We start from the raw sequence: 72,089 nt of genomic DNA, 5'->3' as shown, positions 1-72,089 counted from the left end.
ATTTCCTTTCCCAATGAGGATCTATGGCCTCTATTCCAACTCCTACCTTTACCTTCGTAAGAGAAGGAGGGGTGATGCATGGCATTGCTGTGTTTGAGTGGAATCTGACAAATAAGGAGTATAGAGATAGAGCTAGAAATATAGAGAAGAAGATGAGTGTATATTGGTAGGTGTTGCCCTTTACTTCACAAGAGCAATTGCAAGGAGGGGCACCACATGGCATTTCCCTTTTAGTGCAACCTTACAAATAAGTAATAGAGATATAGAGAAGATAATATTATATATTCCTAGGTGGTGTTGTTTAGCCTTTCCAGCCTTAAGGTATTTATTGTTACACTAAAGGGAAGATAGACTTTCTACTCACATCAAAATGCTATGGCGCACAAGAGATGGCAACATGGATCACATACCACATGCTTCCATAATACTTGAAGGTATAAGGTTCACTCTTCAATGAATGAATGAAATGAATGCTCATCTTCTGCAATGAGGGGTGCCAAATCACACCACCAGTGCCATGTGCTCCCCTCCCCTCCCCCCCCTTCCTCTCTCTCTCTCTCTCTCTCTCTCTCTCTCTCTCTCTCTCCATGTGTTAATCTACCATGCATCATGCCCGACCCCCATCTTGGGTGTTGATCTATCGACACATGATGTGTGTGTGTGTGTGTGTGTGTGTGCAGATTTAATATTCCCATCAATAAATGAAATGTACAATTAATTCAATCATTTGGATACTAATAAAAAGTTGCATAAGGGAGATTAGATGTGGACTCTAGCAAGAAAGTGCAGGACAACTGAGGGGATTCAAGTGAGAAAGTTATAGAAAACTTATACTCTACTACTGAGGATGGTAGCTTTGCATCTAGGGAATCTGAAATTGGTAGCTCCACATTAGAGAGATCACATCAAAACTAAACACAAAAATGAAAATGGATGAGAGCTTGCAAAGGACCATTGTGGTTCCATTGGTCATAAGGGAACTTTAGCAACATGGAAGAAAGCCAAATTGTTGCAGTGGAAGGCAAAGGGAAGGGAGTGGAGGTCCAAATATAGAGCATGAAACCTCAAAAGGAGGTTATTTTGAAGGGAGAGGGAAGTGGAGTACTTAAGGATGTAGTACCAGTGACGAGTAAAGTAGATGTACTACCACGTAGTGAGGAACTTACATATGACACTTTGTAGACTCATCCACAGTGCGATGTACCCCACTAGGAAGTGATGAGCCTACACTTGAAACCTACTAGATTGGTCTAGAGCATCCCGTTAGTTAAGATTCTGGTAGTGAAGCCCCCAAGATGGCTACCTAGGTCGCCACTCCACTATCTCAAGAAGTGGAAGTTGACAAAATATATCAAGATTTATTGGATGTAGGCTATAGTGCTCAAGAAGAAAAAGAGGAATTTGAACATCTAAGGAAAGAGAATCTTGAGAAAAGCAAAGAATGAAAATTGGAGTGTCTTTCCTATGTGTAAATCCTATTTTGAAATAAAGAAATATTTTTGGGGTTCTCAACTATGTGTATGAATATTTTTAAATGGTTTGCTTTAATGATGTCTATGAATATTTTTGAATAGTTTGTTTTAATGTTTCAATGATGAACATCAAATGCAAGATGGTGTTCATGGTTAAAAATTTGTTTTGGTGTTTTTCAATATATTTTTGAATAATGTGGTTTCATAATGACTAAATGGTGGCTAAGTGAAATTGTTGTTTTACATTTCCCCCCCTGAATATAAACACCAAAAGGGTGTACATATGCTTCATCTCTAGGTGAATTAAAACACCCAATTGAAAAGGGTGTATATGTACACCACCTCTCTCTAAGAAAACTTATCTTCCCAATTCAAAAGGGTGTATATGTACACCAATTGAAAAGGGTGTATATGTACACCACCTCTCTCAGAGAACACTTATCTTCCCATTTGTCCAAGGATCAAAATCACTCTATGCAAGTAGATGTCTAAAGTTTCAAGCAATATTGCAATATTTGTTTCTCAATGGGTGAATTAAAAAATCAAATTGAAAATGCTTCATATGTACACCACTTCTCTCTGAGAACACTTATCTTCCCGTTTGTCCAAGGATCAAAATCACTCTGTGCAAGTAGATATCTAAAGTTTCAAGCTGCAATTTGTGTTTTTCAAATATATGGGAAAAAAGCCATGTGGCTATGATATTTACAAAATTTGGACTTTTGTTTAGTCCAGTAATAAAATTGGACTTTGCTAAAGTCCAAAATTTTTGAACACAATGTTACACACATACACACACACACAATATTATATATTATATATGATAGATAATATATAATGTATAATATTATGAGAATATTATACATACATACATACATACACACACACACACATACATGCATGCATGCATACATACATACATACATACATACATACACATATAAAGAGACACACACACACACGCATGCATGCACATACACACACACACATGCATGCATGCACGCACGCACACATATTTAATATATATTATATTATATTATATATTTATTCTCTCTCTCTCTCTCTCTCTCTCTCTCTCTCCACATCTCCATGTGTCATGCTATCACTCCCTTACTCACCAGCTACCTATGCCCCTGCACCTCATGTCATGTGCTTCGGAGTCCATGCACCATTATTCCTTTCGCTTGTTGTCTCTACTCTTAGTGCCTTGTGTCATGCGCTCTGAAGTTTGTGTGCCATTGCTCCACTCGTTTGCAGGGTAAGCATGATTTCTTATGTAACAATTCTTTTTTAGAGAACCTCTTTTCACCATTTCCAAACAATATGTTATTGCATTGTAAACAATTTATGCACTTTGTTTGTCATTTGAATGTTTACTCAATCACTACATTTGTAAAAGGCTTTCAAGTCTGACTTCTTCATTACATTGCAATTTATTGTTATTTTAAAGCCACATTTCTCTACATCTTCTTGGAAAAACAAAACAAAAGGACTTCAATATCAACACCACGGATTTAAATGAGCATCTCCTTGCATGCGATGTTCAAAAGAACATACAATTTGATGAAAAAACCCCAAGTAACACGAATGTATTAAAATGTCTCTTAGAATTTTCTCTATATTCCCTCACGATTCATCATTTAATACTATATAAGGACATTTCAATGGTCCCAAGTCTCAATGGTTGACCTTGGCACACCCTCACTACAAACTATAATAACAACACAAAGTCCCCTTCATTGTTAAAACTACACATTGCATAGCTGCTTAATAGTGCTTCCAGTTATCGCGCATTAATTGTCGATACTTTACATGATTTTTATATGTGTTCAACAACACATTCACTTTGCTATGCTATGATGGATTCAAAGTGTTTGAAATTTTTTATGTGGGATAAGGTGAAATGGATGTCAAACACACTCTTGTACTCAATGGATCAAACACACCTCCAACAATCACTCCATTGGTGGATGATATGTTACGTAGGAAAAAGAACATGAAAACCAATTGTGTAACCTCATCATGGAAAACCCTTCTTTGCTTGCTTGCAAAGAACTTTGTCATCTTGTATGATGCCCTATACTCTCTTAAGAAGTATTCTTTGCATTGGATCACAAAGAAGATATATAGAATTAAGATAAAGAAGATATATAGAATTAAGATAAGTGCTACCCCTAAACAAAATCCAATCCTTGTAATTGCTTGTCTTGCGTTACACCTAGCAGAAACACCTAGTGGCTGACAAAGAAATGGATTAGAAAGGAGTGCACAATCACAACAAGCAAAAAAAACTACCATGAGAAAAAGAGAATCGAAGTTAGCACAAACATTGTGTGCAAAGAGAATTGAGGATACTCCTTAATTTCCATGTCTTTGTTGTGGTTCCTTAACATTCTCTTCTAAGTTGAAGAGATTAAATCCATCAACCAAACTATTTTTGCAACAACATGGTCTTGTCTCTCATAATGTGCAATTAAAAGAAAAAAGTGTATGCTCTCTTTGCTTGAAGCAACTATGGAACAACAAGCTACCTATGCTTTCAAGAAAGAACATGTGCATGGCAACCAAAACAACATACATCAACAAAATCAATGACATTGAGCCTTAGCTTATGTCAATTAAAATTTCCTTTTCTCAAATATGTGAGATAATAGAGGGCCAATTAGGCTTGCATGGTAGCATTGTTAATGCATTTGTAGATGTTGACAAAGGCCAAGGCGTGCTTCACGCTTTCTAATTGTGCCACATGGCACACAGCCTCCTTCTAGGCACAGTTGCCTCTTCATAGGCACAATTGCCTCTTCCTTCCATGTTTGATAATGTATTATAGATTGTTCTATGATCTTTTTCCTACTCATCCAAGGAATATGATATACAGTGTTACATGAGAGCTTCTCAATACTTCAAAGATGGGATTGCTAAAGCCAAGGGAAACTCTTTTAAATCAATTGAATTACCATAATCCTCAAAAGAGAGTATGGTAGGGAGGGATTTATAGGAGTTTCTATAGTGTTGACTTTTTGTTCATATATAGTTGATGTTCTCCAAAATGAGGGTTATAGTAAGTATATGGTTCCATAAATCATAAATTTAGGATTTGTGAAAATTTTGAGTCCAATCCGACACATGGACATGCAAATCCTAATGACCCAGTTCATAGTTTGCACCTTTACTGATGTAACGAGGTGCATAGAGCGAAAATGGTCCCTTTCACCTCCCGGTGCCCACACTCAATGTCAAATGGGACTCAAACTTTGCAAGATCATGGAGACCATAGGGTTTAGGACTAGTTCAAAGTTTGACTTTAATCCAATACGTGGACATGCAAATCCTATTGACCCATTCCATATTTTGCACCTTCACGTATGTAACAAGGTGCATAGTGTGAAAATGGGCCCTTTCTCCTCCCCGTGCACACATTCAATGTCAGATTGGACTCAAACTTTGCAAGAGCATGGAGACCATAAGTTTTAATACCTGTGCAAAGTTTGAGTCCAATCCGACACATGCACATGCAAATACTACTAACCCATTCTATATTTTGCACCTTCATTGATGTAACGAGGTGCATAGGGTAAAAATGGGCCCTTTCATCTCCCAGTGCCCACATTGGGTGTCAGATTGGACTCAAACTTTGCAAGATCATGGATACCATATGATTTAGGAACTATGCAAAGTTTGAGTTTAATCTGACACATGGGCATGCCAATCCTGCTAACCCATTCTACATTTTGCACCTTCACTGATGTAACGAGGTGCATAGGGTGAAAATGGGACCTTTCACCTCTCGGTGCCCACAGTCGATGTTAAATGGGTGTCCAACTTTGCAAGAGCATGGAGGCCATAGGGTTTAAGACTTGTACAAATTTTGAGTCCAATCCGACACATGGACATGCAAATCCTACTGACCCATTCCATATTTTGCACCTTCACTGATGTAACGAGGTGCATAGGATGAAAATGGGCCCTTTCACCTCCCTCTTCCCACATTCGGTGTCAGATTGGACACAAACATTGTAAGAGCATAGAGACCATAGGGTTTAAGATCTATGCAAATTTTGAGCCCAATCGGACACATGGGCATGCAAATCCTATTGACCCATTCTATGTTTTGCACCTTCATGTATGTAACAAATTTTGACAAAATAGATTATTTACTCGATTAAAATTTTGCATGAAATAGAAGAAAATCATACAAGTTCAAATGTTACCAAGATATAACACACATCAAAACAAGATTGTTTAATGGGATCAACAAAAATGGATAGTCAATAAAGAAACAATTTTAAAGAGGTATGAAGAATTAATCATTGTGCTATACACAATTTATTAATCCTTTATTGCATGGTACATGTACAACAACCATGTAAATCACCAAAACACGATATGCCATTGGAACATAATAATAAACACTTGTACATGATAAAACAAGGAATGGAATGAAAGAGGCAATGCGGATCATGAATAAAATAGAGTCAAATACAAGATGTGCATGACAATGTATAAAACCAATGATGTCATATACAGTGAAATGCATTAAAAAAGACCATGCGAAATACAATGGTGTTCTCACAATGTGAGACTATAGATCTTCAATACAATGACATGTAATAAACTAGCAATCACCAATACAATGATATACCCTAAACTACTCCTCAGGATCTGCTCTCATGCTAATAGTTGGAAGTATGCTCTCATGATCCTCAAGAGCAAGGCACCATCACGGAGTGGATGTCATCTTGCGACTACAAACACGAGTTAGCTATGAACCTTGATCACAACCCATAGATTCCTTGAAGCTTGGATTCATTGAAGCTTGAATGCGCAAACCATAGAATTCAATCTTAAGATGAATTTCTTGGTTCTTTTCTTTTGCACCAAACACTATGCTCAACTCATCCCATGCATCTATAGCATCATCCTTAGAGTCTATGTGATGAATTATGTTTGGACTCAAGTGCAAGCCAATGAGTAATAGTGCTTCTTCGTCTTTTTCTTTCTAGACTTCATTTTGTGCAGTGGATATGTCTTCTTTTACAGTCTTCCAAAGCTTCTGATGCATCAGGAGATACCTCATTTGTGTAGCCCAAGTGTGGAATCCTTCCCCAGTGAACTTATCAACAGTTCAACTGTGTATTGCCATTGAAAAGGTCTTATCAGTTGAAGAAAATTTCAAATCTAGCAATGTCTAATTGCATACAACAAAACTAACTTCACAGTGCGTAGAGCTCAAAAAATCGGGTATTTTTCTTTTTTGGAGTGCATGCAAAGTCTTTTTGAATTGAAAGTTATGGCTTGTCAAAGTTTTTACAAAGAGAGAGTGGGCATGATGATGTGGCATAGGAATTCACATGTAGCATTCAAAACTGTGCTTTTAGTAAGGACCTATGTACTTAGGTGGCACTATACCATGTGGCAGTCTTCTAACCAAATTGAGTTTAACCGAAGGATAAACTAACTTAACCATGGTAAATTTAATCTTGCCACATGTTAATCAATGGTGACCTTAGAGCTTTGAAGCTGCAGGGTGACGTGATGTTGACGTAATAAACTAAACCTAAATTAACCCTCGCTAGGTTAGTCCTAACCTAGGTTAGGTTAGATTTACCTTAGGTTAGTTTTAAATTTAGGTTAATCTTACTCTAGGTTAGTTAGCTACAGCTAGGTTAGGTTACACTAACAGTTAGTCAAGTAACTGGACAGTTAGGATAGTTAGACTAACTAGACAATTATGCTAGTCTAACCTTAATTAGTGTTAACCATAGTTATGTTAGGTTACACTAATTGTTAGTCAATTAACAAGATAGTTAGGCTAGCTAGACTAACTGGGAGTACTCTAGTCCATTTCCCTCAGTTAGACTTAAAGCCCATTCACACCAAACCCCCCCCACACGCACACACAAAAGGGCACAATTAACCCATACTTTAACCCTTTGTATCTCGCCCGTTTGGGACCCAAACTAGACCCCGTTTGAACCACGGTTTTACACATGAAAACATCACGCTATGGGACATTTTTCAAGCCCATTGCACACCATTTTGGCATCCCTAGCACTCATTAATTTGTGCCCCATGTGGGCCCCTTTTCACACTAATTCGCTCATAAATTTTCATCTCGTGACCGACGATTGACAATTTGTCTGCATCAGCACATTTTCCTACACACGTGGGACAATCGTAGGCACATTATTAACATGATAGTCCCTACAACACTAACACATCTCTAAATCCCCCCTAACACAACTACATCAACACCCACACTAGCGACAGAAGAGACACTTGTTCCACCTCTCGTCAAATGTGCATGCAACTACCCTCCGACCAATGCATCTGACAACTACACTCACTAAATATGCATACAACTCCTTTGTGTCCAATGCTTCCGACAATCCTCTACCCCGATTTCCCCCCTAAAATTCAAGAAATCCCTTTGACTCCTCCATGACACATGGTTGGGTGCTGTTGTGATGATGGGGATCTTGAGCTCGATGCAGAGGGGAATAATTTCTTTCACAATCGCAACAATTTTGGCAATAATAATAACAATCAAGGCAGGTGCCCCCTGGGCAAACTCAAACTTCCCAAATATAATGGTAGGGGCGATCCATCTCAATTCCTTCAGCATTTTGATGCCACATGTCGAGCGGGTGGAGATCAATCCAATGAAACCAAGGTTGCTTGGTTCCCCATGGCCTTAATCGATGAAGCCTCAAAATGGTACCTAGACCTCCTAGTGGAAGAAAGAGCCACATGGGACCTGCTACAAACTAAATTCAAGAGGCGCTTTCAAACGGAGAGACTATAAGATGATCCCGCTCTCCAAATAAGCAAGCTCAAACAAGGTCGCCGAGAAGATGTACGCACATACTTAGGCAAGATGAAATGCTTAATTGTCAAATGTGACCCATGCCCCGATGCTAAGTTCCTCATAGCCTGGTTTATTGTAGGGCTAAGGAAGAAAATCCGCAAAGACATGAAAAAGATTAGCAATTATGAAACATTTAGTACTGCTCATGTGACAGCCATTGGCATCGATGATGGCATGACCAACTTCTCTGACTCTAGCAGTGATGATCGAAGATCCTGTGCACGAGAAAAGCCCTCTAAAATGGGAAAATATAAGTCCACTACTGTCGAAATGTCTAATGAAGATCGTCTAGAGGCCATGACCATGAAGCTAAAAGAAGAAATGATGCAAGCCATGGAACAAAAGCTTCACATGTCTCAACCGCCACCTCAAACTTCTCCATGGCGAGAAAATGTATAGTGCCCACACTGCATGGCCAATCATACAACAAATGAATGCCTGGTCCTAAGAGCCAAGATCACTACACAAGCAAATCCACTACGAAGGTTGTGGTGCCATATCTGCGTAGTCGGTGGCCATGATGAAAATACTTGCATCTTCAACATGTGCAACAACACGCCTCGACCTTAACAATACCAACCGACACCCATACTAGTGTACATCAATCGGCATGCCCCTGGCTTCGAGGCTAAATCCTATTCCCGTCCGGACCCAATTTTTGCAATTACTTAGGAATCCAAATCCACGACCATATCCAAGAGTGCCAAATCTAGCAACAACTTCAATCCAAGGAGGTGGATTCGCCATTTGAGTATGAAGCTGAGTACCCAGTGTACTATGTGGAAGGAGCAGAATGTTTAATACCAATCTATGCAAATCAGGTTTGACCCAACTCATATTGAGCGCCAATCAAGTGCTTCAGTTGTGGAGAAAATCACTGGATCACAGAGTGCCCTCATCGTGGTAGCCTCGCTACCTTCCAACTACTCTGCAAAGATTGTGGCATAGGACATGCCTGTATGGATTGTCCCATGAAAAATAATGTCCCACAACAAATTGAGGCTAAGCCTCTGACATCCCAATTGGCATTATTGGGGTGGACTATCAAAGTCTAGGGCTGGCAAGCGTAATATCACAACTTGTGAATGTAATTACATGCCAGCAAAAAGAGGCCACCAAGGACACTAATATTCTAGATCAATCAAGATGACTTCTTCAAAAGAAAGCAAAAATGCCTCTACCTCCACTAAGCAATGAGTAGCCAAGCTCATCCACATTAGATCCCCAGCCTCAAATAAAAGAAGCTCCATACCCAAATGCAAAAGTGGAGAAGGCTCGATTTCAAGCACTTCAACAATGGGTACAAAAGGAATAAGCTCAATTTGAGGCTAAGAAGCAAGCACAAGATCCAATCCTTGACTTGGCCCCACCAAGTATTAATATTGTACTTGAGCCTCTATTCCAACAATAGAACTTGCAACATAATATACTACCATGCCAACTTGAAGGAGCCGCACTCCTAGCATTCTAAGTTGCCCTATGTCAATTCCCATTGGAATCCTATTACAAAATTGCCCCAATCTCTAGGAGAGTTTCAAAGGATGGATTGAACTCACAAGTCCCCCTCCACCTATGGAAGACATAGAAGATATCCCTGTGCGGATGGGTGAGAGAGATGACATATGCAACATCACTGTGCCTTTGATCCACAAGGCATATGATGGAGTCCAAGCCATAGTGGATGGTGGATCAGGTGTGAATGTCCTATCCAAGGAGATCTACGATGAATGGGGTCTCTCACCAATGCAAAAGGCTAATTTCAACATATGCCTTGCCAATGATTCATAGGCAAAACCCTTGGGAATAGTGAATGGCGTGTCAACAAAGTCACAGGAATACGCTTTTCCCTTCAATTCACAATCTTGGATCTCCCCAATAAATCCTATCAAATCTTGCTTGGACATCCTTGGTTGCATGAAGCATCAGTACTCCATTATTGGGGAACTCATAAACTGACAATCCAAAATCGTGACACCACAGTCAGAGTGAATGTGGGGATAGGAGTAATAAAACCAATTACACCTAGAGCATTGGATGAAACCTCTTCAATGATGATCTCAAGCAAATCATCTCCTCTATAACAACATGCCATAGTGGGTGATACACAAAGCAATATCAATAATTGGATACAAACATTGGCAACCATTGACAACTGCCATTCATTAGACCCCATCTTCTTGCAGATAGATGCTAAGGTCATGCAGCTAAATCCTCCACTCGGACATGAAGAAGCAATCAATCTAGAGGTGCCATTCTTTATGGCTGATGTCGAGTGGAATACTGAACTTGAAGAAGGTACCCATACTAATAATGACTCAGATTTTCCTTGGGACCTTGAAACTGAGGCTGATAATGCTCAATTTGAAGATCAAGTCTTTGACAATGACTTAGCCATTCTGCATGCCCTAATGGCAGTCAAGCTTCCCAAAGTTGAACTCCAAAGTTGAGTAACAGTAGAAGATCCTGCAAGAAAGCTAGAGGAAATCATTGCAAAGCCAAGGCTGAACACTTAAATGAATTTGAACGAGTCCAAACAAGGATCGTTGAATTGTATCTTATAAAGCTAGCTCCCTCAAAATCTGAGCCACCTCCTCTTGAATGGTCCCCTGATGGACTTGAAGGAGTATGCACAGCAAATGAACCCTTACTTGGGAACACCTTACCAATGGAAAAGTTACCCCACAATTCCCAACTTAAGAAGTTTTGAAAGTATAAGCCACATGTGCAGATGAAGCTTGATCAAGAGACTTCAGAGAAAGAAAGTCCCCAAGAGCCTCAAAATTTGGTTAATAATACTATGCCACCCAGTACCCATAGCACATATCAGGCTAGCTCAACACCATCAGAGGCTGATCTTCGAGAAATGCCAGAGTATTATCCATGGTTGCATGGATATTGTGACAGTGACTATGCCAGAGATCATGAGACCAGGAGATCCACATAGGGATATGCATTTTTCCTTGTTCAAGGTTCTATATCATGGTTGTCAAACAAACAACCAACTGTTTCTTTATCTTCTACTAAAGCAGAATATAGAGCACTCACTACAGGTGCATGTGAAGCTATATGGCTCAAAAGACTATTGTCAGAAATAGATTACTTTGATGAGTCAAAGCCAACAACAATATATAGTGATAATCAATCGACTCAAGCATTGGCCAAGAAGCTGGTATATCACTCCAACACAAAGCACATTGATGTCAGAGAGCACTTCATCAGAGAAAGAGTGTTACTTGGTGACATCACGCTGCAGCATTGTGATAGCAAAGAGAATGTTGCAGACATCTTTATCAAACCACTCGGTAAAGAGCTTTTTGAGAAACACCAGCTAGCTCTTGATTTGATGTAGAGGTAGGACATTCCCATTAAAGGGGTGTGATGGAATGTAATGCTCAGTCCTTTGATTCCCCAGAATAATCATCTTGATGGAAGGCCTACTTCATGATATTGATCTTGAGGGAAGGTGTTGAGAGTTCACGCTCAACATCATGTGATCATATGTGCATAGCACCATCATGTGATCATATGTGCATAGCACTAACCCAATAGAGTGTTAGAGTTAGCTCAAATGTCCACCTCTCATGTAACCCACCAATATTCTGTGTACCCAATGTTGTAAGGCCCCCATATGAGGAGAAGCCATGATGGGTATCAGATATTGGGAGGGATCCCCAGTTTAGACACTGGAAGGGGTCTTAGAGTAGACCAGATGGTTATGAGACGGCTTAGGAGCCAAGAGTAGATACCCGTCTGCACAAAGGGGGGGTTCGGGGGGGCGATAGCCCCCCCGATAGCAGGGGGTCCGGGGGGCGCAGGCCCCCGGTGGGGGTCTGGGGGCAAAGCCCCCAGCGGCAGGGTCCGGGGGCTGCCGGTAGCCCCAGGCCCGACGGCATGTTTTCTGAAGGGTCGGTGGTCTTCCAGGCCGACTGTCTATTAGGCCGACTGCCTATTACAGGGCCGACCGTCAACCACTTTCACTATATAAGTGGCCACCCCCTATCATCAGATCACCAGTTCTTCACACTCATAGTCCTCCGTCCAGCATCTGTCTAGATCACCATCGAAGCTCTGTCTGTAGAGCGCACGGGTGGACAGCCAACCATCAGTTGTATCAGCAGTTTGGTATATCAGAATTTTTTTGTATTCTCTCCAGCTTTCCATCGTGTACTTGCGTTTTGTTGTTATCTTCCGCTGCGTACTATTTTCTTACATAGAGTGCTATAAAGGAAAGGGTTAGATGCCCTAACCCTAACCCTAAATGGGTTTGTATATATTCTACATTTTCAACTAAATCTAGTGTATAGTTAGTCATTTGTGGTGTGCTCTCTAGCTATGCCCTCTCTCCTCATCTCCACTCTTCTCCTCTCCCCTCTTCATATTTTGTCATACGGTTTCTTTTCATTCAAATTTGGTAGCAAAATCCTATGTTTAAGTTTAGGCGGGTATTTGTGATTCCATTGTAGTGCATGGCTCCATAGGTGTAGCTATCTCCTTGCACTCAGACATACCAAATGCTTTCAAGATCTCCCTTGCAGATTTCTACTGAGAGTTAAAGATCTTGGCTGGCTCTTGCCAGACTTCAATCCTCAAACAGTAGTGCATCAAGCCTAAGTTTGTCATCTCAAACTTCATGCTCAACACCTTTCTAGTCTGCTGGATCATGTCTTCATAGTCACCTATAATAAGGAGATCATCCACATATAGAACAATAATAGCAGATTTTTCACCTTTCCTGTACACATACAAGTTAGCATCTGAGGCACATCTTTTGAAGTTTAATTTATGAAAGAATTTGTCTATCCATTGGTACCATGCTCTTGGGGCCTGTTTTAGCCCATACAGAGCCTTCTTCAGCTTACATACCTTGTTCTTAGAATGGGGGGCCTCAAACCCAGGTGGCTGAGCCACGTACACCTCCTCCTTGAGGTCACCATTCAAGAATGCTGATTAAACATCCATTTGATAAACTGGCCACTTTTTATGAGCAACCACCGATAGTACTGTGCAAATAGTGGTCATTTTGGCAATCGGAGCGAAAGATTCCTGAAAATCAAACCCTTCAACCTGCGAAAATCCTTGTGCAACCAATCTGGCTTTGTACTTTTCCAAAGTCCCATTAGCCTTGTACTTTACCTTCCAAACCCACTTGCTGCTAATAACCTTTTTGTTGGGTGGTCGATCTACGAGCTCCCAAGTTTCATTCTTCATGGTGCTATCATATTCTACTTGCATAGTGTTTTTCCAATCTCGGTTTGCAAGTGCTTCCTCTAAACTTGCAGGCTCCTTTACTTCTGCAATAATCTTAGCCATCAAGGCCATATTGGCTATGTGAGCATAAGCCCTCCTTTGCTCCTTGATTCTCTAAGACTGCCTTGGTCCCCATCTGCATGCTACTCAACAGACATAGGCATCTGGTTATCATGGTCATAGAGCTGCCTTACCCATCACAGTGGCAATTGCTTTTCTAGTGGTGTAACAATAGGTTGGTGACTTATACCTTCATCATCTGATATTTCCTCCTCCTTTATAGCTCCTGGGATGGGTCCATAGTGAATTACCTCTTTGCTTGATGATGAAGTAGAAGAGCTCTTCTCTGCCTCCATTACATGTGGCTGCTCCCTGAACACCACATCGTGGCTCGCTATGATCTTCTTTTCCTCTCACTCATACAACTTATAGGCTTTCTTCTCATCACAATAGCCTAAGAAGATGCATTTGGTGATTTTTGGTTGTAGCTTGTTTCTCTCTTTGTCTAGTACATGTGCACAGCATTCACATTGAAATGTTTTGAAGTGGGAGATAGATGGCTTCTTACTGCTGTAAGCTCATGTGGTGTTTTACCTTTGAGTGCCTTTGTATAGCTGCAATTAAGGATGTAAACCGCAGTATTGACAGCCTCAGCCCAAATATGGTTTGGCAGTCCAGAACCTTTCAACATACACCTCCCCATCTCCATGGTGGTCTGCATTCGGCATCAACAATCAAATTTTGCTAAGGCGTATGTGGTGTTGTCATTTGTCGCTTAATCCCTTTGCTCTTGCAAAAATCTCCAAACTCTATAGAAATAAACTCACCACCACCATTCGATCTGATTTTCTTCACTTTTCTCCCTGTTTCATTTTCAACAAGCTATAGCCATTCTTTCAATTTACCAAAAGCGTGAGCCTTTTCGCGAAGAAAGTACACCCACATCTTCCTACTATAGTTGTCGACGATCAATAGAAAATAGGAAGATTCCCCCAAGGCCTGTGTAGTCATCTACTACACAAATCAACATGCACCAACTCTAGAGGAGCGTTTGCTCTATTCTTGCTTTCTTGTAGGAATGCCTTCTTTGTTGCTTGCCCATCATGCAAGCTTCACATGGTTCTTTGATTTTTGCTATTGCAGCAGGTAAGTGAGCAACCATACCTTGCTTCTGCATCTCCTTCAGCACTGCAAAGGCAATGTGGCCGAATCTTTCATGCCAACCAGCGATGGCTGTAAGAGTGCTTAGCTCATACAGGTTGTTCCTCCTTACTCCAGTGCCAACAAGATTGCTTGCACTATCCATAATTTTTGCACCTAGTTTGCTGAGGTTGAGGGGAGCATAATGATGAGTCAATCCAAATATATATGAGAGCTCTTTTAGCGCTTCCAATTCAAGGATTGCAAGCCGCTTTCTACTCCATTGGATCCTGGCTTCCGTTTCTTCTTCGAAAATGAAAGTGCCCCTTTTAATGCCACTCTTTATCAGCAATCTAGAGTTGCGTGATTTATTTATGTCATACCTGGCCTGATTTGCAATATGCCGTTTCCCAGTTAAGCACGTACATGCACAAGCCCAGCATACAGCCTTGGCAAGCAATGTGATTGGGTAGGTTGTTATGACACCCACGTATCACACACTGGTAATTGTTTCAAGCTTAGCTCTTCATGCATCTCTTGGTTTAGCAAGAAGCAGCCACAGTTGCCACTTCTAGAAGTTGAGTACAAGGCATCCTTCACAGCTATAGTAGAGTATGTTTGGCTTCATAAGTTGCTCTTAGACTTTCATGTTAGTCAGGACAATTCTATGCCACCTTCGATGAAGATGCGGTGGTCACTGAGTCCAAGGCGACGTACAAGGTGATTGCTTGAGGAATCAAAGAAAAAGGGCTCTACAAAATCAGTGCAATGTTGGTTGTATGAGACAAAGGCATGTCAAGATTCTGGCATGAACGGTTGAGACACATTAGCTTCCAGCCCTCGAAACCATGCAAAAGGCAGTAATCATGGATGGAATTTCACAACTTACTAGCAACCACAAAAGGGCTCCAAAGCTTGCATGGAGGACAAGCAATACCAGGACCCATCCCAAATGGAAGGCCACGAGTAGGGCCATTGAGCCACTTGGGCAGTTCACTCAGATAGTCGTGGGCCCATGCCTACAAGATGACTCTTTGCTACAAGAACGCGATCAATCACCAGTTGACAATGACATGGAGATCTCAGCAGAAGGGAACAATATCTTTCTTTGATGGAGTTTTCCTTTAACAGCATTGTTTATTCTTCCATAGGCAAAACTCCTAATGAGATAGCTCAAAGACAAATATTGCATATTCCTAGCCAATGAGTTCACCATGGATATTCATGCCATCTACAAGCAAGTTAAAGGCATGATCTTAAAGCCCCAAGACAAGCAGCAGAAGAAAGCTAACAAGCACCGATGAGCTTCATTGCTTAGTTGGGCCTCAATCGCTTCAAAGACAATGTTCGTATTGACCCATATTTCTTGGTCCCTTGTCCTACATGCGATAGGCTTTTAACTTCCTTCACTGTAGCCTCGGTAGACACACTTTCTGCTCATCGGATGATGGATCTAGCTTGGTCCTTGTATCTTTGTGAAAGTGTGCCCAAGTCTTAGAACCAAAAACTTTCTAGTGCTTGGTGATAGGTGTTCTATGCGATTATGCCTCTAGAGGTTTCTTATCTTTGACTGCTTTAGTTGTCCTCGACCACCTTTTCCTAACAGGTTTTTGAAAGATTCTTTCCTATGAGCATACCCAAATCTATCTCCACTATGGTGCAATTCTTTCGCTCATCTCCTGATGTCACCATAGAGAGAGGGCCTTTTTTGTGGGTGTGCTCGCCTGTGAGTGTACAAGAGGGAGAGAGGGTCTTTGTTGTGGGTGTGCCTGGCACTTGCGAGTGTACAGTAGGAGGAGGGGATAGATACACCCCTGGGCCATGTATTTTTTAATTCTTTAAACATGAACTAAGAAACATTTTAATGGCAATCCAATTTCATGCAATGATACCCTCAAGGGACTAGAAATAGTCCAAGAACTAGAATGCATGCATTAGACTAACCTTTAACGAGTTAAAATGTTGAATGTTGTTTGTGGCAATGTGTAGGACCAAGGAAAGTGCAAAGAAGTCCTAGAACTAAGGGAAAAGTGCAAAAATCAGGTCCTACCAAAGGCAAAAAGCATCCAGAAAGTGGGCGCTTATATGGAGGAGGGCCCCAGCTAGGCAGACAAGTAGAAAAAGCAGCGCAATTCTCAAGAAAAGCCCTAAAAGCAACAAAAAAAGCTAGAAAGCTTGGTTTTTGTATAAAAGTAGCTTTTAGGAAGAACAAAAGCATAAAATAGCTTTTAAAAAGCACTAAAGCTGGAAATAGCTTTTAGAAAGCAGGTTTAGCTTTTTGCTAGGCCAAGTTTATAAAAGAAGAGCCAAAGAGCTCAAGATCATTCAGTTTTGTACTCAGTTCATGCTCTTGTGAAGAGCCAGTTGTACAAAGACTATTTTCTATTGCAATAAAGACCTTCAGGGGGGGCTCGCCCTTCTTTCTAGCCCCTAGTGCTATGTTCTTGCTTCTCTCCCTCATCTCCCAGCTACTCTACTTGTCGGCAATCACATTTTAATAACCTCGTCAAAGTTCCCATGCTTTGTTCAAGTTCCGGTTATAGATTCTAGCATAGGAGCAAATTGTGGTTTCTTTTACAGAGCTGTCTTGGATTGCATGCTAGGATCTTGAGCCCGAGAGTGTTTCCTTTGCTACGATTCTATGCTAGAGTGTTCCCTTTGCTGTGATTTTGGTTTCTATGCATGGATTGAAGCCCATAAGCACCTGCAAGCCGTGCCCGGGAGCCCAGGAGGAATTTGTGATTGGTTTGAGGGATGTTCTTTGGTTTACTATTTCATTTGCTGAATACGATCAATGATAATTTTTGTTTGAGTCTGCATACGAGATAGAGGATCCACACTAATGTACATGTGCCGATGACAAAAAACAACCCGTCGTGGGTAAATGTGATTATACGAAGACCATTTGTTGATGACTGGAGGGTCACAGTGCAAGTATTGACAATTGGCGAACAGCCGCCTACATTGTACAAACATAATCACATGTTGTGCAGGGGGAATCGTCGCTTGTAAATCCCTCTTTGTTTGCATGGGATTTCCATCGCCAAGCTCTCGTTTGCAATTGTTAGGAGAGTGCAATCTATAATTCTCATTGGCAGGTGAGTTATTTGCATTTGCTAGTTTGTGAGTTGTCACTAGCAGGGAGTTGTTATTGCTAAACAGCAAATCCTGCTTGTAAGGCTTTGACATTTAGCAGGTTGCAAAGTCATTTCAAAGGCTAGTATTTTATGACTATTGTTACCTACCTGTGAGCTGTTTGAATAGAGATTGCAGCGACAAAAAGTAGTAAGCATTGCTATCTATCCATATTCCTATTCATTGACAATGTTTGCGGTTGTTTAATCGTTCTAAAGTGGGTCGCAGATTTTATTGGAAACGTGTAGTTTTTTCATTTAATAACTACCTTGTGATTGTTCAGGTAGATTACCTAAAAGCCCTTTGTTTCGATTATTGTTGGTGGACGTATTTAGGGTGAGTAAATCTAATGTGTTATTGTTACAAATAAATTTGGTATTTAATCAAGTTGTTCATATCAGGAGGCCCTTTGTTTTGGGCATACATTGAATCATAATTGTCAATACTTCATAGTTAAGTTGAATTTTTTTTGAAAATTAGATCTAGATAGAAACTTTGGTAAAAAATTATGATTGTTTCAATTTTATCAGCTATCTTTAAATCTAAATTTCTTTTTTTTTAATGTATCCACTATGCAATATTTTCACCCACTTCACATTAGTGTTGAGCGTGCTTTCAAGGAGGGTGGTCATTTGCTACATTTAGAGCATAATCCATCTAGACCCAATCCTGAGAGCTACTCTCTTGAGGAGTTCTATGTAGTTCATTACAATGAATCCTGCCATCTTGAGCTCCAAAACTGAGTCTCTTGCTAGATGACTAAGTTACTGAATGAACTTTGTTATTGAATAAGTTATTTGAAGCTCAAGCTAGGTGGGATACACAAAGGATGACTCCTACCTCATCTGAACATAGTACCATGCTACTGGTACCACATGGTGGGAGCACTTTAGTGTTGACTAGTCTCAGTAGTGCTTACAAGAACCATTGAAACCACTCATTTTCAATGGAGATGAGCAAGATAGGAACAATTTATACCCTTTTTTGGAATTGGAAAGATGTCCATAGATTGAAATCTACCATGTAACTTGCCTGATTAGAGTTTGAAAATATTTTTCTCAAGGTCCTTTCAAATAATGAATAAGAAATGTCATGGGAGGCATGGGATTCTTTTGAGTATGGGAAAGTTTCCATTGAATCAATGAATACTGAACCTGTGCTTTGCACATGCAAAGATGCATGACCATCCTCAACAACTCCCCATCTGAAGGTGGATCTTTGATTCTTAAATTGCTAATCAATTCACCTTGCATACTTGGATTGGATTTTGAAATTTTGGCAAAGTCTTAATCCATGGCTCTCAGACCTTCCATCTCCTCCTTTCATTCCATTAACCTTCCATCTCCTCCTTCCTCCCAAAGGTGACCTTCCATCTCCTCCATTCCATTGACCTTCTATCTCCTCCTTGCCCATAAAGGTGCCTCTTGTATTTCCACCTCCTCCCCTCTCCAAGCCTCTATCCAAGAGCTCCTCCTTTGTGACATGTGGTAGGGTCTTCTCCTCCAAGCTACCACGTGTCCTCTCTTTTTTTTTGGCTGTCCATGGTTAATAGGTTAAAGATATGTCACCAAGTATCGTGAGGCTCTTCTCAAGTTAGAACACCTTATTGAGTTTCATAAAATTAGGGGGTTTCTACGTGGTCTTAGAGATGATGACAAAATAGAAGTGCATAAAGATGTCTGAGAATTCTTGGATATGGATGAGGCTATTAGATTTTCTTAGATCTATGGTAGCAAGGTATAAAGCCGCAGTTGAAAGTCACGTCTTTTAAGCTAGTCAAGCTAACAACACTCTTTCAAACAAAAGCCAAATCTTTAGCCTTTGTTCCTCAAAAAGTATAGGACTTTATGAACAAGAGGTTTATGTTACCTCCTGACCACTATAATGAAGCATTGGCTACACTTGAAGTGTTATAACATAGCAGCAAATTGCCCTAATCAACCACATGAGATTTTAGTTTTTATTTTGAGTACGGTAAGCAATCGATGAAGCAAGTTCATATTGTATAGATCTTGCCAATTTCTCAAAATTCTGAATACAAGGAAGTCGAAGTCTTTCATGAGGATGAAAAGCATGCTTGCTTTATTGCTTCAGCTATGTGGCAATCCACTTTTTGTCCTCATGATCTGTTTTGGATGCATGGAATTCTTATTAGAAAGCAGGTTCTTAATTTCTTGAACTACTTGCTCATTAAGAAATGCAAGCTTACTGAGAGTCCTAGTGCACATAGGTATATGATGGTTGATAATGTGAATTTGGAATTGCAAGGGTAATGGTTTTCGAATTATGCATGTTGACAGAACTGATGTAGTCCTAGGCAAGGAAAGGCTCTATGGGTTGGGCCATACCCTATGGAGGAGTTATTTAAATAATGCCCTTGATTTTGAGGAGGATGGATAGTGGATCCAAAACATGGTATCCCTGATGCTCATCTCATTATTGAATGTAGTTGGAGCACTTAATCGAACATGATGAGGTCCAAGGTATTTCTTTGTGATCATTCCTTTGCTGCTCAAAGTTGTTTACATTTGCTTAAAAAAGAAAAAAGAAAAAGTTTAATTTCTATTGTATGAGCTCATTGATGTTTTTTCCGAAGACCTCCTAATGGTTTATCTACAGTAGATCATAGGAGTTGCTCCTATTTTCAATGCACCTTACTGTTTAAGCAACAAAAGAGATGGAAGTAGGGCAGTAGTTGTCAAAGTATCTTAGGAATGGTGGATTCAGCCTAGTAGTTCTCTATGGGCTGCTTCAATTCTTTCAGTTAAAAAGAAAGATGGATAAATGTGTTTATGCAGAGGTAGCTATCCTTCATAAGCTGACAACTAGAAATAAGTATCCGTTGTCTTGCATTGATGAGCTCTTTGATCAATTGCAAGGAGCTAACTTTAGCAACATGGACTTCCATTTTGGGTACCACCAAATAAGAATTCATCTTGATGATGTATCCAAAATGGCTTTTAGAACCCATCAGAGTCATTATTTAGAGTAATGCCTTTTACATTAACTAATGCTCTTGAGCCTAGACCCAAACTTGTAGTTGTCTTTCTAGAATATGTTCTTATCTTATCTATAGTAAGACAATCGAGCATTTGGAGCACTTGAAATTAGTTTTGGAGTTGCTCATGCATCGTAAGTTATATGCTAAACTATAAGTGTGGCTTCTTTTGTAAAGAAGTCAAGTATATGGGTCATATTATATCTATGGAAGTGATACATATGGATCAGATAAAGGCAAAGCTATTATAGAGTTTCCAAGCTTGACTACTTTGAAAGAACTTCACATCTTCCTTGTTCTTTCTAGTTTCTACTGAAGATTTGTCAAGGATTATGCTAAGGATAGACATAGAAAGGGAGGCACCTTTATATGGACTAAGGAAGCTGAAATAAGTTTTTAGCTTATTAAATAATTGTTGATTCTAATGAACCTTTCATACTTGAAAGTGATGCAAGTGGTGAAGCTATGGGTGCTACATTGATTTAGAATGGACGATTGGTTGCTTTTGAAAGCAAGAAACTAAACCTAGCTCAGAAACTTCATTCAACATATGAGAAATAATTTATTCTATTATCCATGCTTTGAAAACATGGGGGCATTATTTTTATGGTGCTAAGTTTTAGATTCTCTTTAATTAAGAGGTATCAAGTGCTTGGGCAACCACTATGTTAAAAGGCTGAAAGGTGCCAGATGGGCTGAATTGATGTAGCTGTCTTATATACAATTAAGATATCACAAAGGAAAGTATAATGTGGTAGTTGATGCAATGGTGCTTTAAGTCCTATGGGTTGGAATCCCTCTCGCTCTCTCTCCCTCTCTGCATGTGCATCCACTTGTTGCTATAGAAGTGATGCCTTGTTGATAGGACATATATTGCTACCCAAATAAAACTCATAAGAAGCATTTTATTCCATAATCGTGGAAATCCTTTGAGATGCCTACATAAGAATACAATTAAAAGAAAAAAATAGTGGCCTAGCAATTTCATCACCATTGGCTATAACCTAGAAATTTTTTAATGCATAAGAAAGTCATGATATGTGTTAGCAAGCCACAGGCATCTAGTTGATGCTCAATCAAAGGGCCAATGTGGAAAAGCCATAGGTACATACTTGCTACTATGATGACGGTTTGATGTAGTGTGTGCATGCATGCATGCGAGTGTGCATGAATTTTGTTGCGTGTCGCTTGGTTAGGAGCAAGGCTCATACAAGAAATTCCTAGTTTAGCTCTTTTGTAAATCTCGTATAATGTCCATTACTAAAGGTGTCATTGGGCTCCAACTCTCTTGTAGTGTTGGCTCAAATATCTTATAAGCTAAAATTATCTTTTAAAGACATATCAATAGAGACACATTGAAATTAGACAATCAAAAGTGCCTATATGATGATTACAACGGAGAAGAAGTTACATCTAGAATCTTTTTATATAAAAGTTAAAGTGGTTCTAGGCACTAAGATAGGTGGCAAGTGACAAAAGGTGCAAAATTTTGGAAAAATGTCTCCCAAAAGATTTTTAATGGGCTTATAAGAGAGAAGCATAGGAAATCAAATGTAAGAAAGTCAAATTTAATGTCACGCAAGAATAATCCAATGAGTTGACAAGATTATAATATCCAAAATAGTGTTGTATAAAATTCACACTTTTCAACCTAGAGGGATCCATTTATCCAATTATTTCTTTGCAAACACAATTGACGACACAAATCACCCAACTTGTTTACTCAAGTAAATAGTATGCTAATTAGGCCAAGTGCCAACCATCTATTGGATAAGTGCATGCAAGCAAGCGAGCTAGCTAGCTACAGTCTTGCATCATGCATGCCAATTTTAAATATTTAAATAGATGTCCACCTTCTTTCCTTAAGGCACCACTGCAATCGTCTTTATTTTGTTCTATAATTATCCCTTTTAGTGGTCTATAGTTGTTGCCTCTCTTAGTCAAAGCCGTTAACCGACAAAAAATTTATTATTTCTTAATTGCAAATCATTCGATACAATCAAACAAATTTGTGGCGTAGATGACAATTCAACCAAATTTGAAACATGTAAACTTAAAAGCAAAGTAGGAAGTAAGGAGATACTCTCAATATGCATGTAGGGAATCATCTTGCACTTTTCAAAATAGTCATTTTATCAAGTTTTAGAAATGCAGAAAAGTCTAATAAAAGAAGTACAGTTTGTTTCCAAGAAGGCAATAAATAATAGGAACCAAGTAATGTCCATGTTTTGAAGGCGACGGCATCTTGTTTTAAGGAAGAAAGAAATGTACCTTAGCGCTATATGTGTTGAAGAAAAAAAAGTGGTAACTCAACTTGATGAGTGGCTCTTCCTTTAAAATTCATTAGTGTTCTTTATACTTGATTTATGCCAAACTAACAATTGAATTTTTTTAATCTTTTAGTGGTTGCAAGGTTCTATGGAGGGGTGTTATGTTGAGTTTACATGGGAAGGTGATATGTGTACATACATGTACATATATGTGCTTGGGTATTGTTATTGTTGTATATAGTTTCCATAGTTTTCGTTTACAGAGGGAAGAAGGCAATGCTCGAGGAGTGAAGGCATATTGGTTGGCAAGTAGATCCTTTACACATTGTTGTGCAAGTTTTGTGTTTGGTACCTTTCCTTAGTTACCATTTGCTTCTATAAACAAGACATACCCCCTTTAGTAGAATGTTAAAATTTCTAGGGAGATAAACAATTTGGAACTCTCCAAATCAAATTGTCATAGGTGATTGATGATGAGTATGAAAACTTCAAAAACTATTTCATGAAAAATTCTAATAGTGTTAGTTAAAGGAGAAGAGTGTAAGTTATATGCTTAGGGCTAATTGTAGATTCCCACATGTATAATGTTTGTTTTGTAGAACAATTAGGAAAATAACTATGTTAAAAGTTTAGAAAGACACAAATCTCTTGTTACTATGCTGAAATGCTATCTTTTGATCCCTTAGGTCATTCAACCTTCCCTAGACGATCCCATAATATAAATATTCATTAGCCAAATTTTCTCACTAAGCAGCAATAGGATTCTACTAATAGAATGGTCACCCATGTTTCAATCCTCATTGCAAGTAAATGGGCTAGTTCTTTTTAATTTGGTTATAAAGTGCTCTAATATGTATCTAGCAATATATTTAATGATGGCCATGCTAATGACACTAATTATGTTCTTATGAAATCATTCTTTCCCCTCATCAATAATTGAACTCATTCACTAAAAATGTGTTTGTATTGCTTTATGGGTAGTCATTCAAACACAATCACTATCAACAAAAGGATCATATGAGCAAGCCATTATAGAAAAACTTTTGATATCTAAAATTAGTAAAGCAGAATAGAAAGCTAAGCAAAAAACAAGCAAAAAGAAGAGGATGAAGAGCTAAAAACAAAAGCTAATGAGAGAGGGGCATGCTCTCTTATATTCTAAGTAATTGTAGAGAAAGTGTTCCATCTCTCCCTATACATCACATACGGATTTGTATTCTTTGTTTTACAATGTTCTTTAAATTTTTTTAAAAAGAAAGCTTTTTTTCCTTTTGAAAATTTCACTATTTTTTGTTTTTAAAGAATGATATGAGCTTTCTATTCATCAACTGAATATGTACTATGCTCTCCTTACACTTTTCTTAAAAAGTGTCCCTCCGGCAATCAGTTATTTTAGGCCACCTCTTACTATTTCTATTATGAGTGACATCTCTCTTTCTCTCTCTCTCTCTCTCTCTCCCTCCCTCCCTCCCTCCCTCCCTCCCTCTCTCTCTCTCTCTCTCTCTCTCTCTCTCTCTCTCTCTCTCCCCCCCCCCCCCCAAATCAACTCGTCCCTCTAAGGGCAGTGCTCATGAGTACTTGTACTCACTTGTTTTGCAACACATTTTTACTTAAATCCAATAAACTTATGATTAACTTAACTAGCCCTTTGTTTTAAATTAATGCATGCACTTGACAGTAAGGGAGAGCTAGGAAATCAGAAGAAACAACCATGGTAAACACAAAATCAAAGGACTATAACACCAACATTCATTTGATCATAGTCCAGTTCATAATATCTTAAAGGTTAGTCATCACTTTGAAGATTACTTCAATGTTATTGAAGAGAAAACTCACAAGCTCATGAGAGCAATCCCTTATTCATGTATTTGATGGGCTTCAGTAATGTTTGTCCATTCTGAATAATTAAAAAACTAAACCTGATATTTCCAAGGAAGATTGGGTCTAATGGACTTGGTGTTGCGTCTTATTTCTAAAATTTGTCTAGTTCTTTTTCTCTTTAAAAAAAAAAAATTATAAAATTGAGATTATATTTCAATTAGCCAATATGTGCTCCATAATAAAATGAAACTCTAGGACATCAGATTTAATCAATAAATGTATGCAACAGGGTGCAAGTAGACCAAATAAGTTTTTGATTATGTGCTCAAAGGAAAATTTCAAAAACATTGGGTTTAGAATTAAAATAAGCCAAGAACATGTGAATCCATCACATATGAGTCACAACAGAGTTACATGCTCTCTATATACTTAAGAATCACAATTAAAACTATTAAGGAATGAAGGTAACATATTTTTCACAATGGCCATTTTTACTTATGAATATTTTGATTTTTTAAACTCTTAAAAGAATTTGTACTTTTTTTGTGGTTCTTAATTAACAAGTATGCATTTATATAAACTATTATTGAATGCTTTTCCTTTTGTTTGAGTGGTTATTTTTGTTTATATGTTTTTCTTTTTCTTTTCTTGTCTTAAAAACAATTATGTTCAAATCTTATAACAAGAATATTTACACCATGGCAACTTTTCAAATCTTAACATCATACTCATTGAGGTTGTTGTGTTCTTTCTCACGAAATAGTAGAAAGCATTGAACAACAAATTTGTAATTCCTATAAAAAAACAAATTCTCACGCAGAATGACGAGTACTTCAAAATGATTCGATCATTAAACTTTGAACAAAGACAACTATTTGATGACATTATGATACAAAAACGAATAAAACCAAATGAAAAAATACACCTGTTTTTAACAGGTGGGGCTGGAATAGGGAAAACATATCTTTTGATGCTCATAGTTCAAGATTTGTTGTGACATTACAATCAAATGATACAAAACATAGATTATAATTTGATACACGTCCTAATGTTAGCCTATACAGGAAAAGCGGCATCACAACATAAACAGGCTCAGTATTCACTTTGCACTTTATTTACCACTACAAACAAAGAACCTAACGAGCTTGGCTAGAGAAAAACTAGATACACTTATTCGCCTGTATGAACAAGTACAACTTATTGTATTTGATGAGATTACGCTAGTTGGTAAATGAACTTTAGATTTTGTAGACCTTTGCTTGCGTACATTCAAAAGAAACCACACGGAATACTTCGGTGGCATCAATGTCATTTGTTCAGGGGACTTGTACCAAGCCAAACCAGTAAGAGACAATTGGGTATTCAAACAAGAAAAAGAGATAGTCGAAACAATAGAAGACACATACTAGCTTACAAAACCAAAATGCTACGAGCTAAAACAACCAATGCGACAAAACAACAACAAATTCATAGAGGCACTCAATAATTTCAGAATATGTGCACACACTCCAGAACAAATAAAATACATAAACGACCACTGCTTCCGTCCACCACCACAAGACCCAACCTTTCCCCATCTTTACTACACAAACTTGGGCATGAATAACCACAACGAAAAGGTATTTCATGCAACAAAAGGAAAAGAATATAACATTAAAGCAATTGATACATTTAATAACAGTAGCCACATTTCATGTAAACTATTGGAAAACCCAAAAGCAACAGACACAAAAGGAGGGAGTGTTAAGAACAAGGAGGGAGTGTCCAGACTCCATAGACAAAACAAGGGTGCAGAGAAAACAAGTGTTAAGAAAACTACAAGGCGGGAGTGCAGAGAAAACAAGGGTGGAGAGCCAAACACAAAGGACGATGGTCTCAGGACCGTCTTTGTCCCGGGAAAGCCACACGACGGACCCGGCCCGGGCCTGCATCGCGTAAGGTATGCTCTGCATGACAAAATGCGAGTCTTAGGTTCCACAGCTCCATTTTATAACGTGTACCCAAAATTTGGCTTCTTGTTGTAGCGCGTGCTCCACAAACTTCTCACCATTGATCTATATAAATGCTGTCACTCGATCGGGCAGATCAACACCAAGAGCTAGCTATGGAGTGCGCAACCACATTCTTCTCAGCTGATACACTCCCTAACTGCAAGGAGGTGCAGAACAACACACAAGCAGAGAGTGACAGAGAGAGCCACTAGAGAGCCAGAGAGAGAGAGAGCATGTCAGAAAGGAGAGCGAGAAGCAATCGAACTTAGCGAGAGTGAGAGCCAGAACGAGAAAGAGAAAGAGAGAAAGAGAGAGAGAGAGAGAGAGATTTGATAGCACCATGTCGAAGTCTGCAACTCGTAGTGAAGCTTGCATAATATTGCCATCCTTCCCCCCCGTCCAGAAGTGTATCTCCTCCGGTAGAGAAGCCCAATGTGTCGTCTCCGACCTCGATGGCACCCTCCTCCGTGGCCGTAGCTCCTTCCCTTATTTCATGCTCATCGCCTTCGAAACTGGCGGTCTCCTTCGTGCCGCTTCCCTCATCCTAGTCGCTCCCCTCGCCTGGTTGCTCTACCACTTCGTCTCCGAGTCTGCTGGCATCCAGGTGCTCATCTTTGCCTCCTTCGCTGGCGTCAAGGTGGTGGACATCGAGTCCGTCGCCCGTGGCGTGCTGCCCAAGTTCTACTCTGCAGACGTGCATCCCGACACGTGGAAAGCTTTCTCTTCTTTCGGAAAACGCTGCGTGCTCACGGCCAATCCTCGCATCATGGTTGAGCCGTTCTTGAAGGAGTACCTTGGAACTGATCTTGTGATCGGCACAGAGATTGGAGTGGTGAGAGGAAGAGCCACTGGATTTGCAACCAACCAGGCGTCCTGGTTGGAGACAACAAGAAGAACGCAATGAACGAGGCCTTCCCACAAGAGACGCCAGACGTAGGGCTTGGCGACCGTAAGACCGATTTCCCATACTTGGAACTTTGCAAGGTCTCTCTCATTCTAACTCTCACTCTCACACCCAGATTATCTCTCCTCTAGTACGTTGTTTTTTTACATCTTTATATGCTCAATGGCTCACACTACTTTCTATATCTTGCAGGAGGGGTACATCGTCCCTCTCGACTCTGCGATCGAAGCTGTAAGTGGCGACAAGCTCCTTAGACCGATCGTATTCCATGATGGTAGATTGGTGGCAACGCCGACTCCACTGCTTGCCTTGCTAATCCTACTCTGGATCCCTTTCGGCTTTCTTCTTTCCATAATTCGGATTGCAGAAGGATCACTGCTCCCAATGAAAATAGTCTACCATGCCTTCTGGGCTCTTGGAGTACGCGTGATTGTCAAAGGCAAACCTCCAGCTGACGTGAAGAAGTCCGGCAAGCTTGGTGTGCTCTGTGTGCGCTCTCACAGGTCTCTCCTCGATCCCATCTTTCTATCCACAGCTCTAGGACGACCCATCACAGCGGTGACTTATTCCATATCTCGCCTTTCTGAGTTCATTTCTCCAATTCGAACTGTGAGGCTCACTCGCGACCGCGAGAGAGACGCAGCTAATATTACGAAACTCCTCGAGGAAGGAGATCTTGTCATCTGTCCCGAAGGCACCACGTGCAGGGAGCCTTTCCTTCTCCGCTTTAGCGCTCTTTTTGCAGAACTCACCGATCAAATTGTCCCTGTAGCCATGGTGAATCGTATGAGCATGTTCCATGGGACAACAGCTCGAGGCTGGAAAGGCATGGATCCTTTTTACTTCTTCATGAACCCAAGTCCAGCGTATGAAGTCACATTTCTCAATAAGCTTCCAAATGAGCTCACCTGTGGAGGAGGGAAAAGCTCTCACGACGTTGCAAACTACATACAACGAGTCCTGGCAGGTACCTTGGGATTCGAGTGCACAAGTTTCACTCGCAAAGACAAGTACAAGGTCTTGGCAGGAAACGACGCTACGGTTCCGACAAAGCCTCAACTTCCAAGTAAGAAAGAGATGGGATGCTAGCACATCATCGACAGAGAGAAGCTAGCTGCTCACCATATAATCCAATTTCCTCGAATTCTTTGTCCACCGTGATCAGCAGTTCCCTCCAACTTATTAGGACATTGCTCGTTCTTTCGAACATGCAGAGTATATGCGAGTATCAATTCTTGGTCCACCGTGATCAGCAGTTCCGCGAAGTCGTATTTATGCAAAGAAAGCCCTTCGGCCACAATTGTTTCTAAGCAACATTAGCTGTTATGATTGACACCTTAGCCACAATTGTTTGTAAGCAACATTAGATGTTATAATTGACACCTTCTCACGTACTTGCCAACTAGCCTTTGTTTTGAAAGTTAGAAAAAGAAAGAAAAGAATGACAATCCTAATATATTTTCCTTTAAAGCTCAAACAAAAGATAACGCACTATTTAAAAAATTTGGACTACCAAAGAAAAGTTAAAAAATGATGAATATTATGCTAATGTAATTTTTAAAGATAACTTTCAAACCAAATACTTTCTAAGATTACTTAAAAAATTACCAACGGCATTTAGACCAAGCAACAAAAATGTGTAGGTGTCGGTGTGTGCCGGAAGTGTCAAGGGTAGCTCACAGCTCCATATTGGTCACCCCATATGGGGGTACTATTGGCACTTACCCCCCCAAAGAAAAAGATTAAGTAAAAGTACTTCCTATGATTAACCAAATACCATACTCCAACTATGATTGACCAAATTTGCTATGCGTAAGGTATCTTTGAAAAAAAACTTCTAGCACTTTACTCTCTATGATTTCTTACATAGTTAAGCATCCAATTCTATAGACTAATTATGTTCATACACGAGCAGAGGACTTGTTCTCTTGGAGAGGTGGTGTATGTATACACCTTCCTCTTGTAAAAATACATTCTTTAAGTATAAGAACAAACTCATAAACATGTTCATATATATTAATGAGAGCAAAGCCATCCAAACAAACTCAAAAAAAAAGTTCATACACATTAATAATAGTAGAAAAATGAAGAGTTTACTCCAATATGTGTTTTACATTGAAGTCTTCAGCCCTTGACCATGAGGATGTTGACCAATAGGTTACTCTAGACTAGTCTCGAAGGTTGAATTGTATTATTGCACTAGTGTAGGGTTTGCTTCCTTGCTTGCCATAGCGCCTTCTCTGTTAACAAGCTCTTTTGGACCAATTTGTGAGGTTCACGTGTAGGCTCATCACTTCTTGTTAGTAAGTCTTCCTTGCCAAGATTCTTTGGACCAATCTTCGAGCTCTAAGGTGCATGCTCATTACTATCTCATATATGTAACACTTTCCTACTTGTGCCACCTTCTCTATTTAAAATAGACTTTGGGTGCCCTTAGTTTCTCTCTCATTTCCAATTCTAAGCCTTCCCTTTTCCTTTGATAGAAACATCATGGATTTCTTTACCTCTAGCCTTTTTGTATGACGAGTGCAGTCTCCTTAATCCTCTTTAATACTTTTAATCTCCTTGCATCTTCATGCACATTTCTTTCAGTCGTTCCTCATCAAATTCATCCAATGTAGAGCTATTAGCATCCTCATTATTTGAGCTCTGAGTCAGCATTGGTTAGGTCTTGTGATTTAGGACCAACGATCCCTTCACTTATAAGATGGCCACTTGAGAGGTATCAAGTATGAACTTCATTCATAAATGATTTTCTTTAGATGTTGGAGTTTAGTGCCTCCAAACAATCACTATAAATAGCAATAGGTTGGTATATTACTATATCTTTTTCCTTAGTTAAATGAAATTATTGATATGGAAAAGAGATTGTAATACACTCAAGCTTATTGCTCATGCAATAGGTTAGAGAAAGAACCAACATATTGCTTAAGCAACATGTTGGTTTGCAATAGATCCTCTCTCTTTGAAAAAGAAGTTGTCATACACCCTAAGTTGTTGCTTAAGCAATAGATTAGAGAAAGTACCAAGGTGTTGCTTGAGCAACAAGTTGGTATGCAAAATCTTTAATGAATAAATTTCTTGTTTTGAACAGAATTCATGTCTTTTCCCCTACAATTGCTTAAACAATAGGTTGGGTGCAACAAAACCTATAGCTCAAATGAAGATATTTTACAAATTATTGCTAGAGGTTTAGGATTTGGCTAGGGTTTAGGGTTTGGGGCCTCATTTCTAGGGCCTAGGGTCCAAGGTGTAGGGGTCTAGGGTTTATGGTTTATGGTCTAGGGTCTCATGTTTATGATCTAGGTTGAGGGTTTAGGACTTAGGGTCTAGGTTTTAGGGTCTAGGGCATAGTTGTAGGGCTTGCGGTGTCATTTAGGATCTAGTATCTAGACATTTAGGATCTAGGGTTTAGGGTCTAGGGTTTAGGGTTTAGGTTTTAGAGGTTAAGGTTTTGGATTTAGGGTCTAGGGTCTAAACTCTAGGGTCCAAGGTCTAGAGTTTACGTTTAGGGTCTAGGGTTTTGGATCTAAGGTCTAGGGTGTAGGGTTTCGATCTAAGCTCTAAGATATAGGGTATAGGATTTAGGTTTTAGGATATAGGGTCTAGCATTTAGGGTTTAGGGTTTAGGGTCTAGGGTCTAGGGTTTGGGGTCTTAGGTCTAGGTTTAGGATTTAGGGTCTACAATAATTTCACAGATATGCCTTTATTAAGGGTGTACAATTATTTCATAGATATGCCTTAGTAATAAACTTAGTGAGAGAAAGTTTTCACACTTCTAAAATATAAATAACTTGTCCATGCCCGTCATTATTGCATAAATAAGAATAGAGATTTGAGTGTTCTTAAGTTCAAGATAATGCTTAGGGAATGAAATTAAGACATCTCTTTGAATTGAGTTCATACTGTCATGATGCATACGTAATTAATTTAAGAGATCATCTCCTTGAATAAAGTAAGATGAATTTTAAACAATGAATTGACCTGTGAACTAATGAAGCAAAAATAGCAACAAGGCATGCCTCACCAAAATAATATACATGAGTATAAAGATAGTCATGATCATGTAGAAAAACACCACATTAGACTTCTAAATTCTCCTAATTTGATTTCTTTAAAGCAGATGATAAGGGTACTTATTATTAAACCATATAACATGGGAGTAACTCTATAATAGGTTATGAGGGATGATGTTATACAAAGAGTATGTAGACTTAAAGGATTTCAATTAGGCATATTTGAGAAATATCCATTTGTGAGTTAAAGTTATTATTTATCTATCACACCATAGGCCTACTTTTTTATTTTAAACATGTAATAATCATTTGTAACATTAATCAAATAACTACCAAAAGTGAGAGAAGAGTATTTATTAGTTACATCGTTCACTAATTCCACAATTAGTTTATGACTTGCATATTATTTGATTATTACTTTGTTTGTTTAACTTTTTATTTAGAATTATTTTTTAATAACTATGATATTATTTTGTTGTATTTTATTATGTATAATATTTTAAAATTAACTAATTTCAAATATTTATTTTTTAAAATTCTTCTTTGATATTTTGAATAATATGATATAAATGATATTGTAAGAGAAGAGTATTGATGATCCATAGAGTATTTATAACTACTTAAAAGAGAGAATATATTTGGTATAAATGATATTATGTAATATTTATTATAGCTTATATAAATATATAATATTGCATGATATTTTTTTATCACTAAATTTATATAGTTATTATTATATTTTATATTAAAAACATCATATTTACTTACTTTATATTAATAATATTGTTTTTATAATTGTGCACGAGGTGCTTTCATTTTTACTTAGAAAGTCTACTTATATGGTATTGACTAAGCTTTGAGTAAGTCAAAGGCTAGAAAAAAAAACAACTTATTAAAGTTCTTTTGTATGCAAGAGGTTTGGAGACAATTCACTTTTTAAACATCCTTTTCTTTTTCTTTAAAAAAAAAAAATATTTTCAAAGGTATTGTCTATGCAAGAGGTTGGGACGTAGACAACTTTTTAAAGATTTTGAGTATATAAGAGAGGTTAAAAGGGATAATTCACTTTTGTTGATAGCATGAGATTTTTTCCAAAGACAAACAAAAGATTTTTGAAGTTGAAGCAAAGGCAAGAGGTTGGGAGACAATGGACTTGTTCCAAATTTTATAAAATTTTCAAAAAGTGATAAACAAAGCTTTCTAAAGTTATTGTGCAGGCAAGAACTTGGGTGAAAACTAAATTTGTCCAAAATAAACACTATTGCATATAAAGCAACTAACAAATGTTGCACACAAATGTGGACTAAATGCAATATTCCTTAAAAAAAAATAAAAACTGGATACTTTTTTATCATAATTAAACTTACTATTAAACAATGTCATTATATGTGAAAAGAACATGTTTTAAAAAAGGCCTAAATTTAAGAGTGTTTTTCATAGCCATTGTGAAATTTGTCAAAATTGCACTCTCTCACTTTGCAAGTGCATCCTCTATTATATCAACACCTATTCTTTTATCTTCATGAAGGTCATTGTCATGATTCAATGGTGATTCAAAAGTGGATGATCCATCCTCCTCAACACTATCAACAAGAACATTCTTTTCATCCCTATGAAGACCTAATGTTCCTTCCACTTGTAACTATGTGAGCCTAGAGGAGTCTAGGATCTAGTAAAATGTGTGACATAGGATGGGACTTTTCTTAAAGAGGAAGTCTATTGTCTCCTTTCTTAGGCGTCCATCATTTGTAAGTTGTAAATCACAAACAAGTATGTGAACTTCTCCATGATAAAGAACATACAATCATGGTTGTTCTTTGGTGGCCCTTCTTGCCCTTTGGACATACAAAATAGCGAGTCATAAATGACAACAAGTCATGGGTTGCCTTTGCAACAAGCTATCTTCTTGTTTTACTTTACCTAAATATTATTCAATTATAGAAACCTTTGGAAACGTTAAAGATAACTATTTTCATGACTTTTGCAAAATAAACATATTTTTAGAATTAATTTAGAAAATGCACATATCACAAATTCAAAATTGAAAAATGTCCATTTTCCAAGTCAAATTTGAAAATTGGAAAAATCAAGTTCAATGATAAGATCTAATATTCTATAAATCTTTTAATAATTTATGCATGTGTACGTAATGTATAATGCATTCATCGATTAGAATCACAAAGACATGTTTTTTCTTCTATAAGAAATTATATATCCAAATAGAATATTACTCATATTTCACCATGAAACATTTATAAACCATTAATAAAAAGATAGTGACAAAATCTTGTGAAGAAGATAATGAGACGCATGAATAACACAAATGTTTTTGAGTAACATCAGTAATGGACAAGAAAGCGAGAAATTCTATCCTAATGTGACTCATCAATAACACAATGTTTTTGAGTAGCATGAGTAATGGACTAAAAGGCAAGAAATCATGTTCTATCACTAGAAGTTCTTCTTCTTCTTGGTGTTTTTCTCCCTCTTCTTGCTCAAGATTAGCATCAAGAGTATTGGTTACCTTTTCCTCCTCCTCACTATGAGCATCTAGTTCATAGTCAAGTAGATCTACAATCTCCCCAACAGCTTGGTCACCAATGGGAGGTTGAGGCTCTCTAGAAGCATAAAAAACCCTTGGATCAAACTCTTTAGTCCTCATTCCCACTTCCTGGTACTCATCTAGCATTTCCCTAGGGCCATCACTCTTTGTGCAACAAATTGTATCTGCAAGGGGTCACACTGAATGGCAACAACATTTCTCTCCTCTTTAGAGCACTGACAATTGTGGTACCTATTCTAGCAAACAAGTCTATTATCCACTCTCCCTTAATTGAAAGAAGTTCAATCAAATCCATCATCAAAAGTTGAGGATTTTGATAAGTATTAGTTATGCATGTTAATTCACCACTCGTATGCCTAAATTTTTTGCAAACTCTTGGTCTCTAAAACACATTTGTACAAGCTGATTTCTTGGAAAAATTGTGTCCCTTGAGCTCTTAATCCATATGGAGAGTGAAAACCAATCGTTGCAAACTCACATGCCCAAGAAAGTTGATTAAGTTTGCACCCATGGATGTTGGGTTTAGTCGTGCAAGTAAGATTCTATTCAAAATTACCACAGAAATGTAACTAACAGAAAAAAAAGGCTAAAGAAGTATGAATAACAAAAGTATAAATAGTACCAATGATCATCTCATTCACCATGTTAATTAAACACTATGAAGGCTTTTTCAACAACTGTGAGTTGATCATGAATATGAAAAACTATGACTGCCCATGATTCACAAGTTGTCACTTTCTGAAAAGTTTGAATGACTATTTTATAAGCAGTTACTCACATACATCACATCATCATTGACTGAGTTCAGAGCTTTTGAAACCATATTGACCATCAACGATTGCTAAAGTATAAGGATGAGATGTCACAAACATGTCCATCTCCTCTACTCATCCTTCATGAACTGTCCAAAGAAAAGGACGCTCATCCACATCATCTGAAATATATTTGTGTACACTAGGAACATTTTGAATTGTTTGTTCTTGCTCTCTTCTTTTCCTCTTTGTTTGACAATGAGATAAAAACTATTCAAAAGGTTGAGGAATTTCCCTCAACACAAGGGTCTTGATTCTACATTCCATAGATATTAAGTAAGACCCAAGATACTTGAAACTTAAATAGAATGAAAGAGGTCATGTTTCAAAATGTAAATCATAGCATTTGACAAGAATTGAGATTGTTAAGCCTTAAAATGCAAATGTTGATCTTATAATCTCACATATGACCTTAAACTAGAACCTAGAATGCAAAGTCAATCTTGATGAGACTGGAAATTAGATTCTAGAATTGAAAGAGTGTTCATGTGACCTTAAGATGAAAACCAAAAAAAGAAACTCACAAACTTGGATCTAGGATTCTAGAATCCACTTACACATTTTGCAAAAAGAAATTAGAATTAATCAAGCTCCTTTGGGTTACTTGAATTAGGATGGTATTTCCTAACTTCATCCCAATCACTGCAGTTCAACTTTTCTATCATAATTCTTTGCATATGCAAATAATATTTTTGCCTACCAAGACAAAACTATGTTTATTAAAAGATAAAAGCAAGTTCTTGAGTGAAAAAGATGAAAACATTTGAGTGAAAATGAGCAAAGTAAGAAAATATACATTTTCAAATCCTACTCCCAACCATCTCCTCTAAACAAATGTTTCTAGCCTATGTATCACAAATTCCTTGCAAAGATCTCCAAGGGTTATCATCATGTCTTCAAGAAGAGGCTTAATGGCTTCATTTGCCTTGGTTTTCCTATGAGAGCTTGAAGGAGCCTTCAACAAATCTATTGACCTTTCAACTTTCCTTGCTCCCCTAAATCAAGAATGTGTTCTTACAGCTTTTAGACATCCACATCATGACATGCCAATTGAAAATAATTATTGTAATGCTTGATTTTTGGCTTTTGGTGAGAACCATGTGCATCATTCTTGTGTACTTGTAGACTCACATCTCTCACAAAGCATGACTCAAATTTTATCATTAACAATCTGGCCTTCACTTTGTTGCTTGACCCACTCATTATGAAAGAGCCTAACTTTTTGAATGAAAGTTATCTATAAGTAATAATTTGAGTCAACATTGTGATCCATGGATAATATTATACATTCCTCATCATTCAAACCGCATAAATCCAGCAAATAGATGTCTTATATACATCAATGTGGTCGTATTCTAGACAAAGTTTTTTTTTCAAGCAATCCGTGGGTTCCACCTAGAACATAATACTTGTAAGAATCTACCTTAGACTTTATCCATGAGTCCTTTGTAGGACATTGATCCTTGCCCACCAAAACAAGTAGTGGTAGCACCATGGTTGTAGGTTTTGATTTCATTTTGAGCTTGAGGTTAGAAACATGCGCTTCATTGATACATCATAGTTGAAGTGGCCTTTTTTCGGTCTAGGGAGGTAGTTCAATACAATTGATAGGTAGCTCACATGGTGGCCTTTTTCTGGTCTAGGGATCAATGGGAGGTAGCTCAATACAATTGACAGGTAGCTCACAAGGTAAAGGATCAACCATCTGTTGAGAGTTCACGCTCAACATCATGTGATCATGTGTGCATAGCACCATCACGTGATCATATGTGCATAGCACTAACCTTATAGAGTGCTATAAAGGAAAGGGTTAGATCCCCTAACCCTAACCCTAAAAGGGTTTGTATATATTCTATTTTTTCAACTAATTCTAGTGTACAGTTAGTCATTTGTGGTGTGCTCTCTAGCTGTGCCCTCTCTCCTCATCTCCACTCTTCTCCTCTCCCCTCTTCATATTTTGTTATGGTATCAGAGCTCCCTTGTCTTCCGCTGAGACATTGAGTTTCTTGAGAGTGTGAGAGAGATTGTGAGATTGAGAGTTCTCTTGAGTGATTGTGAGATTCTTCCGTTCACTTCCGTTGAGAGAATTTCCGTCCATTGAAAGAAATTTCTGTCATTGTTCTTGAGAGATTTCCATTGTGACAAAGAGAGTGCTTTACTTGCGAGGTATTCTTCTCTTAACTGAGAGAGATATAGGGAGAAATTCTACTGTGATAATGTATGAATAGAGTCTTGTTTGAGAGCAAGAAAGACTTGGCGGGTAGCATAAGGCTTCTAGCTATCCATTCGGTCACCAACTCCTTCTACAGTAGCAACGTTGCAAAACAACAAGGCCTCAACAACGAAGCGCTCCATCTCCAACTTTTGCATCCAGCGCGACTGCCGAAGGCCTACAGCTGACCTTCATTCACATCTGCCTTCAAAACCACAGCGAGCTCTGCGTAGTTGGGGACGTACCACACCCGCACCGCCCTCACCACGCCGATGTCAATGCCGTGATAATCCTCGAATCTGTAAATCCCTACGTTCACGATGCCCGCGAGATCGTCCCTCGAGCTCGCACTCACCGTCCTCCTCGAGTCTTGCTGTCCTGAAACCTTGGTGAGCAGTGGCTCCGTCTGAATGTTGAGGAAGACGATCGGCACCCCTGAAGCTTGCGTTGCGGCAAGCCACGCCATGGCGCGGGCGACTGTGTCATCCACGTTGTTGTAGAGCAGCACGGAGCCGTCCGGTGCGTGAGGAACCACCAGCATGGAGAACACCATGCTGGAGCTCGCCGACGATTGTAGCTGCTTCATCTTCTCCTCCCATGGATACGGCATGTACAGATCTGTGAGCTGAGTGTTTGCGAGGTGCGATACAAGACGCGCACATCGCATTTCCTGCAGTGCGAGACACTCCTCCTCTGTTGAATCCGTGAACATCACCACATGATTCGGGTCTTCCGGTGCTCTGAGCACGTACTGCTTCTTCAGCACAGTTGAATCATCCGGCACAATGGACGCCTTGACGGTGGCAATCTTCATTCCTTCAACGCAGCTCCTATGCTCCAACTGCTCCAGCGTTCCATCGAAACGTCGACCACGCAGCAGAAGTGCCTCCACTGAAGGTCGACCCGTCAACGACCTCCGTCGCCATCTGTAGCTTCCATCTCCATCGACTTCTCAGAGAACGCCAACGCGAACGTAGAGCTCAAGGCTCTCACGACCGACTCGACGGAATCTCCCTAGATTCCGTTAGAATCTTCAAAAAGATTATGTGAAGCTACCTAGCGACACGTGGCAGATAGCCTTAGCCACATTTGCCACGTCATCTTATCTGCCACATGGCAGATAAGCGCCTTATAAATCTAACACGTGGCAACCGACCGCCACGTCAGCAGACACGTCAGCTGCCATGTCAGCACTGCCACATCATCTGCCACGTCAGCACTGCCACATCATCAGTGACATGTCATCAGTGCCACGTCACCTGTGCCACATCATCAGTGCCACGTCACCCTGCTGACATCATCTGTGCCACCTCAGCAGTCCAGTCAGCACTGACCCTCTGCAGGCACAGTCCCTTGCCAGGCACACTCTGCACACACTGCATGTGCACACTCCTGCCACCTCAGCACAGAGCTTCACTGGCACACCTCTTGCTAAATACAGTGCCACATCATCACTGCATGTGACTCACAATGACACATCATCATTGAGCACCATTTGCACTCCTTTTTCCCCTCCACCTAGATCAAGTCATATCTCTTGATCCAGGAAGAATTTGAGGGTGCTCCAAAAAGGAAAGTCGCTCGATTTTTCGTGCTCTACGCGCTCGTTACATCATGCGCACATTTCGGCGCAAGTTACACTCACATTTGAGCCTCGCCGACAAAACTACTTCCTTCACGCACATTTGCCTCTACATCGACGCATCTGACCTAGCACTTAAAAAGAACAAAAGAAAAGGAATTATTTGCTGCTCTTTCATCGATCGACGGTTGGTTTAGATCTAGATCAGAGTAGACTAGATCGCCATAGAGGGGATGCTTTGAATTCCCCAAGTTGCCAATCTAAGCCATGCCCGAAATTCCCGACTAGTACCTACTCAGAGTCAGTCCATACGCTCACATCCGATGTCACATCATTACATTACCGGAAACCTTACGTTCATCAATTCAATGAGCAGACTTCAGAGTTCAGAGGCATTGCAGATTGATTCAGTGGGCAGATAGCACTTGATTTCACACACACATGCCACCATTGTAAAGCCTATTTGGCTATCTCACGGCATCGTGCACATCATTTTTTTTCAGCCTTGTAAAGCCTCTTGGCTATTCCCGGCATCATTGCCACAAGCCTTGTAACACAGATCAGATCTTATATACAGCAGCTCTATCTTCACCGACGGTACAGAGATTTCACTTGGCATCTTCAGTGTATTTGCAGTTGATTCATACAGAGTTTTTCAGGACACTTTTGAGTACATTGTTTGCACCATGTCGACTAGCAACCTCAATCTGGAGGCATCTGCTAAGTTAGACAACTCCAATTACGGTACATGGAAATATCGAATGGAGACCATTCTTGTGCTTCAGGACAAATGGGAGTATGTCGATGGATCTATACCTAGACCATTGGCCGATCTAGCCACCAGTATCTCTACTCCATCTGTTGTCACAGCACCAGCAACGGGATCTACATCGGGATCTACATCTACACAAACAGTTTCCGCACCAGTAGCAGATCCTGCCATTGCCCGAGCTCAAGCAGAATAATGGGATAAGAAAGACAAGTATGCCTATCACCTGATCAAGCAAAATGTGCAAGATGTCATGCTAGGACAGCTCAACACAGTCAAGACATCAAAAGAAGCATGGGATATGTTCGCAGCTCTCTACGAGTCGAAGAACACATCAAGGATTCTCACCCTGAGAAACCAGATCAACCAGAGTTTCCGCAATAGCAATGAAACCGGTCATGCTTATGTACTCCGCATCAAAGACTACAACAATCAACTTGCAGCAGCACGAGAGACTATGAATCCCGCAGAAATGGTTCAAGTAATTCTGAATGGACTAGGAGAAGGATATGAGAATCTAGTCCAAAGTATTGCCATCCAACGGCAAATTCCAACACTTGAAGAACTTCAGTCAGTTCTACTTGGTGAAGAACTCAGGACTCAGGCCATTCAAGCACGTAAAGGTCATTCTAATGATCAGGCATTCACAGCTTCAGACAGAAGCAGAGGCAAAGGCAGAAACAGAGGTAGATCATATCAGAAAAGTGGTCATCATCATCAACAAAATCAAAGTCAGAATCAGCATCAGCATCAGCAGCATTCTCAGCAACATCAAAATCAGCAAAGAGGAAATCATTCCAACCGAGGAAGATTCCAAGGACGAGGGAATGCATCCACCAATGTGTCAAACATTCAATGCAACTATTGTCACAAGTTTGGACACTATGAAAGAGATTGCCGCAAGAAGCAGTATGACCAAGGCGGTCAATCCAACAGTAATCGAGGGAATTCCCGAGGAAGAGGAAATCATCGTGGTGGACATTCTAGTCACAGTCATTTTGCAAATGAACATGGAAATATGTTTCTTGCAAGTGAGGAATTGCATCAGACTGATACAATAATGCACCTAGACACTGATTTCAATCCCAAAGAGGATTTCAGCTATCAAGTCGACCAAGTGGAACAGGATCCTTGGTACATCGACAGCGGTGCATCATCTCATATGACAAATCATCAGGAATGGTTCACAGAAATGAAGCCATTAGAAGGTCAAAAAAATGTCATCTATACAGCAGACAATACACCGAATCCGGTTCAAGGGACAGGTGTTATCCCTATGAACAATTTCACTGGTACAAAAGGATTAGTCAAAGATGTGCTCTATGTTCCGAAGCTCAGTAAGAACCTTTTGTCAGTAGGTCAAATGACGGAACACAACTACAAAGTCATCTTCAATGGTGATGAATGCACTATCAGAGACAAATCCAAAAGAGGTCAGCTAGTAGCAAAAGGTGTCAAGAAGGACGCTTATACAGGATGCTAGCTACAGTACCAGATAAGCATGCCATGTCTGCTCAAATGCAACAGATGCCACTATCTGCAAAATGGCACAAGAGATATGGTCATGTCAACTTCAAGTACTTGTTAGATCTCCGGAATCAAAATATGGCAATTGGGATTCCGAAGCTACAGTTTCTTGGAAAGGTTTGTGAAGCATGCTGCTTCGGCAAACAAAAGCGAACCAACTTTGTCAGAAGTACCTCTCGTGCACGAGGTATTCTTGATTTGATTCATACAGATGTATGGGGTTATGCCCAAACCCGCAGCATCAATGGTTCACTTTATTACTTGACCTTCATCGACGACTACAGCAGATATTGTTGGGTCTACTTTCTGAAAGAGAAATCTGAAGTGTTTGCCAGATTTCAAGAATTTAAAGCCATGGTAGAAAACCAAACAGGCAGAAAGATCAAGGTCATGAGATCAGACAGAGGAGGTGAATACATGTCTTCAGCCTTCATGAACTTTTGCAAAACTCACGGCATTCGAAGACAATTCACATGTGCAGATACTCCTCAGCAAAATGCAATAGCTGAAAGGAAGAATGGGACTTTAGCAGACAGTGCTAGAGCAATGCTTAGTGAAAAGCATCTTCCAAATCAGTATTGGGCAGAAGCAATAGCTACAGCTAACTACTTGCTTAATCGGCTTCCTACCGAACCGATACAAGGTATGACTCCTTATGAAGCATTCACTGGACACAAGCCACGCATTGGGCATCTCCGCATATTTGGTTGCATAGCATATGCCCACATACATGATGATCATCGCAGGAAATTGGATGCGAAGTCACATAAATGCATCATGGTTGGCTACAGTGAAGAAAGTAAAGCATACAAATTGTATGATCCCATCAACCGCAAAGTCATTATCTCCAGAGATGTAATCTTCGATGAGGAATCAGAATGGAAAACCTCACCTACACAGGAGATAGAAGCATCGACTTCACAGTCATCTACAGAACAGGTTGATGAAGAAGAGCAAGAATTGCCAGCAACACCCCAATCAGCGTCACAGCAGCTCAGACGGTCTACTAGGGAAAGCAGACCACCAGCCAGATTGACATATGCTCAGAAAGGCAAAGCAATTCAGGTGGAAACCACCAACTATGCTCTTATGACTACCATCATGGCTACAGAAGAGCCTGTGTACTTCGAAGACGCAGTAGATAAGCCAGAATGGCAAACTGCTATGAATGAAGAAATGGATGTTTTGTATAAAAATAACACTTGGGAATTATGCGACCTTCCACCAGGAAAGAAGGCCATAGCCAACAAATGGGTATACAAAGTGAAGTACAATCCAGATGGCAGTATTCAGAGATACAAAGCCAGATTAGTTGCAAAAGGATTTGCACAACAATATGGCCAAGATTATGATGAGACTTATGCTCCAGTAGCAAAGATGGATTCCATACGGTTCTTGATATCACTAGCGACACTCAGTAAATGGAATGTGTATCAGCTCGATGTCAAGAATGCATTTCTCAATGGTTATCTAGACGAGGATGTCTACATGCAACAACCAGCCGGTTATGTTGAACTAGGAAAAGAGAACAAGGTTTGCCATCTCAAGAAAAGTCTCTATGGCTTAAAGCAAGCACCCAGAAGTTGGTACAGCAGAATTGACAAATATTTTGCTGATCTGGGATACATGAAGTCCAATGCAGATCATACTCTCTACTACAAAGTTCAAGGGGAAGATATTACTATTGCACTTTTGTACGTAGATGATCTGATTGTGACAGGAAGCAAGGATAGCTTCATCAGAAAACTAAAACAAGACTTATCTGCAGAGTTCGACATGAAAGATCTTGGACTTATGCACTATTGTCTTGGAATTGAGTTCTGGAGAGATTCAGATAGCACATTCATGAGTCAGCTCAAATATGTTGACAGTCTCCTGAAGAAGTTTCATATGGCAGATTGCAAGATTGCAGCCACTCCCATGGAACAGAGTTTGAAACTTACTAAAGATTCAGAAAAGCCTACAGTCAATGACAGATACTACAGGCAACTCATTGGATCTCTTATATATCTGACAATCACACGGCCAGATATTTGTTATGCAGTAAGCTCACTAGCACAGTTTATGGCAAATCCAAAACAGTCTCACTGGAATGCAGCCAAAAGAGTCTTGAGATACATCAGAGGTACAAGACAATTTGGGATAGAATACAGAGGAAGTCATCCACGGTTGCATGGATACTGTGACAGTGACTATGCTGGAGATCATGAGACCAAGAGATCGACACAGGGATATGCATTTTTCCTTGGTCAAGGTGCTATATCATGGTTGTCAAACAAACAACCAACTGTTTTTTTGTCTTCGGCTGAAGCAGAATATAGAGCACTCACTACAGGTGCATGTGAAGCTATATGGCTCAGAAGACTATTGTCAGAAACAGATTACTTTGATGAGTCAAAGCCAACAACAATATACTGTGATAATCAATTGGCTCAAGCATTGGCCAAAAATCCAGTATATCACTCCAGAACAAAGCACATTGATGTCAGAGAGCACTTCATCAGAGAAAGAGTGTTACTTGGTGACATCACACTGCAGCATTGTGATAGCAAAGAAAATGTTGCAGACATCTTTACCAAACCACTCGGTAAAGAGCTATTCGAGAAACACCGACTAGCTCTTGGTTTGATGCAGAGGAAGGACATTCCCATTAAAGGGGTGTGATGGAATGTAATGCTCAGTCCTTCTTCGATTCCCCAGAATCATCATCTTGAGGGAAGGCCTACTTCATGATGTTGATCTTGAGGGAAGGTGTTGAGAGTTCACGCTCAACATCATGTGATCATGTGTGCATAGCACCATCACGTGATCATATGTGCATAGCACTAACCTTATAGAGTGCTATAAAGGAAAGGGTTAGATCCCCTAACCCTAACCCTAAAAGGGTTTGTATATATTCTATTTTTTCAACTAATTCTAGTGTACAGTTAGTCATTTGTGGTGTGCTCTCTAGCTGTGCCCTCTCTCCTCATCTCCACTCTTCTCCTCTCCCCTCTTCATATTTTGTCACCATCTTTGTCTTCTTGCACATCTCTTAGATAGCATTATCAGAATTCTTATCTTGTGGAGCTGATAAGGGTGCACTTGGACTTGAGGGCACAATCTCAGCTTTGCTTAAGAATTTGTTCTCCCTTTTTTTGCCTTTACTATCTTTTGTCCTTGTGTCTTGCACATAAGCTTCTCGAAGTCTCCTCTTCACTCGAACCATTAGTGTCTATGTCCACACCTTCTTGCATCTCTTCATCTTCATTACAAGTACTTGTAGAATTTGAACCACCCAAAATACTCTCCATGTGCTCCGAAAATGCTTGACCAAAACTCAAAAAATTCCAACAAGAAAATAGTAAACTTATAAAAAGAAAATGCAAATTATAGTTAGAATAACTAGGAGATGAAGAGAAATTTTCTTACCAAACCTCTTGTTTGCATCGCATCTTCCCAAAATTGTTGTGTGCTTTGGGAATTGACCTCTTCTAGCTCTAAGTACTTTTGAAAAAGTACTACAACTTCGGATGGTCCTAGTTCATGCTCAATGAAAACGTTCTCCTTTTGTGATCTTTGTTCCATCATATTTATGATACATCCAGCAAGTTGGAATTGTTTAGTACCACTTGATGAACCTTTCTCTTTAGTCTGGAGCAAAAAGGGAGTAGTAGGCTTAACTACTATCCTACAAAGGCCAAGAACTCCCATGGTCAAAGTCCCAACCATGCCCATACTTTGATTTTTTAGTCTTTCCCTCAAAAGAATCATAGTTGCCAGTAGATTCTAAAGCCTTTGGAACAAAACGCTATTGCAGATGAAGTCAAAACTATTTCGCTTCCTATCATAAGTCCCCAAAAAAAAACACTGAAAAAATGGAATTCTTGACTTGACTAGATTTGTATGAAAACATAAAATTGAGCACATTCTCCATTAAACCAATGTACACACAAGGAAAAAAGTTAACATTATTGCATTTTTTAAAACATCATGAAAGAAGAAGGTACCCATCATACAAAAGATCTTACAAATCATCATGTATTGCATCCTCATCTATATCCACACCCCTGAGTTCCTCACTATCAGCATCATCATCACTAGCCATCCTCCTCAGCACTATCCACAATCACATTATCCTCATCCCTATGCAATCCTAATGCTGCTTTTGATTGTCCTCGAGTAACTCTAGCAGAGGGTCTAGCTTTATCAATGCATTTCTTTGAGGGAAGCTTATGTTTAATGATGCCAATTGTTTCCTTGCAAAGATGTCGAGCATTGGTCAATCGAAAGTCATAAACAAGAATGTCAACCTCATCAAGAATAAGCACACTGGCATGTGGTTGATTTTTTGCTCCTCTTCATTTTTCGGGGGTGTACTTTCCATTGTACGCATCATGACTCTTGGTTCTAAACCAATTCACTTGAAGGGAAATAATATCTCTAGTTTCATATATGATCAAACCAATCACCTTTGCAATCCAAAATAAATGGCCAAGAGGATCATCATCGGCAAGTGTTGCAACCATGGAGTCCACCTTTATATCTTGCACACTTCCACTCCACATTTCTACAAGTCACTCTTGTCTTTTATGAGACCTCCGTGCACCCAAATACATTTCTCTTGGTTGTACATACCTTGCAATTGTGTATGAAGAGAAGTTGTTGCATGCCAATAGAAAGCAACATTTAGAGTGACGTCATTATTCTCAAACCTGGAAATAATTAGGGATTGATCTTCAAAGAACTTATTCCACCATCTTGTGTCCTCATCCCTTGCACATGTGTGGGCCTTCTGAATGAGATCCTTCTTTTCTTGAAGGCATCTATGGTAATCAATGTCTCTCTTTTGGCTTTGACCCCGTTGCACTTTTGATAAAAACTCCTTCAACATCCACATCATCTGCCATGTCAGCATTGACCAGTCAAACACTGGGTTAGTTAACCTGGCCATGGTTGGGTCAACATGACCGTGGGTTAAGTTAGTCAGTGCCACATGGCAATCGCCTAGTAGGCACAATTACCTCCTACAAGGTACACTCAATTGCTACATGTGCACCCAATTGCCACATCATCATTGCTCCACTGGCACATACTTTAGCAGGCACACCCTTGCACGTGACCCTGAGTGCCAGTTCATCACTAGCACTCCTTTTTGCCCCTCCACCTAGATCAAGTCGTATCTCTTGATCCAAGAAGAATTTGAGGGTGCTCTAAAAAATCGCTCGATTTTTTGTGTTCTACGCGCTTGTCACATCATGCACACATTTCAGTGTAAGTATCACTCACTTTTGAGCCTCGCTGACAAATCCTCTTACTTCATGTACATCAGCCTCTACATCGATGCATCTGACTTAGAAAATAAAAAGAACAAAAGAAAAAGAAATTATTTGCTGTTCTTTTCATCAATCGACGGTTGGTATAGATCTAGATCAGAGTAGACTAGATCGCCATAGAGGAGACGCTTTGAATTTCTCCAAGTTGCCAATCTAAGCCATGCCCAAAATTTTTGACTAGTTCCTACGCGGAGTCAATCCCTATGCTCATATACGATTTCACATCATCACATTACCTGAAACTTGACGTTGGCTGTGATTCACGACTGTGTCCCATTGTCCATCCTTGCTACTCGTCGTACCCGAGTTTTTGAACCTTAGATTCACAAAGTCATAGGTGCTCCTTAATTTCCCCCCCAAAATTTTAGCCTCCTTTTTATTTAGGTGCCCCCCCCCCTTCCCCCTTATCCCCCTTCTTTGAAAACCCCCCCATATGTCCCCCTTAACCCCCCTTGTAAAATCTTTCTCGTTTACCCCCTTCTTTTAATTTCTATCTTTAAAATATGCCTCTCCTTAACCCCCTTTCTTTATCTCTCTTTAAAATTTTTAATAAAAAAACCCTCTTCGATGCCTCAGAATCATCATCTTGAGGGAAGGCCTACTTCACGATGTTTATCTTCAGGGAAGGTATTGAGAGACCACGCTCAACATCATGTGATTACATGTCCATAGCACTAACACATATAGAGTGCTATATAGATGGAATGTAATGCTCAGTCCTTCTTCGATTCCCCAGAATCATCATCTTGAGGGAAGGCCTGCTTCATGATGTTGATCTCTAGGGAGGATTTTGGGAGTTCACGCTCAACATCATGTGATCATGTGTTCATAGCACTATCATGTGATCATATGCGCATATCACTAACCCAATAGAGTGCTATAAAGGAAAGGGTTAGATGCCCTAACCCCATGGGTTTGTATATATTCTATATTTTCAACTAAATCTAGTGTACAGTTAGTCATTTGTGGTGTGCTCTCTAGATGTGCCCTCTTTCCTCATTTCCACTCTTCTCCTCTCCCCTCTTCATATTCCATTCTTTGGTAGCCATGTTGGAGATGAAGAGTACTACTTGCCATCCATATATGTTTTTCCATCTCTCATCTATTTGGCATGATTGTGATAGAACTCGATAGCAGCATTGAAGATTGTCATAAGTTATGATATAACTCGATAACATCATTAAAATTTGTCATAAGTTATGAAAAACTCGATGATGTCATCAAAATTTGTCATAAGTTATAACATAACTCAATAACATCATCAAATTTTGTCATAACAAATATAGAAATAGTAAAATTGCCATATCTTTTGAACTAGGACTCTGTTTTGAGAGCTTTTTGGCTCAAAATTTAGAGCACAAGCAGCTCTACAACATGAAAATCATGCCTTGCATGATTTAGCCTTGACATGTTGTTCAAATTCGATGCATAAGGCACTCAAAAATTGGGTGCAAGGTTAGGGGGTCATTACCTACTACACAATTCCTTCTACAAGGAAATTCCATTTAACCAACACATATGACCTACAAGAACCAAGAAAAAATCCTAACATAAATATAGCTCTAATTTTCCATTCTAACTCATATTATAGCTCATTACTATTTGTTCTTATGTTTTCCTCACCAACTCAATGATGTTATCGAGTTTTGTCATAAGTCATGACACAACTTGGTGATGTTATCAAGTTTTGTCATAAGTCATGACACAACTCGATGATGTTATTGAGTTTCTTCATAAGTTATGACTCAAGTTGATGATGTTATCAACAACTATTGTCATAACTTCTTCAATATTATGTAGATTTCTTTCAATTGATAAACAAAATATGTGAACAACAATACCTTTAAAACATTTACTTTTCAAAAATGAATATTTTGATTCCACATGGAATCTCTAATGTTTGATAGAAAATATTAGCCTGGATGATTTTTTCATGTTAGTTTCATTAAGAAGCGAAACTTTTATATTGGTCTAGAAAGTTTGTATGCCCTAATAAAAATAAATGTTTGAAACATTCATCAGGATTTGAAACTTAGTATGTGAAAAATTTTGAAGTTTCGCCAGGATTTACATATTTTAGTTGAAAATTCAAAAGAAAATATACAAAATTTTTCTATATGCTATCAATATGGTGAAACTAAACGAAATAGCTCAATAAACTTTCACCAAGATGATTTAATATTAATATATAAATATACCTTCGATAAAAACATCCATGGAAAATACATACCCAGCCATTCTCTTTCTCTTGAAGTATCAAGCTCTACACTATGATTCAATCCTCAAATTTGCTACAAAGTTTTGTCTCTAGCTTGTTATGAGTAAGAGCACAGATGAACATTGCAAATGGGGAATGTGCTTGTGGGGCCTCTATTATATACTCTATGGATTTGAATTGCTTTTTTTTTTTTAAAACTTTTGGATTCCAAGGCTTCTACAATCAGGGTTTAGGGTTAGGACATTAGGACATCCCAAACAATGCATTTCTTGATTTTTTGGTTTTTTAAATATTGGATTCCATGGCTTCTAAAATTGGTGTTTTAGGGTTAGGACACCCCAAAACTATGCTCCTTGACTCTTCTGCACATTTAAGTTATCTATATTGTCCTCCATTCTTTCATTCTCCTCATTTCTCAAGAATAAATGACTAGGAACACTAGTTCTCTTCCATCCTACCATTTTACTTTTCCATCAACCTCAACTCAAAAGGATGGGTCTTCACTAGACACATATATTAGGTCTCCTTCACCACAAAATGTGGTGAGCCAGGTCCAATCCAATTGCTTGGCACTAGATGTGGAATCCCTTGTGCATATGGCAAGTAACAACGATCGTCGTTTTCAGCAAGAGTCATCATTGGAATCATATAATGAGTCTCCCTGCTCTATGAAAAATAAGAACAAGTGTTGCTTACTCTTAGAGACATCATTGGAATCATATATTGAATCATTAAAGCCATAACCAGTGGAGGATATTGACTTCCCACATGAGGCAAGCCTCCATTCATCTGGCAATGTGGAGGTCATGTCTAGGAATCCACCACCTAGTGAAACATGTTAATGGAGCACAAGGGCAACTTTGGATAGCAATGATGATCACATGGTTGTTTATCAGGAAGTGACTCTGTACATCAGTAGAAGAAATTCTATCTATGGTAGGAGGAGAAAAAGATTCTTGTTATTTACAACTCAACTCTCTAAGATATCTAAGGTATATTGTCACCATAATGGTTGCTTGAGACATCTAGGAGTTGGGAAGATCAAGTCCATTAGATCTGACTACCTCAGTCTTAATCATGAGGAGCAAGAAGCTTATCTATGTAGATCAATCATGCGAACTACAAAAGATTTGTCTGAATGCTACCTTGACCATATATTGGTTTATAGAGGAGCATTCAAGCATGCACTCACTCTTGGCAATGACAGATTGCAACGGATTCAATCTAGGTTTTTGAAGGATGGTCTATGGAGCAATTGTTGTTATAGAAATTTGATTGGACCTTGTGGAAGGTTTTTTGTTTCATGGATGGAAAGTTATTTTAAGGAACATGCAGAGGTAATGCCAACCATAGGCAAACTACACTTAAATGACTACACAAGATTCAAAGTATTCTCAATATACAAAGATGAGATGTTAAATACTAATGAGCAGCACAAAAGCTACTACCATTTCACAAGGTTATGGAAGAATTACTTCAATAATGTGACTAGTCCAAGGAAGGTTAGAATGGGGATATGTAGCATATGTGCAAAGTTGAAGAGTAGGAGGCAAAATGCAAAATAGAAGAATGAAAGAGGTACTCCTTCATTCTCAATATTTCATGTATTGTCCATCTAATTTATATTAAATGTTTTATTCTTCTCAATACCAAAATTATGCTTTCAGATCAAGTAATTGAAGCTTTGAAGGTTCATAGATAACAACAAGCATTGGAACACGCAAAGCTTACCAAGAATAGGAATAAGGGCCAAAAGAATTTAAACAAATACTTAATACGATTTGTTATGGATGGCATGGACCAGAAAAAGAACAACCTCCCACATTTTGCTAGGGTACCAAAGGATTTGAAGAAGGATTCTTTTGTGCAGATGCATCTTGCCAGATGTCGAGCATATATAACAACCAGCTTTTATCAAAAATATTTTTTACATATCCAAATGTCCATAATGATGCCAATCTAACAATCACCATTCTTCATCATATAATTTCAACATGGGAAGGGCCTCTTCCTTCTATCTTGTATTTGCAATTGGACAACACGACAAGAGAGAACAAGAATCAAACTTTGAATATGTTGGCGCAAAAAGGTATCTTCACGGTCAAACTTGGGTTCCTCTTGGTTGGTCACACACATGATCAATTGATCATATGTTTAGCACATTCTCAAACAGGCTAGCATGACATGATGCCTTCACTTTTACAACAATGATTTCACTTATAGTTGAAGAATATACACCACATCCTCGTGTGCTACACTTGAAAGTAAAATTTGACTTTAGAAAGTTTGTGAATGGTTCAAAATCATCTGATACATGTATTCAATAGCTAAATGATCTAAGATTTTAGCAACAATTTTGCAATGACATCATTGACTTTCATCAAAGTAGTTGCTATAACTCGAAGCTATCATCGAATTTAGGGTTAAAATATGACATGGATCGATGATATCATCGAATTTTGTCATAATTTGTGAGATTTTTTAGTTTTTACAATATTGTTGGGGCAAAAAGAGACCTGCAAAACTACATTGAAAATTGTCTTTTATGCAAGTTTTTCCTTGAATTGCCTCTCTTTTTCACAAGGTTTTTTCCTGATCTCCTCTCTTAGAGAGTCACCTATGATCTTCCAAGCTTGATTTCTTGTCTCGGCCACATAAAACTTGCCTTCTTTCTCTCAAACTCCATTTACATCTCCTCATCTATCTCAAATCCCCTACCTCATCGAAGCTACCTTCTTCCATGCACATGCTTCCTATCTCATAAAAATAAAGAGAAACAAATTTTGTTTTGTTTTCATTGCATAAGAAGAGCAAAGGCAACAATATGTCGTTTTCTTTCCAAGAGCATGGCCAGGTACCTCTTATCATGCTGTGTTAATAAATATTTCATCAAACTCGATGATGTTATCAAGTTTTGTCATATGTTATGATAAAAAACAATGATGACATCAAGATTCGACATAAATTATGACAAAACTTGATGATGTTATCAAGTTTTGTCATATGTTATGATAAAAAATGCTGATGTTATCGAGATTCATTATAAATTTTGACAAAACTTGATGATGTATCGAGTTCTATCATAAGTTATGACTTTATTTGATAACGATGACAAGAAAAAACATGTGCAAGATGGTGAAGATGTGTTCATCACAAAGGTCCCTGGTGCTGCTTTGGGATTTGGAGCTATAGACTCCTAACAAAATAGAATAAGAGAAAATTTTCAAAGAGAAAATCGGATGTCAGGAATTATTACATACATATCAATAAGCTTCACCGACTTGTTATTGATGATGACACTAGAATGAGAGTATTAGAAATCTGTGCACCTCATCCTTTGCATGTCCCTCGCATGTCCATAACCTAAAGACTAGGATGAAAATCAATCCATTTGCTAATGTTCTTCCATTTCTTGTAATGCTTCATCTTGCACAATGTCCAACAAAATATGACTTTGATGCTCGTCAAGTGGACCAATATGACTACTATTGCATTGGTGGGAGTCATTCTGCACAAGCCAAGAGAGAGCTAGTACTTGAGTTTCCTAACTCCCCATGCAGGTCTTAATTCAGTGGAGGCAAAGCTCTTAGCATGGGACCATAACATTGACAATGAATATAGATTGACTATGATGTTCATTCAATGGATCAGATTCTTTCACAATGAGTATGTGGAGTGGATTGCAGAGCATGGTAAACCTTCCATTGAATTGAGGATAATTTTCTGTTTTGAAACTGGATTGGTATTTGATGAAAGTAAGGCTTCTGATGCCTTACAAAAATATGATAATTTCTTCCAGTTGGGATCTAGAAATGGTCCAATTTGGGATTTAGTGGATCAAGTCTTTACCCTGTGGGACATTAAAGAATTGAAAGATCAAAAGAAGGCTATCCAATGAGATGACCCAAATGTGTCCTACAAAGGGAAAGAGAAGAAGGTTGATGTATCTCTGAAGTCGGTTCTTGATGATATGAAAATCACTCATTGGAAGTCAATGCAAGGGATTGGTGATGAGAAGGTGACTTTAAGGTGATAACTTCTATTCTATCCCACATTATTGGCAAGGAGCTCTCGCTTGATGAAATGGCAAATGAGTTTGACGAGTGAGTATTTTCTAAAGTTTTCATGAAACTTTGTTGTTGAAGTATTTCTCTAAGATATTGATTTATTAATGATGTTAACACATGTGTCTTGGCAAAAACAGGCATGAGACTTATATGAAAATGCAAGAACAAATGATGTTTCGCTTAAATTGTTCATAATGGGAGGAGGTTAGGTAGAATTACCCAATCTCAAGTAGTCATGACTCATTGAAACAATTCTTCGTTTCCTTCAAGAATATTGTGACTTTAATTGAATGTCTTATACTTTCATTGTTGATAGTTATAAATCCTTCCTTCCTCATGTACCTTACTCTAGCTTCTGGTTGTACTACATAGTAATACGAGTAAATGTTTCTTGGATTATTCATGTTTTTTGCTCAAAAAATAAGGGCTAGAGCAAGTACAACAGAGTTTCCATGTCCTGCCAATTTTATTTCCCATAGAGTATGAAAAGTTTGAAAAGGAGAGTAGAGCCTCACCAACAACTATTTTTGCCAAGTTCCAACATGAAAAAAATTACTAAACTGGGGCGTCCTCTTGAGCCTCTCTAGTATGGCATCTTCAATATAGATGTTGTGGACATGGTTGACAAGATCCCAAATCTGAACTAAACATTCTGCATAGCCGACATTCCATTTGATTATAAACTAAAGGGATCAACCTTTGAGCAAAGCCCATTTAACTATGAGCAATTGACACAATTGCTCCAAAAATTTAAACAGGTAACAATAGCCCAACTTTGGAGGATTTTGATATTCCATTCTATGAAGCAATCATGTGCAGCAGTCACAAGGTCCTCATGCAAGAAACACATGCACTTGAATCAATGTGCTGGTATGCATCCTTATCCCTATGATAGTTTTCTATAATGTTTTCTAAACTTCAACATTTACTACATATGTGTTGCAAAAGATTTATTTTTATGGCTAGTTTCAATAGGTATAAAACAAATCTCACCCATGTACCAGGAGAAAGGATGGTGAGTTGTTTTGAGATGATGACAATTGGGTATTTCTCTGCCTCTAAAGAGAAAGGTTGGGATGCATTGTAGAAAAAAGAATGTTCCAAATGTATTTAAGCATCTTGCGGTAGCAGTGACAAGAAAGTTACATTTCTCAAATGCATCCCATCATATGGTGAAGCCATATCAGAAGCCCCAAAGGCTGATCAATGAGATAGACTTATTCTCTTTTGAGAATGACTTCATCTTGGACCTCTTCTCTAGTTCTGGTACAACTATAGTTTGTGCTTTAAAGAAGGGCTAGAATGGTGTTACAGTTGAGAAGGACCAAAGGCAAGCATCATTCATTATCCAACGGATCAATGCCATGAATGAGTTGCTTGATGCTGATCAGGGAGGTGGGAGCTGCAACAGTTAATAGTGTTCGGGTTCAAGCATCATCATGAGAGCCTCAACCTCCTCTTTATGATCAGGTTGGTGAATTTGCTGAGCTAGAGCATGAAGCTACTGAGGACACTGGAATAGGTTCAACTATTGTACAAGAAGGAGAGATAGCTACCACTATTGATAAGACAAGCATAGATTGTGTTGATGTTTAGTTAGACATTTGGTTTTTCATATGAATTTTGACATATGGACATATATTAAGATATTTAAATGATTTGGTGTTCTATTTGTCATAAGGATTTCCCATTTAGTACATATTTCACATGGACTTCATTTGGTTTCTTGGTTATAATATAAATAATAATATCATTCACTTTTATTTGGTTTGAATTAAATTCTATACCATCAATGATGATGAAATCTTAGGGTGACTTTGTGGATGTAAAATATTTGTTGCACCCTACAAATAAATATTCATAATGTAGCATGTGTTTTGAAGATCATATTCATGTGTAGTCAAGTATGAAAACATAAGTAGATGAATCTAGTGCATCTTAAAAAGTTGCATTACATAAATTTGTGCCCCACTTTAGAATCTATTATTTTTGGAGATGGACCTATGAGAAAATAAATTACTTTTAAAAATTGGCCAATAATCCTAGGGTTTTGAAGAGAATCTTTTTTTGAGAATCCATGCAATGTTCTCACTTCATCTGCAATAGTGTTACAAGAGACTCCATCTCATTTGAAGAGCGCTTACCTCCATGTCCTTTCAATCTTGATGGTGTTGATTGGATTTCCTATGGACATTGTTCTGTTGCAAGAAGAGGCTTCTTTTTAGACAATCTCTCCCTTGTTGGCATGACCTGACTTTGCTTTGGAAACTGGTCCAAGGAGCTCTCTCCCCCAGGGCGCCAAGTCCCTTTAGTAAGAAAACCTATCAAAATATTGAGTATGAGATGAATTTAACAATTTGCTATGAGTAGAAATTATTCAAATTAACATGGTTTATTCCACACTAAAAGAGCTTCAAATATGTTTTTACATCTTGAAATTTGGGTAACACATGAAAAAGTTACATTAATTTGAAAGGAGATTGGTTTTCATATTTTAGTGTATTTTTTGTTTTAACCCCCATCCAAAAGAACCCCCCCCCTCCCTTGGGCCTCACATATTCTGAAAAATAAGTACAAATCTTAAAATCTTGCATATTTTTCAAGGTATATACCTTATATTTTGTGGGAGGGGGTACATGAAATTTTCATTTTTTTCCCTTGCATATTTGAATATTTTAAAGGAAATCCATGTATATTATATATGGACACTGTCCCCCATATCTTGGATTTTGGATGAGGGTAGTAACATATTACATATTGAGTTGGCACCCCAGGCTCTCTCCTTGATGAACCATTTGGTGAATTGAGTAGTCTTGTCTTTGCAAATGCTAGACTCATCAGTGGTGCTTGCTAACGAGGAGTTAAGGAACCTAAACACCCCAACCTCCCTCTACAATCAACTCCAACCTCAAAAGGTGATGTATTTTTTGGCGTTTTGGACTTCTTCTTGGAGTGGACAAGCTAAGATTGTGAAGCCATCGCTTGGAAAACAAATACTAAGATTTAGAAAACTGGGAGAAAACTAAACTACTGGAGGAAAGAGAAATTAGTTAATAATTACTTGTAGAAAGATAAATTAGTGCTGGAAAGAAAAATTGGTTAAGAAGTTCTTGTAGAAAAGTCATGTTGGCATGCTCGGTCAGGAAACACATTAGAGATCTTGGATTCCAGAATCCAAACTAAATAAAATGAGAATTAAAGAAGAACTAGTGAAGTTAGAAAGTAGCATGGAAGATGAAATCTAGAGTCTTGATTGAAGAACAATGAATCCTAAATTTAAGAGGTGGGATTCTAGAATCCCACTGTGAAAGGTAGAGAAATATGAAAATGCATTCCTCTCTTTATTTACCAAAATACATCTTAAAAAGTAGAAATTAAAGAGAACTTTGCAAAATGTCTTCGAATTCACATAAAGTTTGTGTGAAATTGGGAGGTAATAACTACAATATTTTGACCAAAAGAGCACTTTACTCATTTTAAAGATATAGAAACTATTCTTCCACTTGTCTAAAAAAACAAGGAAGATATAAAATAAAGTAAATTTTTGTTGACAAAACCTAGAAAATATGAAGTTTTATAGAATTGGTAAACACGATAGTAACAACTTGTTTTGAAAATGAAGACTTAAGATGATCCTTAATGAGAATTTTCACCTCTTTGTAAAGAGCTTCGTTTGATAAAACTTGAGAATAGGAAAGTGTTAAAATTATGTTTGCTGAACAAGGTTTTTGTGTGTTGAATGTAAAGTCATTGAATTCATACTGAAGGATGGAATTTGAACCACTAAGACTCATGAAAACATTAGAGGGGTCTAAGAAATAGAAGATGCACATACATGGTGATTGCAATTTGGTGCATGCTCTTGCAAACCACTACATGATAGTGTGCAACAACATGTCTTCTCTCCCTTGCCTTTGCATGTAGGAACCTTGCTCTAGAAGGAACCCCTAGACCCTGCCACCTTAAGTGAAAATCTAATTGTGTAAGCACAATTTAGCTAAGCATATGGCAAATTCACAACTGAAGCACGTGTAGAAAGAAATTTCCTCTTGTTAATCCTTCGTTTTGTCTTGCTCAATGGGAAGTCCTCCCAAATTCTACATTCACTCATTTTCCTGATACTTTCACAAAGATATAAGTCCACAATATCTGCAGTGCATACATTCAAGGAGAGTATGCAAGAGGTTCTCTCCCTTGCCTCATTCTTGAGAGTCTAGAGGCAATATTTCTCTCATGTGAAAATTCCTAAGAAGAGTCAAATCGGTATTTGTCAAATTTGTGTAGAATTGAAAGCAAAAGAGACACTGTAAAGACCAATGAAGACAAGGGTGAGTACATTAGTTTTCTCTTGAGAGTCTTTTGTTATTTTTTAACATTACATAATTAAAATTAAGAAATTGTTCTCATCTTTTGCATTTTTCTCATACATTGCACAGCAAATTGTAAAAGCTTTATAGAATCATAGACAACAACAAAGCACAGAAAGGAAAAGGTTGGCAAAGCAGAGAAAAAAATGTTTGGAGAAGAAAGAAAAGTGCTTTGGCTTGGTCATTGATGGTATGGATTTAAAAAAAACTATGCTACCTCACGTCATACACACTCTGAAAAATGTGAAGGAGGAAAACTTCATCCAATTGCATGTTGTTGGAGCGTTGTTGTTCAATGGTGTCTTGTCATCAAGAGTGTTCATGTATTCTACTAATGTTTGTAATGATCCAAACTTGGCAAAAGTCACCAATACTTCAAAATATCATTGGTGGATGGCCTAGCCAATTACCACCTATTCTTTAATTACAACTTGACAACACAAGTCATTAGGTGAGAATTGGGGTCTCAAAAGGACCTCATAAGGAATGGATTAAGTTAAGATCAATTGAAACTGCTATGAGAACCCATGGGATAAGTATCCCCTATCCTTTACTCAACTGACATGGGTATCTTTATTTTCAAATTGATCAACCTTGGCCTTTGGATGGAGGTGGATGGTGGATGGATCAAAGTCCCAGGATGCTCAAAATGGTGGTGGGTCTATTATCAAAATAGAGGAAGAAAATATGGAGATAATTGTTACTCATTTCAAGGCTTTACTCAGCACAGTTGACCCAAGTGATGAACATGTTTAGAGGCTAGGAATAGATGCCAACTAGTCAGACACTATAAAGTCTGTAGCTTGGACAAAATGCAGCTAGAGAATGATCTTTCTTTTCAAGAACTTAAAGATCTTGCTTTCTCTATGGCTGATGGTAAAACTCTAGGGGAGGATGGTCTTCTGGTAGAATTTTACAAGTTTTTATGGGACATAGTTGGACCTTCTTTAATGGTATGTTGAGAGTTCACGCTCAACATCATGTGATCATGTGTGCATAGCCCCATCATGTGATAATATGTGCATAATAGAGTGCTATAAAGGAAAGGGTTAGATGCCTTAACCCTAACCCTAAATGGGTTTGTATATATTCTACATTTTCAACTAAATCTAGTGTATAGTTAGTCATTTGTGGTGTGCTCTCTAGCTGTGCCCTCTCTCCTCATCTCCACCCTTCTCCTCTCCCCTCTTCATACTTTTTCATGGTACTAGAGCATGGTTCTGCCTTCTACTAAGGTGCCATCTTTGTGAGGGTGTTAGAAAGTGATTGAGAGATTGAGTGTTGTCTTCCATGAGAGACTTTCGTTCATGTGAATAATTTCCATCTATCGGTGAGAGATTTCCATCCTAGAGAGATTTAGATTCATTCTTCACTTCATTCTGTTAAGAGATTGTGAGAGTGAGATCCTTTGAGGGAAAGATAGGGAGAGTTCAAGAGGGTTTCTAAGAGAGAAATTCTTCTTCTTCAAGTTAGAAAGAGAGAGATTTTTGTTAATGAGAGAACTGCATCTTTGTTGAGAGGTCTAATTGGTATTGGGAGAGATCTCTACTTTGAGAATTCTTATCAAACCATTAAGGAGGAGACTACATTGACTCAACGGCCCAATGCAATAGTCTGCACTAATCCTCTACAACACATGACTTGTCTTCTCGCACGACCAACCATCTACAAGTTCGCAAGAGAGTCTCCAATTGAAAGCAACACTCGGCTTCTACTAGCAAGCCTCATTGACCCACATGAATGCTACAACTCACAAACAATAGTGACTAAGGCTTACAAACTACACCGACTCTCACATAGCCAGCTCCTTAAATGGGTTGCTCCTCCACCATAGCCTTAGCACCCGACTTCATCAACACCCAAAACAAATCAGATGGTCTACAACAAGAAACACTCTTGCACTTAACGACCAAATGGTTGAGGTAAGGCTCTACGGAGAGAGCGGTGATTGATTGCAAGCGAGCATTGCCTCACCAACTGTGCCATCAACCAGCATTGACTAGAAGCTCCATCAATGGTCCTACTCTAACCTTGGGTGACCTACAGCTCTAATGGCAAACTTCAACGACCCTACAACAGCAAGCGCATGCAAAACGATGGATCTCCTTCGTCTATGACTCATAGACACAATGCCTCTGAAGGCTCCCCCGTCATCTTGCAGTTGCTCCAAGGTACTGTGCTTGAGCTTCTTTAACGAGCCAACAGGCCACCTCCAACTACGATCTCCATCGCCTATGCATAGGCAAACACAACTCCTCCAAGCGGATAGCTCCAGCTTCTGCCATAGCCACTCCACGAACGCTGCTCCAACAAAGTCTCTCCACCTCTGCAATGCCAGCCAGTAGACCTACACAGGATTAGATGGCCCTCCTGCAACAAAGCTCCAACAGGCTCCTACACGATTCCAAATGCCTATCCACCATCTACAACAAGAGCTCCTATTAGCTCTTCCATGCAAAGGCAAGCGATGTCTCTACCATGGCCATCATCAAATGATACCTCCAGAGACCCCTCTAAGAGATTAACTACCCTGTGGTAGATAAGGCCATGTGGCTCACCACAAACCAAACCTATAAGTGTAGTTAAGGCAAGACAAGGGTTGGCTCAGAAAGTGACACATGGTACGATAAGGTCCAAACTAGCATATAGCTAAGTGGGTAGGGTTGGTCACTTGAACCCTAGTCAAGTTAACCCACAATTGGGTTACCATAGAGTAGCTTGGTCAAGACTTAGACACATGGCACTGTGCCATGGCATTAGCTCTGACATCACTGCCACATCATCAGGCTGTCACCTCATCCACCAAGTGGCACTGACACTCTTCTAGCACACACAGTGCTCCATAAGCACTTCATGTGACCACTCCTACCACCTCATCACAGGGCTCCATAGGCATAGTCCTTGCTAGGCACAGTCACTGCATGTGACCCCCTGACTACCACATCATCATTGAGCACATTTGCACTCCTTTTATCCCTCCACCTAGATCAAGTCGTATCTCTTGATGCAGGAAGAATTTGAGGGTGCTCCAAAAAGGAAAATCGATCAATTTTTTGTGCTCTACGTGCTAGTCATATCAACCACACATTTCAGGGCAAGTATCACTCACTTTTGAGCTTCATTGACAAATCCACTTCCTACACACACATCTGCCTTTACATCGACACATCTGACCTAGCACTTCAAAAGAACCAAAGAAAAGAAATTATTTGATGTTCTTTCATTGATCGATGGTTGGTATATATCTAGATTAGAGTAGACTAGATCACCATAGAGGGGATGCTTTGAATCTCCCCAAGTTGCCAATCTATGCCATGCCCAAAATTCTCGACTAGTACCTACTCAGAGTCATTCCCTATGCTCACATAAAGTTTCACATCATCACATTACCTAAAACCTAGCATTCATCAGTTCAGTGAGAAGACTTCAGAGTTTTTAGAGGCATTGCCGATTGATCAATGGGCAAATAGCATATTATTTGATTTCACACACACATGCCATCATTGTAAAGCCTATTCGGCTATTTCACGACATTGTGCACATCATTTCAGCCTTGTAAAGCCTCTTGGCTATTCCCAGAATCATTTGCCACAAGCCTTGTAATTCAGATCGGATGTTATATATTGCAATTCTATCTTCACCGCCGATAGTTTAGATTTCACTTGCTATAGTCAATGTTTTGTAGTTGATTCAGACAATGATTTTCCTGACTCTTTGAGTACATTTCTTGCACCATGTCTACGAATAGCAACCTCAATTTGGAGGCATTTGCTAAGCTAGACAACTCCAATTATGGCACATGGAAATACCGAATGGAGTTCATTCTTGTACTTTAGGACAAGTAGTAGTAAGTCAATGGATCTACACCTAGACCATTGGGCAATCCAACCAGTAGTAGCTTACTTCACCTATTGTCATAGCACCAATAGTGGGATTCACACCAGGATCCACAGTTACACAAATAGTTTCCACACCTATAGCAGATCCTGCCACTGCGCAAGCTCAGGTAGAATGGGATAAGAAAGATAAGTATGCATATCATCTGATCAAGCAGAATGTGCAAGATGTCATGCTAGGACAGCTCAACACAATCAAGACATCAAAAGAAGCATGGTTTGCAGCTCTCTATGAGTCCAAGAACACCTCTAGGATTGTCACACTGAGAAACCAAATCAACCAGAGTTTCCACAACAGTAGTGAAACCAGTCATGCTTACATACTCAAAATCAAAGACTACAGCAATCAACTCTTTTTATTAAGAGAGACCATGAATCCAATAGAATGGTTCAAGTCATCCTGAATGGGCTAGGAGAGGGATACGAGAATCTAATCTAGAGTATTGCCATCCAATGGCAAATTCCAACACTGGAAGAGCTCCAGTCACAGTCTTACTTGGTGAAGAACTCAAGACTCAGGCCATTCATGCACGCAAAGGTCATTCTAATGATCAGGCATTCATAGCTTCAGACAAAGGCATAGGCAGAGGTAGATCATTCTAGAGAAGTGGTCATCATCAGCAATAGAATCATCAACAAAGTTAGCATCATCCTCAGCAACATCAGAATTAGTAAAGAGGAAATCATTCCAACCGAGGAAGATTTCAAGGAGTCCCAGGCAATGCATCCACCAACATGTCGAACATCTAGTGCAACTACTGTCATAAGTTTGGACACTATGAAAGAGATTGCCGCAAGAAGCAGTACAACCAAGGCGATCAATCCTATAGTAATCGAGGGAATTTCCATGACAGAGGAAATCATCATGGTGGACATTCTAGTCATAGTCATTTTGCAAATGAACATGGGAATATGTTTCTTGCAAATGAGGAAATGCAGCAAACTAATAAAGTATACTTAAACATGGATTGCAATTCAAAAGATGATTTTAACTATCAAGTCGACCAAGCAGATCAAGATCCTTGGTACATCTACAGCAGTGCATCATCTCACATGACAAATCATCAGGAATGGTTCACAGAGATGAAACCATTAGAAGGTCAGAATAATGTCATCTACACAACAGATAATACACCGAATCCAATGCAAGGGACAGGTGTTATCCCTATGAACAATTTCACTGGTACAAAAGGATTGATGAAAGATGTACTCTACATTTCGAAGCTCAACAAGAACCTCCTATCAATAGGTCAAATGACAGAACACAATTATCAAGTCATTTTTGATGGAGATGAATGCACTATCAGAGATAAATCCAGAAGATGTTAACTAGTAGCAAAAGGTGTCAAGGAAGGACACTTGTACAAAATGCTAGCTACAATACCATAGAAGCATGCCATGTCAGCTCAACTGTAACAGATGCCACTATCTGCAAAATGTGAAGAGAGCGGGAGAGAAGGAAGGAGTCTCACTTGCAGCTTTCTCACATACACAATGGGGGAATATACACAAAGGTGGAGGCTGAAAATAGTTTTCCTCTTCTTAGTTGTGAAAGCCAAAAGAACTCTAAGTACAAAAGAATAGGTGAACCCTATATGTGGGTCTCAAACCAAACTTAGCTAACTAAGGTGGCATACTAACTAAGCGACTAACTAGAGTACATAAAGATAGCTGTCATCTAGCTATTATTCATGGGCGGTGTACCAACTGCATTTGTAGCTAACAAGTCGGTGACATAAATGCACAACGGTCACCCTGGCATATCACGAGTGGAGCTCAATATCTTAACACTCCTCCTTGAGCTTAATCCCAATTCCTATACACCAAGCAGGTCTCTGAGCTTGCGCAGCTTCTCTGCACCCAATGCCTTCGTGAATATGTCAGCTACCTGATCCTCTGTGCTGACATAAACTAGATCAATAAAACCTACTAGAACCTTCTCCCGCACATAGTGATAATGCACCTCAGTGTGCTTTGTTCTAGCATGATAGACTGGGTTATTTGCCAAGTGTATACTACTCATGTTATCACAATAAATGACAACTAGCCCATCTGTAGATTAATGCATATCATAAAGTAGCTTATGCAACCAAGCTACCTCACATGCAGCCATTGTTGCACCCTTGTACTCAGCCTCTATGCTTGACAAGGCAACTGTAGGCTGTTTCTTGCTGCTCCAAGTGACTATAGCACTCCTAAAAGAGAACATATATCCACTTGTAGATCATCTATCAGAAATACTACTAGCCCAATCAGCATCAGTGTATCCATGCAACTGTATCTGAACCTCGGTCTCATAAAATAGTCCATACTGCAATGTGGAATTCACATACCTCAGTATGCATCTAGCCACATCCAAATGCAATTTCCTTGGAGCTTGCAAAAACTGACTTACCAACCCAACAACATAGCTCAAATCTGGCCTGGTAATAGTCGTGTAAATCAAACTTCCTACTATGCATTTGCACATAGTAGGGTCTTTTAGAAGCTCATCTACATCTGTGCTCAGCTTCACATTCTACTCCAAAGGAACTAAAATAGGCTTACACCTGTCATCCCATATTTGGACAGCATGTCCAATTCATACTGCCTCTGCAAGAGCCATATCCCACTTGTGGATCTAATCACCTCAATGCCCAAGAAGTAATGCAGCTCTCCCAAGTCCTTCATCTCAAACTTCTACTTCAATAGCATTTTTACATGAAGGATATCTTCATCACTATCACCTGTGATGATCAAATCATCAACATAAACGACAAGTAGCATAATGTCTTTCTGTGTTTTTCTCACATAAAGTGAGAAATCTGCCTTGGAAATCCTAAAAGCCAATAGTGACAAGATACTATCCTATCTTGTCAGACCATGCTCGAGGTGCTTGATTCAAGCCATACAAGGCTTTCTACAAACTGCAAACAAACTTAGGATGAACAGAATGAACATAACCTGGTGGCTGCTCCATATAGACCTCTTCTTGCAAATTACCATGCAAGAAAGCATTCTTTACATCCATCTGATGTAAAGGCCATCCCTTTGATGCAGCCATAGCAATGACTGCTCTTATGTTGAAATCCTTGCAATTGGAATGAATGTTTCTTTGTAATCAATGCCATATGTCTGTGCATACCCCTTGACAACTAATCTTGCCTTGTATATGTTCACAGAACCATCTGCATTGTGCTTCACCTTATAAACCCACTTGTAGCCAATTGCATTCTTGTCTTTAGGCAAAGGCACCAATTCCCATGTAGCATTTGCTTCCAAGGCATCCATTTCTTCATCCATGGCTTTCTCCCATTTTTCTTTTCCCATGGCTTGCTCAAAAGAAGTGGGTTCTGTTTCATGTATCACTTTGACCATATAGGCATAGTGAATGGCTATAAATCCATCATATTTCAGCCTATCCACAGGATACCTAGCTCTGGTAGACCTGCACAAAATAGGCTCACTACCAGATGCTCTCAAAACATCCTTGTCTTCTGTACTCCAGGTGTAACAACAGAAGGAATACCCAACTCATCATCAAGGATCTGTTCTGAGCCACTGGATTCACCATCCACATAAGAGTGACCTGCATTCACATCAACCATGGGCTGATCTACTTTCTCTTTTCCTTTTCGTGATACTTGCATACCACTATCTGCATTGCTTTGAGGAGATCCTCTTGATCTCAATCTGCCTATCCATGGCAAAGTATGTGAACCACTGCTAGAGGACACTACAAGTCCACTAATATTTTGTGATTGCTACTGTGAATTCTGTGCAGCATTACCATTTTGTGCATCTACATCATCAATCACATTTACTGGTTTATACCAGCTGCTCATCTCATCAAAAACAACATCTCTACTCACTGTAAACTTACGAGTAGAAGGGTTATAGCATCTATACCCTTTCTGCTGCAGAGAATAACCAATAAAGATGCACTTCTCAGCTTTTGGATCCAACTTGGATCTCAACTCATCTGGCACATGAACATAGGCAATGCAACCAAAACTTTCAAATGAGAAATATATGGTTTCCTACCAGTATACCTCTCCTCTGGCGTCATGCCATGTATTGCTGTAGTGGGAGTCCTGTTCATTATGTAGACTACTGTAGCAACTACTTTAGCCCAATAATAATCTGGCAGGTTTTTTCATTGAGCATGGCACAAGATACCTCTCCAATATGCCTATTTTTCCTTTCTGCAAGTCCATTTTGCTGTGGGGTATGATTGCATGAATATTGCTACTTTATGCCATGCTCCTATAGGAAACTTGCAACCTCATTTGAGAGGTACTCTCCCCCTCCATCTGACCTTAGGCATTTTATTTGTAGGCCTGTTTCTTTTTCAACCATAACTTTAAAAGCTTTGAAATGCCCAAACAGTTCACTTTCTTTTTCATAAAATACACCCAAACTTTTCTGCTATAGTCATCAATAAAAGTGGCAAAATAATGACAGCCTCTAGTAGATGTAGCTTTAGTAGTCCACACATCAGAGTGGATTAATTCCAATGGCCTCTTACTCTCTTGAACATGTCTAGGAAATGGTTTCCTTGCATGTTTTCCAAATTGACAGGCTTCACATACCTTATGCATTTCTGCAACCTTAAACTTAGGCAATCGCAATAATATTTTGGGCCTGCATTAATTGAAGTTGCTGTACATTAACATGACCAATGCGTTTATGCCAGATATCAATATCTGCAACTACACCGGTCCCATGTGCAAACATTGCTGCACTCAATTTAGGCATGTTCACATCTAACATAAACATCCTGCCCTTCTTCTTCCCTTTTGCTATCAAGTGACCTTATTTTTCATATCCTCAACAAAGCATCCATGAGGATTAAATCTGACCTGCAAGCCCTGCTCAACCATTTGACCAATAGAAACCAGGTTCTTGGTGATATTCGGGACATGAAATACATCAAATAGTTATTTCTTTTTTCCATCCTACATAGACAAAGGAATTTTACCAATCTGCACAATAGGATGTGCAGTATCATCACCAATCTCCACAAATCCTAGTCTTTCCATTTTCCTTGCATCCTGCATCCATCCTGCATCCATTCTGCATGACTTGTCATGTGGTTTGATGCTCCTGAGTCAACATACCACACATCATTGCTTTCTTATGCTCTTGTCATAGAATTGGTCATGTGCTGCACCATAAATAGATGCTCATTTCTGTCATCAGCCTGTCTACTAGAGGATGCATAATTTCCTTGCTGCAATTTTTCAGTCATGATGTCATTCTGCTTTTTATAGCAGTCTTTAACCATATGACCCATTTTACCATAGTAGTAGCATTCAATATTGTTGTTTGCATTTTGGCCTCTCTGCCATCTAGCATGACCTCTTTAGCTCCCCTTGCCTCTAAAGTTACCATGTCCTCCTCCATAGGATTGGTTTTCTTGAATTTGCTACATATTCTGAATTCTGCCATGGCTCCAAATCAGCCTACTCTACCTCTACCTCTACCTTTTCTAGCATTTGAGTAGAAGACAGCTTCTTTTAAAGTTCCTCCTGAAGAAGATGCACCACCATTTCTCTGCTCTTCAGAATTAGAAGAGCAATCAACTCCTCAAATTTAGGAAAATTCTCAGGGATGGCAATGTATGTCTGAAATTGTGCATAATCATTTCCTAGACCATTCAAGGTGACAGAAACTAAATCATCATCTTCCACTGGTGACCCAATAGAAGCAAGTGCATCTGCAATCTTCTTCACCTTCATGTGGTAGTCACTGATGCTCATATTTTCTCTCTACACATTATGCAACTCTTGCTTGAGCTACATTTTCCTGGCTTGCGTAGTTGCGCTATACATTTTTGTCAAAGTATCCCATGCCTCCTTTGGCGTGCTTGCATCCTGAATATGCACAATCATAGAATCTAAAATACTGATAAATAGCCAGTACATAACTTTTCTGGCGCTCTCATGCCAACCTTTAAATGCCTGCAACTCTTGCTGATTGGGAACATTAGGAATAACTAGTTCTTGTTGAGCTCCAGTAATGAACTCCCAATAGCCTTTCCCTTAAGGAAATTCGTCATTCTAAGCTTCCATGCTTGGAAGTTGTTCTTGTCAAGCTTTTTAGTGACAATCTATGAACAGATGCCATTACAGAACACTGCAAAATATTCTGTCACTGCAAAAAAACACAACTTCTACCTCACAAGGGCAAATTTGCAAAATTGTCGAGTGGTATTTGACCACACAGTCACTTCCTAGTGACGATTATGCATCAACAAGCAATAAGAATGATTCTATCACTCCCAATATCTCTACACATAGGCATACGATGTAATTTTTGCGATAACTTTTCATCGACCTGCAGAACAGTGGTCACACAGCAAAAATAGGGCACTTTCCTAAGTGCCTGTGGAAAACTTCTACCACCAAAATGGGCCCCAAAACGGCCTCGAATCAAAAAAATAATTTCACCTGAAGGATGCATATATTGTCCTCTTGCCACACCGTGAAGGGCGTTCCAATCTGAGACAATGCACTCTTGCACTTTTCGGCTGTGCTACCTACAGAGATTTGCTCCCAAACTCAAAAAAAAAGGAAAGCAACATTGATCCTCTTACTAGGACACCGCAAACTTGGTTTGCTTTCTTGAGCTCCTTACCACGAACCGAGCTCTGATACCATGTGAAGAGACTGGGAGAGAAGGAAGGAGTCTCACTTGCAGCTTTCTCACATACACAATGGGGGAATATACACAAAGGTGGAGGCTGAAAACAGTTTTCCTCTTCTTAGTTTTGAAAGCCAAAAGAACTCTAAGTATAAAAGAATAGGTGAACCCTATATGTCGGTCTCAAACCAAACTCAGCTAACTAAGGTGGCATACTAACTGAGCCACTAACTAGAGTACATAAAGATAGCTGTCATCCAGCTATTATTCATGGGTGGTGTACCAACCGCATCTGCAACTAATGAATTGGTGACATAAATGCACAACGGTCACCCTGGCATATCACGAGTGGAGCTCGACATCTCAACACAAAATGGCACAACAGATATGGTCATGTCAATTTTAAGTACTTGTTAGATCTTAGGAATCAAAATATGGCGATTGGGATTCCAAACCTACAGTTTCTTGGAAAAGTTTGTGAAGCATGCTACTTTGGCAAAAAAAGTGAGCCAACTTCGGCAAAAGTACCTCTCGAGCATGAGGTATTCTTGATTTGATTCACATAGATGTATGGGGTTATGCCAAAACCTACAACATTAATGGTTCACTTTACTACTTGACTTTCATCGATGACTACAGTAGATATTGTTGGGTCTACATTTTGAAAGAGAAATCTGAAGTTTTTTCCACATTTGAAGAATTCAAAGCCATGGTAGAAAACTAGACAAGCAGAAAGATCAAAGTCATGAGATTAGATAGAGGAGGTGAATACAAGTCTTCAGCATTCATGAACTTTTGCAGACGTCACGGCGTTCGAAGACAATTCACTTGTGCAGATACTCCTCAACAAAATGCAAGAGATGAAAGGAAGAATGGGACTTTAGTAGACATTGCTAGAGCAATGCTTAGTGAGAAGAATCTTTTGAATTAGTATTGGGTAGAAGCAATAGCCACTGCAAACTACTTGCTTAATCGGCTTTTGACCAAACCAATTCAGTGTATGAAACCTTATGAATCATTCACTAGACATAAGCCACACATTGGGCATCTCTGCATATTTGGTTGCATAGCATATGCCCACATGATGATCATCACAAGAAATTGGATGCAAAGTCACGCAAATGCATCATGGTTGGCTACAGTGAAGAAAGCAAAGCATACAAGTTGTATGATCCCATCAACTGAGAGATCATTATCTCCAAAGATGTAATCTTTGATGAGGAATCAGAATGAAAAACCTCAAATACACAGGAGATAGATGCATCAATTTCACAGTCATCTGTAGAAAAAGTTGATGAAGAAGAGAAAGAATTGCCAATAACACCCCAGGTAGAGCCACAACAGCTCATATGGTCTATTAGGGAAAGCAAACCTCCAGCCACATTGACATATGCTTAGAAAGGCAAAGCAATTCAGGTTGAAACCACCAACTATGCTCTTATAACTACCAATCATGGCTACAAAAGAGCGAGTGTACTTTGAAGATGCAGTAGACAAGCAAGAATGGCAAACTGCTATGAATGAAGAAATGGATGCTTTGTATAAGAATAATACTTGGGAATTATGCGACCTTCCACTAGGAAAGAAGGCCATAGCAAAGAAATGGGTATACAAAGTGAAGTACAATCTAAATGTAAGTATTCAAAGATACAATGCGAAACTAGTTGCAAATGGATTGATACAGCAATATGGTCAAGACTCTGATGAGACTTATGCCCTAGTAGAGCAAAGATAGATTCCATATGGTTCTTGATATCACTAGCAACAACCAGGAATGCATTTCTCAATGGTTACCTAAATGAGGAAGTCTACATGCAACAACCAGCAAGTTATGTTGAACTAGGAAAGGAGAATAAGGTTTTCCATGTCAAGAAAAGTCACTATGGCTTCAAGCAAGCACCCAAAAGTTGGTATAGTAGAATTGACAAGTATTTTACTGATTAGGATACATGAAGTCCAATGCAGATTATACTCACTTCTACAAAGTTTAAGGGGAAGACATTACTATTGCACTTTTGTACGTAGATGATCTGATTGTGACAAGAAGCAAGGATAGCTTCATCAAAAAGCTAAAACATGACTTATTTGCAGAGTTCGACATGAAAGATCTTGGACTTATGCACTATTGTCTTAATATCGAGCTCTAAAGAGATTCAAATACCACTTTTATGAGTCAACTCAAATATGTTGATAGTCTCCTGAAGAAGTTTCATATGACAGATTGCAAGATTGTAGCCACTCCCATGGAACAAAGTTTGAAACTTACTAAAGATTCAAAAAACCCTACAGTCAATGACAAGTACTATAGGCAACTCATCGGATCTCTTATATATTTGACTATCGCATGGCCAGATATTTGTTATGCAGTAAGCTCACTTGCACAATGTATGGCAAATCCAAAATAATCTCACTAGAATGCAGCCAAAAGAGTCTTGAGATACATCAGAGGTACAAGACAATTTGGGATAGAATACAGAGGAAGTCATCCATGGTTGCATGGATATTGTGATAGTGACTATGTCGAAGATCATGAGACTAGGAGATTGACACAGGGATATGCATTTTTCCTTGGTCAAGTTGCTATATCATGGTTGTCAAACAAATAGCCAATTATTTCTTTGTCTTCGACTGAAGCAAAGTATAGGGCACTCACTACAGGTGCATGTGAAGCTATATGGCTCAAAAGACTATTGTCAGAAACAGATTACTTTAATGAGTCAAAGCCAACAACAATATACAGTGATAACCAATCAGCTCAAGCATTAGCCAAGAATCTAGTATATTAATTCAGGAGAAAGCACATTGATGTTAGAGAAAACTTCATTACAGAAAGAGTGTTACTTGGTGATATCACACTACAACATTGTGATTAGCAAAGAGAATGTTGATTAGCAAAGAGAATGTTGCAAACATCTTTACCAAACCACTCAATAAAGAGCTTTTCAAGAAACACTAACTAGCTCTTGGTTTAATGCAGAAGAGGAAGGACATTCCCTTTAAATGGGTGTGATGGAATGTAATGCTTAGTCCTTCGTCGATTCCCCAGAATCATCATCTTGACGGAAGGCCTACTTCATGATGTTGACATCTAGCGAAGATTTTGAGAGTTCACGCTCAATATCATGTGATCATGTGTTCATAGCACCATCATGTGATCATATGTGCATATCACTAACCCAATAGAGTGCTATAAAGGAAAGGGTTAGATACCCTAACCCTAAACGAGTTAGTATATATTCTACATTTTTAACTAAATATAGTATACAGTTAGGCATTTGTGGTGTGCTCTGTAGTTGTGCCCTCTCTTCTCATGTCCACTCTTCTCCTCTCCCCTCTTCATAATTTTTCATGGTAGTGTGGAGAGAGAGTTTTGAACAAGGATTCTTACCCAATCACTTAAACTAAGGAGTTATTAAACTCATTCCAAAAGATGGGGACAAGACGATGTTAAAAAACTAGAGACCTCTAAGTATGTAAAACTGCTCTTACAAGATCTTTGTGAAAGCCCTTGCATTGAGAATGAGAAACAAGATGGATAATTGGATCTTGCAAGAATAGAAAGGATTCATCAAAGGCAGACACCTTTTAGAGGCAATCATAAACCTATAGGAAAGATGCAATCATGCTGAAGAAACTAAACAAGATGTGTGCTTTATAAAGGTTCATTTTGATAAAGCATATGACAAACTTAACTGGGCTTTTCTTTTGCAATACCTCAAAAATCTGGGGCTAGGGAAAAAGTTCACATCATTTGTTGCTTTACTTCTTTCCAATGCATCAACAAAGGTCTATGTAAATGGAGAAATGAAAGTTTCTTCTTTATGAGATCAATAAGACAAGGGTGCCCTTTGGCCCCTTTATTATTTGCCATAGCAGCTGATGCTTTGGGGTGGCTAATAAAAGACCAAGTGTCCATGAGGGCAATTAGAGGAATCGAGCTTTCCTTAGGGAAACATTTAGCTAATCAACAATTTGCAGATGACACACCACTACTATTAGAAACACAGATGTAGATATTCAAGGGGCAATGGAATGTATGGATATATTTTGTGTGGCATAAAGTTCTAAGATAAGTCACACTAAAATAGGTTATGCTCCTGCTCTCAGGTGCTCTCAAATGCTTTTGGACCAGATGGGACGCAGAAAATACCATATGGACAAATTTTCAAGTTGTTGGGTATTCTTATGGGATTTAAAGTTAAAATGAAGGAAAGATGGGAGTGGTTTTTAGACAGATTCAGGAAGAAAATAGACAAACTCATAGGGTTACATGCC

The 72,089-nt window shown here is 39.0% G+C and overlaps 1 protein-coding gene and 1 pseudogene across 1 annotated transcript; one reads left to right on the top strand and one right to left on the bottom strand.

The window, feature by feature from the left end:
- Nucleotides 1-27,321: 27,321 nt before the first annotated feature.
- On the top strand, nucleotides 27,322-28,935 carry LOC147895700 (glycerol-3-phosphate acyltransferase RAM2-like; annotated as a pseudogene).
- Nucleotides 28,936-37,627: 8,692 nt separating this feature from the next.
- On the bottom strand, nucleotides 37,628-38,635 carry LOC147895699 (uncharacterized). Its single transcript, XM_087382818.1, has 2 exons — nucleotides 38,602-38,635; nucleotides 37,628-38,397 (listed from the first exon to the last, which is right to left on the bottom strand). Exons 1-2 carry the CDS (start codon nucleotides 38,633-38,635, stop codon nucleotides 37,628-37,630), a joined length of 804 nt encoding a protein of 267 aa, XP_087238944.1.
- Between the last annotated feature and the right edge of the window lie 33,454 nt (nucleotides 38,636-72,089).

Source organism: Dipteris shenzhenensis, chromosome 12, assembly GCF_047967505.1.
Source record: "Dipteris shenzhenensis isolate YYH24624 ecotype China chromosome 12, Dip_SZ_1.0, whole genome shotgun sequence".
In the NCBI taxonomy this organism is placed as follows: domain Eukaryota; kingdom Viridiplantae; phylum Streptophyta; class Polypodiopsida; order Gleicheniales; family Dipteridaceae; genus Dipteris; species Dipteris shenzhenensis.
The sequence above is the reverse complement of the archived record's forward strand: the minus strand, read 5'-3'. Positions and strand labels throughout refer to the sequence as shown.

Bases quoted from the DNA above. Each gene is read 5' to 3' on its own strand.
- LOC147895699 (XM_087382818.1), bottom strand. From the start codon at position 38,635: ATGGCAGCTGACGTGTCTGCTGACGTGGCGGTCG. The intron at 38,398-38,601 runs GTTGCCACGTGT...TTCTCTGAGAAG, and splicing joins GTCTGCTGACGTGGCGGTCG to TCGATGGAGATGGAAGCTAC.